The sequence below is a fragment of the Centruroides sculpturatus genome, unplaced genomic scaffold (genome assembly GCF_000671375.1).
Source record: "Centruroides sculpturatus isolate CEXI.00-Female unplaced genomic scaffold, Cexi_2.0 scaffold376, whole genome shotgun sequence".
Classification (NCBI taxonomy): domain Eukaryota; kingdom Metazoa; phylum Arthropoda; class Arachnida; order Scorpiones; family Buthidae; genus Centruroides; species Centruroides sculpturatus.
Window position 1 is genome coordinate 592,933 of NW_019384863.1, and position 67,672 is coordinate 660,604.

A 67,672-nucleotide genomic window follows, 5' to 3' on the forward strand; every position below is an offset into this window, starting at 1 on the left:
CTTGGCTTTAATTTGAGTATGTTTTTCGCGTTGNTAAATGCTTCAATTCACTGTATCAAGTTGTAAAGATAAAAATTTTGAAGAAAAAACTTTCTTGACAACTCAACAATGATTACAGTTCAGTCTTGTAGGTAACTATCATCAATATCAATTACATCTTGCCGTCTTTGCTACGAAGTTTGTTCTTTGAGTATATAATGACCAGGGCTTTTTTTGAAGTCTTAATCACTGGCTAATGTCATTGAACTGTATATTGGCAATATAGTTCTGCAGGGTGCAAAATAGATAGTAGTCAATTTGCACTAAATCTATGCTGTAAAGTGGATGAGACAGAACCTCCCAGCCCAGAGTGGCCAGCTTCTCTAAGGTTATCTTTGCTCTGTGCTGGCATGTTGTTATTGTGGCATTCAACTTTGTCAGTTTTTGCAGTGTATGGGAATGCTCTAGTTGTTGTTTTAACTTCCTGTTTGTCAACTGTGGATTATCATCTATCAGTTTGAGGAGATCATCATCATCAATGGTGGAATTGCTGTCTGGATGGTATTCATCTTGAAGCAAAATATTTCCATCTTTGAATTTCTTGAACCAATTGTAGCAGGTTTGTCTGTTGACTGTGTCTTACCTACCCAAATGTCTTGCAGATGAGATCATGTGCTTTCATTGCATTGTGACTATTTTTGAAGTGATAGAACAACATGTGAATGTATTCTTTTGAAAATTTCATATTGTCAGATGATAAGTTTGATGTACATTCCACAGAATTGTCACATGTGTCAGGTCTATTTATGTAATTGTAAGCTTAAGAATGTGGGAGTGAAATTTTCCCACCTAAAGAGGGAGAAATTGTGCGCTTCCCTGTGGTGTATCGGGTCAGTGCTGACTAGTGTGTGTAGCTGTGTGGCTGGTAAGGAACCAATGTTGTGCTTATTAATTAATTGTCAGGTGCCAGTGTGTTGCTTGTTTGTGAGGAAATAAATTTCAAATATTTTTTTGTTGTGTTATAAAGAATTTGTGTACTGTGTTTAGAATGTGTAAACGGGAACATTTAAAACATTTTACATCATCAGACATTGCTGATGTGTCTTTTTAATGAAATGTCTGATAATGGTTACCTACCCATATTGGAAAAAATGTTCTGGAACATTTTTTCCAATCATTTCCAGAAAAAACTCGGTCTAAATTTCATTTTTATAACCTGATTTGTATATTATTTAGTTCCTAATCTACATTTGCAGTAATAAGGGGAAAATTATATGAAAAACATCAATACACACATCACAGTTTAATTTAAAAATATATATATTATATATATATATTTTTTTTTTTTCTGAAAATATTTGTGATTGCAGAATTTTGCTTTAGTTATTATAAACTGTGTTTGTAGTATCAGAAAAATATCTTATGCAGTAATAGATTACTGTTTGTAAATTAATATTGAAATGATATTTGATTTCTGAAGTTTATTTTGAATGTAGTGCAATGAATTCACTTAGTTTAAATATAACCCAAGAAACTTATTGAAATATCAATAGATAAAAATGAATGAATGATAAATACAGGTGGTCAGGTTATATGATTTGTCTTTTACTATGACATGAAACATTTACATAATAATGCAAATCATTTTTAAGTCAGAAAATACATAAAAATGTAAATATTTATGATGATTTAAAACTTTTTCACAAAATTCATTTCTTTTTATAATCTTTAAATTTTAAATAAAAAGAATAAAATTTTGTATACAAATTATAATTTCTAGAATCGAAGTGAAATCCCGAATGTTCGACGCCTGTATTGTAATTGACGGAGGACTCTCCTATATATTTAATGACGGTGCTGTTGCAACATTGGAAATCTTTGAAGAAGATGCACTAAGGACAGTCACTCTACTAGACTGAAAGAATATGAAAAGTACAGATTTTTTGAAATGTATATTTGTGCCAATCATATTTTATAAGCAGTGATTTGTAAGGAAAGAATTATCTATTTTGCACTGTTTGTAAAATAAAATTGATTTGAAAAAATGAATTCATGATAATACTTAATTTTAATAAGTTTTTCGGTAGCTCAAGATGCTTTAAATTGCATTTTATATGTAAATTTCATATATTTTTAGCATATTCTTATTTTGCAGTAACTCAAAATTTTCATTTTTGAATTGTATTATTTTTCTTGTAAAGTAAATATCCAAACAAAAACATCTGAATGTAAAAAAAAAATTACGCCAAGTAAAAATTTATGACAATTTAGACGGTGATCAAAATTTTTCTTGAGAGTTTTTCTTTTAAAGCCAAGCTTGGCGCTTGGAAGAAAGAATAATATAGGAAAAAATCGTGTACCCACAAGATTTTTTCCTATATTATTCTTTTCTACATTTTGCTTCCAAGCACCCAACTTGGCTTTACCAAAGAAAAACTCTCAAGAAAAATTTTGATCACCATCTAAATTGTCATAAATTTTTACCTGGCGTAATTTTTTTTACACTTCGGATGTTTTTATTTGTCTATCAATCGTCTTTGTTTAATAATTGTATTATTACGTTAAGATATAAGACGATGACGTGTACAATTCGACCGGGTCGATATACCATTTAGAAAACGCGTTAGAAAAAGTTTTAATTCGCGTAAATTTGAGCTTTTGCAATTCTGACTAACATTTTGAATAAAATTCATTTGTTTCCATGCAATTTTATCTCTATAAGCATAAAATTAAGCCGTAAAACTGATGGGGAAATCCCCGTGAACTTTGACATATCGAAACGGAAATTTGGCCAGCACTCACTGATAACGAGAAAGCTCAAATTTTAAACTTAAGCCTATCTAGACTCAGTAGTTTTTTCTCTATGAGTGTCTGCAGTGCCGGATGAAGAAAAAGGAAAAGAAAATACAGCTTTTTTGGCGATTTTTGTACTTTTCAATTGCTTATATTTCAGCAGCCGCTTTGTAGAAAATCTGGAAATTTTTCACTAAGAAAACAATTTTCTTTCGAACGAGATACAGTATTCGGAATTACTTCAGGTGTTTGGGGCGGAGAAATCGAACCCCGAAAATCGGCAACTTGATTCCTGTATATATAGTCATTCAGTGACTTTTTAACGTGGCTGGGAGTCACTGCCGTGACTCCTGATCAAATTCCTCTTTGATATTTTTAGACATACACTTTTATTGTCTCTGGCAACAATATTTTACGTCTGCATTTTATCATTAGAGAGACGAATTCTGCTGATAAAAGTATTGATAAATTCTAAATCTGCATGCATTTATTTCAAAAATTTGTGATTAATCATACCTCAAACACTAACATGAAATCTTTTTAACACAAATCTGATGCCAGCTATCTCAACATATATTAATGTTAAATATTAATATATTAATATTATACTGTAAATATTAATGTTAAAATTTGTGAATACTGTTATTAATTTGACGTAAAGCTTTCTAATTATGCTTTAAGTATCCAAATATAAACTATATAATCCGTTACGATTAAAAAAATCTTTAAGCAAATTTTTGTTAATGTGTATCTAAAAGTTTTTATATATTGATCTTGAGATTCAAAATTTTTCTAAATTGTACATAAATTAAATAAATTATGAAACAACAAAATCCAGCAACGTGTTGCATAACTTTCCCGAAAAAAGAATCTAAATTGTATGTGGGCGCCATCTGTTATATTTTATTTAAAACTAATGATTATAAAATGGCAAAACACTTAATTTTGAAAACAGAGATGAGTAATTACCCGTATAAAAAATTGCAAATGCTAATAACGAGTAAAATCTTCATTAAGTTCGTCTTCATTCGAGATACGACACGTGTATCCCCTCTATCTCCCCATCCTCTTCACCTTTAACCACCAAAATTTAATAGCATCAATCCCCGTAATACACAAACCTCCCTGCAAAATTTCAGAAATTTTCTACGAAAGACAGGCGTTAAGTCTCAAAGTGAGTGAATAAAAAAACGTGCCACCCACAAACAAACATCCATATTACAGAAAACCTTCAAATTTTTTGCGTTTTTTGTTTGTTTCAAGATCTCGAGTCCAAAAATGTAAAAATATTGGAAAGGAGGTTATTTCTTGACTGATTGCTATACTTTACAGCTTAATAATTGTAATAACAGTCAATTTTAAAATTGCAGACCTATAAATTCCCACTATCAGTTGTCTGTCCTTCCTTAATACCGAGAACGGTGTTAGATGAAAGTCACGACCAGATATGGAAAGTTAGGGGCAGGAGTCCCCGATTAACTATATACGAATTGAATTCGGTCACGTGAATTCAATTCGAAAATTTTTCCCTGAATGGAGTTATATAAATGACCGTCATGACTGTTATCAGGAAAAGTATGATGTACAGGGGCAAAACATTACTAATTTGAAATGGATATATTTAAACGATTAATTAAAACAAATTAATAAATGATCGTTGTTTTTTTTTTTTACTTTTTGTAAAATTAAAAGTACGAAACTTCTAATTTCTGCCTCTGCAAAAAGGAATTTAATTAAGTTTACAAAAATATGAGTGATTTAATTCGGCGTTAAATCTTTTTTTCTTTCTTTTTACTTTCGAAATGCAGTTAAAGTAACCTTGTGATTTATAATCATTGTTAAAAATATAATTCTTAATTATATATAATTATTTGATTTGTGAATATCTTTAAAGGAAGTTAGCAGGATATGAAACTCTTTGCAAACTAAACTTGATAGTAAACATTTCTCAATAAAGGTTTTAATTACTTTAAATACATTAAGAGGTATTAAATTATAAGATTCACAATGAATTCGTTAATTACAATCTTGTTATTTAAGAATGGAAATTTAAAAAAAGTATATTTTTTAATTTTGTAAAAGAGATCGATGCTTTTGTACTATGCGTCAATTGCTATTCTATTATTAATTTAATTGTTAGAATTACGAAGATTACAGAAATTGCTTATGAAACTTGAAGTACTCTAAAACGTTCTTCTATAACAAAAATTTCATTTTCCTTATTGTTTTCATTGTTTAATGTGAATGTCAAATTTGGCCGAAGTAAACAAATTTGATTGTAGACGAAACGATTATTTTTCGATTGTTAGAAAATAAATTACATTAATGAAGATAAAAGAAAACAATCTGGAAAATTCTTGGAAATAGGATTTAAGTTATAATAATAGAAAAAACAGGTAGCAATAAATCACGAACTCGTAAGAACAACGTGAACAACAGAATAAAGATTAATATCTAATGGGATTATTATTACAGCCGTTCCTCGCTTAATCACCAACCTGTTTAACGACCGCTCGGACTTATGACCAGTTCTTCAGCGAGGGAAATCCCTTCTTTAACTTGTCTACTTCTCGTAGTCGGTCAGTATTCACTGTATGAAGCGTTCACAATCTCCAAGACTACATATTTCGGTTATAAATAACCACTTTATTGCGCATTCCATCTGAAGGATTCGATGACTAAAGCATTAATCTGTTTTTTTTATGAACGATCTTTAATTTTTTGGTCCATCATTTTTATAATTTTTGCTGATTGTATTTTTATATTCTGTAATATATGAGATGCAAATTAACACAAAGTGATCGAGTCGGGGTTTCCTTTAGACCTTTCCTTTATCTGGAATAAAAACGATTAAGCTCCTCTAACGAACCGATTCGCTTAATGAACTAGTTCTAAGAACTAAACTCGGTCGTTAAGTGAGGAGTTGCTGTACAGTGTACACGGAAAGCGTGGCAATAACTTCGCTTCGCTTCTAAATTTGATTAAAACGATAGTCATTTACAGAGGCTACCTGATGTAGGAAAAATAATCAAAATAAATATCCAGCAACGAGTTGCGTAACTTTTCCGGTTGCTAAACGATTTTATTTAAAAAATGATTTTCATATTAATTATCATAATAAATAAAATTGTGTGTGGTGCCATCTGTTATGCGATTTTATTATAAAAAATCTTTTTATGTTGTTACTTATTACAAAACGACAAAAAGCCTAATTTTGAGGGTAGCCACGGAATTTTTTTCTGTTTTTTTATTTATTTATTTAATTTTATTTTTGGGTTCGGGGTCTCAAAACATGGAGACTAGCAAAAAATCCGGAGGGACAAATTAGACACGATTCCAATACTTTCCCTTGTTATGTATACATAAAAGCTGGGAGAGTAAAGATTAAATTTCGTTAAGAATATTGTAAATACAATAGAACTCTAATTATCTGAACCGGACCATCTTCTCTCCAGAAAAGAAAGTTCCTAACCTATACTCCAGGTTATGGAAAGGTACATGGGCGCTCTTATGTACCACACCCATAAACAAAGATGCCAAAGGATAGCTAAACAAAGAAATCTCTTCCTTAGAACTTTACATATAAAGAGTTCTAAGGAATCAGAGGTGCACAGCACAAGGAATGAGAGGAAGATAAAGGACAGACCATGCTGGCTAGAAAGACCTTTTATGACTTATTTGTTTTGACTTGACTTTTATTTGTGACTCCTTCAAAGAAAGAGTAATGGAAAACCAAGAAAACCAATATTGAATTTCAGAAGGCAATGATTGATTCTTTTTAGAATTTGCAATTAAGTTTCTTTGGCTTCTCAATTAATGATCGATTTAATTCGTCAAAATAATAATAATAACATAGAGATCCATTTCTTGCAAATTTTATAGAAAAACAATAGCGAACAATTTCTTTCAAATAGTACTCACGATGTGTAATTTTATAAAAACTATCGATGTACTTCCAAAACAAAAAGAATAAAAATGTTTTATCATAGATAAGTGAACAGATAGTAAACGAATAATTTGGTATACTCACGAAACAATTAGTATTCTTGACCATCAACCTACTATCCTTGAAAGTGGCGGCATATTGCTTACTACTTTTTTTTGTAGTCAAGTACTGATACGATATCCATTTTCGTGATTAATTATCTGATGACAATATTAATTATATTGAGAAGATCCGTGTAATTTCCCCATTCTATCGACAGGATTCTATGAGATGCATTGTATTAATAGCCTTACTAATATTAATCTATTTCGAATCCACCAACATCTTTTCTAAGCTATTCTAAAGATACAGTAGCTTAGTAATGACCTCTGTTATTGTCACAAAGTTAAAATAAATTGTTCTGTAAATGTAATACCGTACTACTATGAATTTAAGGCATGCTTTCCTTTCTCACTTTTTCGAAATTGAAGTTAGGGTACATCTTAAATTTGATCTTTATCGTTCTTAAAAGTCCATATTTAATTTTAAAAATGTATAGCATTTTCTGTTAATATTTTAAAAATAAAATATAATTATTAAAGAATTAAAATGTTAAATTCTTTTAAGCTATATTTACTTACTAATTATAATCCAAGTTCATTTCGATATAAACAAAGTATTAATTATTGAATACATAGATTTATTTTCGAGATAATTTTATATGGATTAAAATATATTTAAAACTTTATTTTTTAGTGAAATTTTTTATAGTAAAAATTTGTTTTTTTTTTTTAATGAAAGTTTATTATATATATATATAAAAAAAGAAAGGTAAGGTAAAGACATGTCTAAATGTAGAAAAAAGTAATGACAAAATATCGTTAACATTTGATGTCTATACAGTTTCATTACGAGCGTATAATTTACTATGATTTGGGATTGTTCGACCTTGTGAAGAACTATTTAGCAACTATTACGCCATAAAATTTTACTACAGTTCTATCTCAGCGATTTACATCACGAACTATAAAAAAAATTAAAGAAATAGATAAAATCTGAAGAGAAAATTAATAGAATATTATCTTAATTTATCTTGATTTGGTAAGAGGATGATTAGTTTTAATTATGCTTTAAATATTTTCTGAAACTAATTAAGAACACGATATGAATTTTCAATTCAAATCTCGTTTTTCATCATTCAAGAAGTTAATGATTCGGATGATAAATGTTTTTAAAACGCATTATCTTCCGACATTTTAATTTATAAACTTCATTAATATTCTTGAGAGATGGAGAAAAAAAGAAAAGCATTATTCATAAAATTCTCTGGAGCTATACTAACGAGGAATAGGCGACGTTCTCCTTGACCCAAACTTGATAAACAATAGCGGTAACGGAAATAAAATATAAACTGGTAGTGTCTAGGAAAGAATTTAAAACCGTGGAATGTAGATCAAGGTGACATTTTTCTTTCAAATCATATCGTTTAAATAATTATGCTTATAAACTTACTTTAAAACGTGTTAATTATAGAGTAAATAAATTATAAACAGACTCGACTATTGAATCAGTTCGTGTTAGATTTTCCTTACCGCTTGGAAAATATTTAATTGAATTTTATAAACAGTAATTATAATTATTTTAAATTTTATATGTTAATTCCTGTTTCGCAATATTCTTAATTATTCTATTATTAAATGGATAATATAAATGCTTCCGTAGATTTAATGATAAAAGTTAATTTACTATGGATTGTATTTTGTTTAGATTAGAAAGAAAAAATAAGATTTTGGTAATTATAAAATATTCGTAATAAATGTAAGTAAAAAAAAAGGCAATATTTACAACTGAAGTGTTGAAGTGAGGTCTACTCATTTCTCACAAGAAATGGTCAACAAGATTATTTAAGAAACACATTTACTTATCTAGTTTCGACTTACAAATTTAACTTTAAGATTTACAATATTTTATTCACAGATTGTTAATCTGTTTGTGTATTAAAAAAGATATTTTATCTGTTTTTTAATGCACGAATGGTTTAACAATATCAAATATAGATTTTCTTCATACATAGGGATTTGAAGGTGTTCTGACGATTGACAAAAATTTCGACTGTTACAAGACATTGATACAAATTGATAAATCTATGCTAATTGGTGAACACTTCTGTTGTTCTATGTACAAAATTCTTCTTTAATTACAAGCAACTTAAGAAATATATATTTCATATTATGCTTAGTTTTTATTTTATAATTAAGTATAGTATTTATAAATAAATTTTTAAATTGAAAAAAAAAACAGGTGGAAGGTAAATCGTTTAAAGCTTTAAAAAATAAAATAAATATTTCTTTAGATGCTTATAAGTGGAAGCAAAAATTGTTGCGACGATAAATTTATCTTACAATAATGACTGAGATATTTTTTTAGTATCTTCCATACCTAGGAGGAGATGGGCCTTGTTGGCCACCGTACGAGGGAGCACCCCTATAGCCTCCTGGACCGCCTGGGCCCCCTGGGCCTCCTGGTGCATGGCCTGGTGGTGGACCTCCTTGATAGCCCGCTTGCTGTTGTTGTTGGGGTTGGGGTTGAGGTTTAGGAAGCAATTTGGAGAAGTCGATATTTGGAAGTTCGGGCAATTTAGGATACTGAGATGCTCCTCCTGCTGGTTTCTGAGGAGGACTTTGGAAACCATTATTGGGAGAACTAGAAGGTCCGGATGAAGAACCGTAAGAGGGTGGGGCACCGAAACCTGAAGGCGATGGTGCTCTAGCTGATGGAGAGGAATAGCCTCCAGAAGGTGGATTATAATGGCCGCCTTGTCTTCCGAAAGATGGAGAAGAAGGTCCACCACCATAAGAACTAGGAGGCGCTCCTCCCTGAGGACCGCCGTAGGAACTTTGGCCTCCCGCTGGTGGTGCACCGTAGGAACTTTGGCCCCCAGCTGGTGGTGCACCGTAAGGTGAACCTTGAGGTGCTTGATTGGGGGCACCACCGTATCCTCCAGCTGCTTGTTGCTGCTGCCCTTGTTGTGGAGGAGTGAGTGGATCTCCCAATATGAATCCATCTGGATAATATCGTTGATGATATCTTACTGTGTTATTTGGTCCTTTCTGATCTAAAGGCTGCAACACAAATTTTATGAATTTTTAATTAAATAATTTAATTATTAAATTCTTAAGAATTACATTTATATCTTAACTTCTACTTTAAATAATTAGCGAAACCAATATATATATATAAAATTAAAGCATTTTATACTATTATTCAGATCAGGTATTTAGATCGTGACTTAATTAACTATTTAAAATCTAAAATTTCAAGTCAAAAATCAAGATTTAGGGTCTAAGTGTGTTGAAAATCCTGTTTGAGAAGAAAAAGTGTTTGGAAGATAAGAGCCGCACCCGCGACAGATAGATAATCTAAAAGACATTGTTCAAAGTAAATTAAAAATTCGTGAGACAGTTTTATATGCTTCCGGGTTAAAGAACTCATTTAAATTTTGATCGTGCTGAGTTTAATGTGTGATAAAATAAAATTTTAAAATAGTTTATCATCAAAAATCAAATAAATTTTTCAAAACAATCCTTTCAACCCTGCGGGGCATTAAAAAGGGTTTGTTTTGCCATAAATTTTGCCAGGTTCACACTAGAATGACCACGTGATAAAAGACGGAGCTTGACATAACCATGCCAACCAATCCGTAAAAATTTCCAAGTCCATCTGGACTCGAACCCGTATCCTTCAGAGTTGCTCTAGAGAGCTCTAAAGGAATTTTTGCTTTAATTTATGAGAATAAACGATCAGATTTTCCGTTTTTTTCATAAAAATTTAAATAATGCTATTTTCCAAAAGCATTAGAAAATGTTTTCTTTTTATAATTGACAGTTTCTAATCATAATTTATACCAAAAAAAAAAAAATTTAACGTATTTAATATTAGAAAGATTGTTCATTTACCTTGTTTAAATAATCATTGACGAAGTAGAACTTTTCTGCATTACTGCACGCGTTGTTATCGTCACTTTTCTGAATACAGTTCAAATGAACTTGATGAAAAACTGTTCCCGAAGGGCACATCCAAGAATGTTTGGCACCACCGACACAATAATGGAAAGCTTGGCAACTGACACTGTTATCGGCATAGTAACCATCCTTTTTACTGGAGCAACTGAATTTAGAACCGGAGAGTAATTCGGCCAAAGGATCCGGAGTTGGTTCTTCTTGAGGTTGTTGTTGGCCATATCCGCCTTGTTGTTGGCCATAACCCCCTTGTTGCTGACCGTAACCCCCTTGCTGCTGGCCGTAACCGCCACCCTGTCCACCTCCTGGAGCTGCTCCATACTGCAAAATTTTAAGAAAATATTTATATAAAATTATCATTCGATTTATGAGACAATTATTATTTGGAAGAAAATGTATACAAATTTTTAAACTAGACATATTCTGTCCTATTTTAAATGCCTTCTGTCTTATCAAATTTATATTCTTAAAGAAAAAAATTATAAACTTACAGATGGTCCTCCTCCATATTGTGATCTTCCTGGTCCACCTCCCTGTCTAGGTGGAGCGCCTCCGTATTGTCCTTGATATGAAGGTGCACCTCCTCCTCCTCCCCCTCCTCCTCCATATCCACCGGGTGGTTTTCCATATGCTTGTCTTTTACTCTTTAAAAAATAATAGAAAAATTAATTTATCTTAACTTCAAAAGATAATGGGATCCTACATTTTATTGATTACAGGTTTCAATAATGCTTACCCTTTCAGCTGCAACGACAGCACCTGGGAGGAAAAAAATACACATTTACATAAATTTTACTTTAAAAATTAATATTACTTATTTTGATATATGCTGCTGTGGTAGTTGGTAAAATTTAACGAAAATTATTCAAAATAAATACAAAATTATAAACTAATTTACTTACAAAGTAACAACAGGGCAGCTAAAACTTTCATCTTCCCTTGGAATCTAAAGCGTAAAAAACTTATATTAATGGAATATTAGAACAAATTAGCTTTTACACGATTCCAGAAATGATACACTATAGAATTTCTTCTAATGCTTAAAGTATAGTCTATAGAGAAGAGGATGTGACTTACTTCATCTTTAAATTCCAATAAAATGAAGTTTCTCCTCCTCAAGCTTTTATAAGAGTCAAGAAATTTAAATAAAATAATAAAGAAATCGCAGAATTCTGAATGGTCAGAATAATTTTTTTGTACGACCTTAAGTTGCTATTGGGGGAAACAACAATGCTTTTCGACTCCAATTAACCTACTTCAAACAGGATAAGCAACCAGAACACGGTAAAGATCAACTTTTACTGCTTTGACGTTGACGTTGGGCATTGCTTTGACGTCAGATTTATACGTTGAAATACAAAATTTTTTATATTATTATCGAAATTTTTAGCATAAAAGGACGTTCGATTAATCCTTCATCGTTTTCACGGTTATTCTGACCTTTTATATCTGTTTAAAACGGACAATAGTTCTAATTTTAGAAAATGGTAACACTGAAAATTAATTTCTTTTTAAATTATATTCTTGACTTAATTATATTTTTAATTAAATATAACATTAAAATAAGCAGAAAATTATTTATTTCTTTATTATTTAAGTAAAATGTTTAGTAAAAATATATTAATTTCCATTTGTATATTTGTATTTAAAATTTTGTGAAGTTTCGTCATAATTTAATAAAAATAATATAAATATAAAGCAAATATAACAAACTTCCATATAATTTTTTATATTTATATTCGTTTATAACCATAAATTGTCACAATTTAATATAAAGAAGCATCAATACTCTGATTATCAAATCATATATCTAATAAGAAAAACGAATTTTTTACCTTCTCTAAACAAAATTTCGTCATTTAATTATTACTAAATATCGATAATATTTTATAAATAAAATATATAAAAATTTTCATAATAAAATTCATGTATTTGTAGGCTCCAACATTTAATTTTCGAATGCTACATTTTCTTGTTTAACGGGTTTTACTTGTATCTCATTTTGTATTTTTCTAGAGTTTAAAACGATTTCATTTTTGTTGTGTCTGTTGTTACGTGATAAATAATATAAATTCTAATTTAAAATATTTCGTGATGTCGGTATTAATTTCTATATATTTAACACTCGTAAAAGTTATTAAACAACATTAAATAAGAGAATTCAGTCACGCAAATGGACTGAATTCGTAAGAAGAATTACGTTTTCTTATCTGTTTAATTATTAAATTTAAATTCTAGAATAAGATATGAATATATTTTTACACTTTAATTAAAATTATAACAGAATTTAACATAAAAATATTATTTTAAATAAATATTTATCATCAATATATTCAATAATTGGGATGGATGATGACATAGGAAATTGAGGAAAGTGATCTTTTATCTCTTAACCTCATCAAAGTATATATAAAAATTCATGTTAAAACTTACTCTCCTATTTTCATATTTTCTTCAAACAATGAAATTTATAATGGCGTGGGCCTATAATGGATCAGACTGTAATTTTAGAAGATTACTAATCTTCGAACTTTGCCGGTTTCAAAATGGGATCAGATCTGATAAAAAGGAAAGTTTTATACGTGATTTTAAGGGTAAAATGACAAATCAAAAGACATTTACGTCTTCTTCCTGTATAAAATTTTTAGGGATCGTTATAGCTCTGAAAATATTGATACAAAATTTAATTTTTAATTATTATTTACTCAAGATGTGTTAATTGACAGTTTCTAATCATAATTTATACCAAAAAAAAAAAAATTTAACGTATTTAATATTAGAAAGATTGTTCATTTACCTTGTTTAAATAATCATTGACGAAGTAGAACTTTTCTGCATTACTGCACGCGTTGTTATCGTCACTTTTCTGAATANAAAAAAAAAAAAACTTTAATTCATATCACTTTTGTATTGTGTTTCTCTCATAGAAGACGTAGACTAATTTGGAATACCCTTCTGTATAAGGGACCTGAACCCAGTAGACAGATCCTAGGTAAGAGAGATGAGTCCAAGTTAAAATTTAATATGAATCATAACGTATTTTAATAAATTTTTGCTTTTAATACTTACGTAATGGATATATATATTAATTTGTTTTTATTACCAGGGGTCCTAGGCCCTGTTACGCCAGTATATCTGAATCAAATGGCTGGTAGTCTTTATCATCTGAGTCAGTCTACATTCTTTTTTCTTCGTTTATATTATTATTATTTTCGTTTGTTAAACTTTTATAATCCATGTAAATTAATTTTCTGTTAATTTTATACCATTTTAAAATGCCATAATTTGAATTAGTTAACAAAGTCAATGTATACATGAAATGCCATTGATCATATATTCATGCTTTTTAAATTAATAAATAAAAATTTCGTTTGATAATATAGAAAATAGGTCCTTTCCTTTGTTTTTAATTACATCGTTTTTATACAAGAAATTATTTAAATTGACTATTATTATTTGGCAAACTTATTGTTGTATATCATATAAATTAAATTCTTTAATTATTAATTAATATATTTATTCTAAAACAATTTAAAGAAATAAATAATTTATTTTTAAGATTTTATTATTATTTTCAACTGGCATTGAATACTTTTGAGATATCGCCGATAAGATATACGAGGTATAAAGTAAAATAAACCTACTAATTTTTAATTTATCCATTTAAAATGCATTAAAATTTGTTGGTGCCTATATAAATAATATTATCACACGATAACATTATTTACAGGTAATGATATTCAATAAATTGTTTGAAAATTNTAATTATTTTTATGTAAACAATAATAGAATTTAGGAATTTAATTATAAAGTTTATCCGTCAATGAACTAATATAATTTCAAATTTTTCTGATGAGGTAGATGATCGAAGCAATAACTTCATCAAGCTATTATTCTAGAGGAGCCAAATTCCAGTTTGGGTCTATTCATAAAGTTTTAAGAATGTATTAAATTCCGTCTTATTACTTCAACATCATTATGAGTTCAACCGGATCTACAATGGATCCAGATGAACTCGCGATGGACATAAAAAAAATACCCCTTTAATATCTGCAGAACGAATTAAAATAAGCAATATTTCTTTAATTTTTGAATAAATAATTAATTGTATAATTGACAGAGAATTGAAACAATATTAGAGATTCCTTTCTGCAAAATGTCATACATACATAGGACTGAAGTTCGAATCTTAAGATATAAAAATTATAGTTTCTAAACGAAATTGTCAGTACTTGTTTTATTATTGAATGACTTTATTTATTGTTTATAGACGAGTCAACGAAATTTGGAATAAAGAAAGGGTTGAGAATTTCGCTATATTCTGTAAGAACAATATATATATATTATTCTTAAAGAATATAGGCATTCTTATAGAATATATAGCCTATATATTACATATAATTAATGCTCGAGTGTGGGATAAAAAAGGAGTGTGATGGTTTTCCCTCTCACCTAACTAGAGCACGTACGCCTACACTCACACTTAAGTGCATACATAACGCTTAAATATGTAATATATTTCAGTTAGCCGTTAACAAATTTATATTCGTAAACATCTTTAACCAGATAATATCATTATCGTAGGTATTTTTTGATCTATTGCTGAGGATGGAAGACAAGATTGATAATTTGCATGCGATATTCAAATATATAATTACAGAATAAAAATTAGTTTATCTTTTATTCGATTTCTTATGGAAAATTCCCTTAAGAATCCCTTAAAATTCCATATTTATTTAATTGTACGAAAATGTTTTTAAAATTTATATATACAATTCCAAAAACTAACTTCCGGGATATTATTGCTACTAAAAAGTAATGGGAGTTTCAAGGCATTTTAAAAAGAATCGGGATAATATCCGACCCCACCTCAACATCTGCATATAATTGTTTATTAAATTCTTAATTAAACAAAACATTTTGAAATTTATAATTTAAATAAAACATTGTTTTATATAACACGACATTTTAACAATTAGATATATATTCGTTATACTTATAATATATTTTTAAACATTCTGTAAATATAAAAAAAACGTATTTAAATTTATTAAAAACAATTAAAATATCATGTTTATCATGTTCTATTTGTTTTCTACAGTCGATTACATTTTTATATTTATGTATTGATAAAGATCTAATATGGTGTTAAACGGCTATTTTTTTTTTCTTTCTTTTTTCGTAATTACTGTAAATTTGTCCTAATTAATTTCTTCTTTTCTGTAGAATTTCTTTTTAATTTTTGTTTCTAAGAGAAAATGGTTGAGGATGCTTGTATATATACAAACAAATAGCAGTGTGAATGTTAGAGAAGATGGTAGAGAGCTTCGTGCTTTGGAACGAAACTTAAAATAAAGAAGCTGAAGAAGAGAAATATTCTCCAATAGAAAACAGAAAATTATGGTATATTAAGTATCTTTATATTTATCTAGAGACTATTTTTAAGATTATAAAATTTAGAATATGAAAGCCACAAAGGTTTTGAGATATCACGTGTTAAGAGACATCAGGATAAAACGTAAGAATGTACTCGATTCAAGATTTAGGATTGAGAGCAGTACAAGATTCTTGTACTTCTTGTAATACAAGAATTTTGAATTTTACCCTGATTTTAATTCCGATTTAACCTAATTTTGATTTGACACTGAGTTTACTTTAAGTCAATTTTGATCTTGAATTTTAATCGATAAAATTCAAGGCTATTTTATTCAATTTTATGTTTTCGAATTTTGTAGAGATTTATTTCGATGTTCAAATATTTTATTAGAAATAAATGCAAAATAAATTTTTTAATTATAATAATTTATATTTTTGTTTATAAGAATTTGTTTTAAATTAATATGGAAATATTTGATTTTTTAAAAGTAAATATTTTTTTAATAGAAAAATATTAAAATTTTATTTTTTTTAGTCCATGAATTAAATTAATGATGAATATCATTATCTACTGGAAGAATAGTATTTTTTAAAATTTAATTAATACTAAATCTTAATTAATTTTTTTAAAATTAAAATCTTGTATATAGAAAATTATTAATTAGAATTAAAAATTATTTCTGTATTAACTTATTGAATGTAACATTTTAATTATATTACTAATATGAAAATATAATTTAAATTTTTTTTATTCTTTACTTTATACTTAAGATAGCGCCTTTAAGCAAAGGATCACACTTAAAACTAACATAGCATAAAATTCCCAAAAGCATAAAATCACAGTAAATAAATAAAATAAATATTTTTTAAACTTTTTTAATCAAAGATACAGGTTACTATATTCTAGATAAAATATTTATAGATAAATCTAGATATAATTAATTATTTTTATGTAAACAATAATAGAATTTAGGAATTTAATTATAAAGTTTATCCGTCAATGAACTAATANAGTTAATGACTACTAGCTTTTATTTGCTTCTTAACTGTAAAAACAATTTAAAAATATTATTTATGTAGTCTCGATTGCTGTTTTACACTCGCTTGAACTGAATAATTATTATTCCTTTTTCAGAGTTTTTAATCTTTGTATTCAACCACGTTTAATTCGGGGCAAGAATTCTTTACGTTTGGTTTAACAAGTTATAAATACAGTTTAAATTTCAGGTTAACAGCACGTAAATCATCCGCTTCTATAGTAAATGTCCTTGATGAAAGCATCCGAATTCGACGATTATTTTTTCGTTAAATGAACTTCCTGCAAAGGTCTTGTCTTATATTGTTTCGAATTCATTTTAATCGTGATATAAACACAATTATAATTATCGGAAAAGTATGTTAGGAGTGTCCTTTCATAGGAAGAACACTCCCTTAGTTCCTGCTGTTCCAGTTTAATACGTTTTCGGAATTACAAGGTAACACTGAAAACGTATCATAAAAGAAGTTTTTTACACAAATATATCATTTTCTTCGTTTACTATTAATAAAAAAAATTCGTTATTTTTTTCTGTAAAGAAAAAAATGTCGTTTTTATTTAGTTTGAATAGAACGTTTCAGTGTCATTTACGTAAAACCAATTTATTCTCGACATTCGAGACACAATGACCCTATCTCGTCCTTGTACCCTGTTAAATATAAGTTTAATTCGTCTCCGTCTTTTAACCTCTGACTTAGTTCAAGATCTAATCAATCATTATTGACCATGTATTTAAGAGATAACCGGGTCAACACTCTATAATATTGTAAAAGGTCGTCTATGTTACACAATATAACACTTTATTCCACTGATATTGAATTATATAATATATAAGCCGCAATATCAACTTCGGAAAAACTAAAGAATTTACAAAGGTTAACGAAGGGAATTCCATTTATTTGTAAGCGTGTTAAGCATGTAAATACATTTATTTTTGATACGCTACTCCCTAGAGCATGAAATATTAGAGAAATAATTTTGTACAAACACATATCAAAATATTTGCGCCGTATTATAAACTGCTAGGCGTTTTGTACGTTTAACTGCCCTGACCTAGTTAACGAGGACAACAAGTAGAATATACTATAATAGTTGAGAAGGTTGTAGACAAAGATGTTAGATTACGAAACTTTTAGACTAAAATAGAATTTATTTTTTATTTAATGATTAAAATTTTAATATTAAAGATCATTTCTATTTAGATTTTATTCAAAAAGAAGCATTATTATATTCAACAATTCTAACATTCCTTCAAGCTGTTACAGTTTTTATGGTTTATTGTCTTTTAAGAAAAACTGGTTTTGTTAGTTTTTATTTTAATTGACTTGATTTAATAAAAAAAATAAGTATTTTACTTTTTGAAAGTTTGACTTTTAATCCATTGTTTAAATACTATTTTCTTGAAATAAATGAAAATAAATTAATTTTGCTTTGAATTTCATACAGTTAAGCTGTATTAGTTTAATCTTCGGGCTAAAAGTAAATTAAGATATTGATGAAATAGGTAGAAAAGGTGCAAGACTGGGCTTTTGTAACATTCCCTTTTTGAATTTAAAGTCTTACAAAGTGGTTCCAGTAGATAAAATGACTGAAAATTGGTACTTGGAGAAGGGTCTGCGCCTATCAATGAGCTGGCCACGTGGAGTTTTTCGGAATTTTTTCATGTGATTAACATCTGAACAGGAGTCAGTTTCCATAGAAAGTCTTCCCGGGAGGCACCCATTGGCAAATCGTTCAAGTGTTGCGTTGTCGCATCCTATCGAACTATACTATATTCTTATAAAATTTATTCTTCTATTTAGCATTGAATATATACTTTTTGCAAATAACAATTTATTAGATTCACTTATTTAAATTTAATTTTTACGAGTATTATGTGGAAATAAGAAGTCTCGTGCCTTTACAGCATTTAAAAATATGTTATAATCACTTTCTCTTTGATATTTTAAGTAAAAAGAATTAAAACAATGCATTTTTAAGATATATTTTATCATTAAAAATCGAATGAAACAACAATGATTTAGTCTGGATTTCAATCTATAGAATCATCAGAAGGAAATGAAAAACTCGAACTCGTATGAAAATGCATGGTCAGGTTATAAAATTGGCATTCGTGTTTCTGTTTTTTCCTTTTAAATAAATTCTCATGAATAATCAATTAACCATGAATCTGGAATGCAGTATATAAGATTTGAATTTCGTAAATTATAGAGGTCGAATGAACCAGTATTTATTAAGGCGAGTGTCAAATCTAAGAAATTAATTATTCTACTCTTTTAATTTTATCGTATTTTATCAAATACGCGCATATTTACAAATTAATNTACTTGGACGACAAATTTGAAAATAGGCCTGGCCAAGGAAGTGTGGAAACGTGACGACACATTCCTGTATGAGACAGACCATTATTTCCTAGAAAATAGCTGTTTACAGTCCATGAAAAGTAACATACGAGAGGTTTCTTGAATGTACCACTGTGCCATCAAGTCTTCATACTACTATTAAAGGTGGCCGACTGTCATAGAAGATGGCACCCTAGAGCAGAGCGCAAGTAATATGCCGCTCAACAGCAGTAAAACACTCATTAGTGGTTCTCCATTCTCTAACAATTAGATAGTCATCCGTTTCCAAACATAACAGGGATTCTCGGTTGTCTTATGATCATTTGTCCTCTTGGTCTGTTTATCCAATCTCCTCAATTAATTTGAAATTATAAATTATACGATAATAATAATAATAATAATAATAATAAATTTAATAAAAAGTAAGTTAATGACTACTAGCTTTTATTTGCTTCTTAACTGTAAAAACAATTTAAAAATATTATTTATGTAGTCTCGATTGCTGTTTTACACTCGCTTGAACTGAATAATTATTATTCCTTTTTCAGAGTTTTTAATCTTTGTATTCAACCACGTTTAATTCGGGGCAAGAATTCTTTACGTTTGGTTTAACAAGTTATAAATACAGTTTAAATTTCAGGTTAACAGCACGTAAATCATCCGCTTCTATAGTAAATGTCCTTGATGAAAGCATCCGAATTCGACGATTATTTTTCGTTAAATGAACTTCCTGCAAAGGTCTTGTCTTATATTGTTTCGAATTCATTTTAATCGTGATATAAACACAATTATAATTATCGGAAAAGTATGTTAGGAGTGTCCTTTCATAGGAAGAACACTCCCTTAGTTCCTGCTGTTCCAGTTTAATACGTTTTCGGAATTACAAGGTAACACTGAAAACGTATCATAAAAGAAGTTTTTTACACAAATATATCATTTTCTTCGTTTACTATTAATAAAAAAAATTCGTTATTTTTTTCTGTAAAGAAAAAAATGTCGTTTTTATTTAGTTTGAATAGAACGTTTCAGTGTCATTTACGTAAAACCAATTTATTCTCGACATTCGAGACACAATGACCCTATCTCGTCCTTGTACCCTGTTAAATATAAGTTTAATTCGTCTCCGTCTTTTAACCTCTGACTTAGTTCAAGATCTAATCAATCATTATTGACCATGTATTTAAGAGATAACCGGGTCAACACTCTATAATATTGTAAAAGGTCGTCTATGTTACACAATATAACACTTTATTCCACTGATATTGAATTATATAATATATAAGCCGCAATATCAACTTCGGAAAAACTAAAGAATTTACAAAGGTTAACGAAGGGAATTCCATTTATTTGTAAGCGTGTTAAGCATGTAAATACATTTATTTTTGATACGCTACTCCCTAGAGCATGAAATATTAGAGAAATAATTTTGTACAAACACATATCAAAATATTTGCGCCGTATTATAAACTGCTAGGCGTTTTGTACGTTTAACTGCCCTGACCTAGTTAACGAGGACAACAAGTAGAATATACTATAATAGTTGAGAAGGTTGTAGACAAAGATGTTAGATTACGAAACTTTTAGACTAAAATAGAATTTATTTTTTATTTAATGATTAAAATTTTAATATTAAAGATCATTTCTATTTAGATTTTATTCAAAAAAGAAGCATTATTATATTCAACAATTCTAACATTCCTTCAAGCTGTTACAGTTTTTATGGTTTATTGTCTTTTAAGAAAAACTGTCTTGAATATAAATTAGATTGTCTACAATATTTAAGATTTAATTTTTTTATCTGAAGAATTTTGGCGTGTAATTTTTATTTAGTATTTTTTGATTGATGACTGTAATCATCGTTGGATGGCATTATTGTAATCATCATAGAATAATTTTAAAAAATTGAACTTTTATGTAAAATTGCAATGAAAAAAAGAATTTAAAAGCACGTACAGACCTAGATATAACTCGTAAAAATAAAATAAATCGTGTTCAGAAGCTAATTGTGATTGTAAACTATGATTTAGAAATAAAAAATTGACGAAATATTTGAAGATTTTGTGAGTTAAAAGGCATAATTTAGACCGAAAAAATCTGTTCTTAAACTGTAAAATATTTCTCAGTCATATTTGAATTATTATATAGTAAAATATCGTACATATTAATGCTTTTATATTATTAAATAAAAATTTATTTGTAAATGCTTAATTACTTATTCATTACAAAAAAAAATCTTTATTATTATAAAATATGAATGTCTTTAGTATTCTTAGTGTTTTATAAATAAAATTTTTCTTCATACTTTTCATTATAAGATTTAATTGTCTAATTTAAACATTAATATACGAATTATTATACCCGAAAACCTGTAAATAATAATGGACAATTTATCATATTTTAAACAAAATTTCGTGCGTTTGTATGTAAATTTTTAGTGGCATTTTTTTTTTTCGGGAGGTCGCCTATTTGTTGTTAAACCTGTTCGAATTTTTATTTTGAAACTGAAGGCAGAAAATTTGTTTTTCTTTTTAAATGAAAGATACTCTGTGGACATCATTTCGCCATCTATTGAGAGAGTGTAGAAACTTTATTATATTTTAGTATTTTAATAAATATTTTTCATATTATTTAATGTAAAATAATGAAAGTGTTAAAAATTAATTAAAGTTATAAAGTTTAATTTTTTTAATTTGAATATTTCATTAAAATCATACATATATCTTTAAAAATCCATGCAATAATAAGTTAAATAAATATGCATACGATTTACTTTGTCTATTTAGTATCTTTTATATACATATACAGTAGTTATTAAATTTTCTTCTGGAAGTTTTAAATAATGCATACATGTATATATATTTTTTTAATTTTTATCTTTAAAATCTTTTCATCAACAACAATTTTAATTATAAAATTGTTAATCTATTATTATTTTAGTACGGAAATTGATAATTTGCTTAAAATATTAACAATATAAATATTCGTATAAAGCGAAAATAAACGAAAAGCTGTAAAGACAGCTTTCCTGCATTGTTATTGTAAAAACAAAGAAGCCGACTTTCAGGGGCTAAATATTTTTAACGTTATTAAATAAGTAAATAATTCAAATTTTATTCTTTTATATATTAATATTATTATTGTAGTCATATTATTTTTTAAAAAATATATAAAATACATTTAATTTTGATAAAATAAAATACATTTTTCTTTAATTCGATTTAGTCTATGAAAAAAATTCATACAATAAACTGAATAAAGTCTATAGCTCTACAGGTCATTCCATTGAATATTTTTATTATGAAAAATATGTTTCAAATAAAGAAATTCCTTATAAAAATAAGCTATTAATAAATACTACTGATTACTTTTTCAAGAAGTTATAGCCAGATTTTATTACGAGGACATGAATGATTTCTAATAATACCGTTTACTGATGGGTCGTCCAAATTGTTGCCCCTATAGTACACAATTATAAATAATAGGATCTGTGAGAAAAGACACTTTTTATCGTAGTTTTATTGAACTCAAAAAGGAAGGAGCAAAATTAATATCAGAAATACACGTGTAGAAAACGTTTAGAAACGGATACGGAAAATATTTTCTATTTTCTGTGGAAACTAAAAATTGATTAAAACAAGTTTTTACATTTTATGCATAAAAATGTTCCGTCGAAATATTTCCAATAAGAGAAGCTCTTCTAACCATGTAATTGGATCTAGAATCGAAAAATAGATAATAATTTTATCGCTGATTGGAGAGGAGCGGAAAGATGTTAAAATTGATTTGAGATTGTTGTCTGATGTTAAATTCGAAGTGACAGTATTTGTAGTTAAATTCAATATGCATATTGGATTTAATTTACCAGAGAAAAGTGTAGAGTATAAGTTACTAAAGTGGAATATATTAAAACTAGTTTTAACATAATCCATTCTGTTGTTTCAAATTGGACTCACGTTAGTTCGATTAACATGTCTTTAAATCTTTTCGAAACAATTTATGAATTCGTTAATTTCAATTATAATACTAACAAAATTATTATTTAAATTCATCATCTTGAGAATGATCTACAAAAATTAAGCTTAGTTTACGTATAAACAGCAAATTTTATTTTAGAAATTCAGTTTAAATTACGTCTGTTTCTTTGTCAAAAATTAAAACCTAAACAAAACCAAAAATATAAGAAAATTTTCTGTTTTTATTTCTGTTTTATGATTTTAATGTATGATTGTTCCTAACTTCAAAGTCCAATTGAGAGAGCAGAACAAAGGGAAAATAGTTTGTCACATCGACGGCAGCGGTGGCAGGAGTAGAAAAAATTATTTACATTAATTAAAATTATTCTCGTTATTTTTTTCTGGTTTTCTAAACAAAATAGAACAGAATTTGAAAATGATCTTCGAGTTTATGCTTGGACCCGGAAGTTTTCACAGATGCTCAGTTCCGATTTCATCACTCACCACACGGCTGAACCTATTACAAAACTGACAAAATCCGGATGGGCCCGGAAAAAAGTAGTTTTTGGTGCCTATTAGGTGGAAAGACTTTGAAAAACACTACTAGAGACAGCGCCTCCTCCTTTTGGGTGTAGGAAAATTTATAGAAAATGCTGTTTGAAACACGTTCCTCTCAGCTGATTGAGGTAAGTAAATGTTATCCAAGTACTGCACGTCCTACTGTAATAAATGCAAAATCTTATCCACTTTAAGCTTTTGCATTATCCATCCGTTTTACAGTAAAAATAGTTGAAAAAAGACTTTTCAATGTAAATTTACATTGAAAAAGTATTGTAAGTCTTCCGCGGATGCGGACGCATATAGCGAATCAGCGACTTGCCCTGATCGGCTAACAAGTATTCAGAAAAACAATTTTCAACATTTAAAAATAAAAAGTTTCAGTTTGTGAATGTTGGTAACATAGGGATGGAAAACAAACTGCGGTATCTAATTGGAGGGAGATTTAAATTTGGTTTCCGATGTGATTTTTTGGGATTAATGTCTAAAAAACAAAGCAGATTTTGAAAAACTTCTATAGAGGATTTTAAGCTCATTTTGTATCCTAAAATCGATTTACAAAATACTGGAATCGCATTATAACTTCATAGGACCCATGCAAATTTGAATTTGGGGTCCCATGAACAGTGTTGATTTCAAACGTTTTCTTTCGATGAAATTTTCCGAGGAAAATATTTCCTCATAAAAGTTTAGTTTAGGGCCACCTGTTGGTGGTGACTCCAGGCAATTGCTCTTTTTACCCGCAAAATAATGCACCACCGTGGCATCGAGTTACACCATAAGACGAGGCTTTCGGTTTAGTCAAAGATATCGCTACGATCGGTAAGAACGGGGAATAAAAAAAAATCAATTATATTTTCATAAATGGAAATTTTTATTGCATGTTATGATTCTACATCAAAAACAAACAAACTTTTGCTTAAAACATTTTTTCGAAAGATGCATTTATTAGAAGTTATGAGCATTTAAAGCTGCCGCGGCCGCCACAAGTAAATCTGTGAGACCTGTGAAAAGGTATATTATATATATATATATACCTTAAGATTCCACCAAATAATAATAAATATTTTGTGGAAGACTGTATATATATAAGTGAAGATCTTATTGAAAAATGTTCCTTCCCAACTCCGCCTCGTTGAGTTGGTTTCTTGTATATCACGACTCGATGTAGTGAATCAGGTTCGTCGGAAAGTACACCTCCACACTCAAATTGAATATATATATAGTTTATTTACAGTTGTACAAGTTATAAACGTAGCATATGTACAGGAAGATCATGCGTGGTGAATTCACGTGCCAGATTGGCGTCTGGAAACTAATACTCTTGGGAGAGACCTCAGTCAGCTTTCGGAGTCGGCTCAACTGCACGGTCGGTCCGGTCTCAGCACTAACCCGTCCCTGAGAAGATTAACAGAGGAGAACACTCTCTCTTTACGCTCAGCGGGCTTCCCAAGTGCCTGAGACTACCGTGTACCAGTCTCTTGCCCTTCTCTCCTTTCCTCTCGTTCGGCCCGCAATTTAAGGGTTTTTGGACGGGGACTTCCGACCAATCACAATCCCTTTTCTTTGCCCGAACAGCTTACACTCGGGTCCGCCGTCATCCGACGAGAGTGAAGCTCACACAAACGTCCGCCACTTGTTTACGTTCGTTCGTTTACAATAAGGCAATTGTACTACCGTCTCACTGCAGGTGGGTCCAATTAACAAAGCCGTACCCCTTTTGTCCCCGCTGTGCTAAAAGGATACTACTTTACAATATATTTACAGGGAAGGGGCTCCTAATGCCGACCGCTTCAAGTAGTCGACCATCTAAGCCGAAAATCGTGCATAATTAGTTAATTAGTCCATCTGAACATGTTTAGGCGAGCTATCTTCACAGGAAGCATTATATGATGATCCCATTCTCAATGGCATATAAGAATAACAGGTTGCCTCACTCGCGGGAATGAGGAAAATTATTGCTCTTGTAGTCAGCCACGTAAGATATTATCAGGCCTTTATAAGATAACAAAGGTTCTGTGTTTCAGGTGCATGTTTTCTACAAAATGCCTATTATTGAGCTCGCTTACTTGTTTCGGTTGGTGGAAAACTATCAAAGAACCTGCCGTAGCTAATAATTTAAGTCAATTCTGATCTAAAATGTAAATAATGAGGCAGTTGACTACTGGTTATACTTATTCCGTAAATTCGCATGTTCGACCGCGGTGGTCGAGTACTGGAGTTTGTGACTATTTTCGTGAAATGTGTCCATGATTGAAAATACATATGCCAGGTCGCCCTTTAACAGTTGCTAAATATGTAAGGCTCTCGATGAAGGAAAACTCAGTTGTTGACCGCCATAAATGATCGTGCGAATACGCTGGTTGATTAGTAGCGCAGAGTAACTAATAATCAACCATTAATGCACGCCGGCTTTCCAGTGACTGTTATTCCAGAGTATTTAATATTTAAATGTCAAGCCAATCAAAATCATCCATAAAAACTGAAAATGACAAAATTAACAGTTGTATAATTCTTAGAGCATAAAACTACCACCAGTAAAAACGAAGTCCAAAAGCGCAAAATAAATCAGTATACGGAAAAAGCATTCTCTGATATTTTTTCTGCTATTAGAGGCCAAAAAATGCCTATCAAAGCCGCATCAAGTTCTGAAAATTCTGAAACAATCCAGTCTGATTCAAATCTATCCCTAGCAATTCCATATATGTCATCACATGGAAACGTTTTTTCTGGCTTTTTTATCATTTGTATTGGCCACTATCAATTGATACAAAAAAGAAATGTGAACAAAAAGAACGTCCATTACATCCAATTCACGGAGAGAGTTCATATTACAAAAGAAAAGAGCAAAAGCAAGCAAAACAGAAGAGAAAGAATGAAGGAAAGTGGAAAAACTGAAGAAAAACACCGAAATATCTTCCATGAAATGCAGTGGCAAAGGAGAAAAACACAAAAAAGTTTTTGCATCACTAAATAAAAATGAAATTGGGATCACTGAGAAGCAAGTTGTGTTGTGGATTCAGATAGTGATACAGAAATGGAGGAACTAAAAAATGTTGGCTGTGATTATTGCAGCAGGGAGTACCATTAGTAATTTATTTCCCAATAGCAGGAACCCTTATGATGTTGCATCTCTTATGTGATGTTTGTGTAGTAAACAAACCATAATTCACACAATTGTTCATGTGTAAGATTTCCCACTTATCCAACTGAATTTATATAAATAAACACTGCAGTTGGCTTGTGGTCGACAATTGAAACTTCAGTGATCGGACTAGGGAATTTCATGGTCAACTACTGTGTGAACAGCCCATGTAATTAATTAATTTTTTTCTAATTACGAGGTGCCACTTATACAATTGATATACACTGTAGTAGTACGACAATATATATGGTATCTACATTTAAATTTCTAACTACGAAAACATCAAAGAAAAATGAAATGTTTATATTAATTTTAAAATTATATTAATCAATAAAACTATAATAGTTATTGTGTAGTAGAAAAATTGTACAATTGTTATTTTTTTAAAAAAGTACATTATTATTTTCTCTTCAATGTTACCAACGTTAATTTAATAAAATTACTCGCGTTCAAAATTAATCGAAAACCCACTAAAAAATATTATTAATCTTTAATAAACAAAAGTATATTCTCATAAAAACTAATAATTCATTATATTTTCATATAACTTTCTTTTCTGTTCATTTTATCTATAAAATTAAAATACATATTACGGAAAATTTTGGTTTCTAAGTAAGAATATGAGAAGTGAATCCAAATAAATTGAGTCGATTTTTTTTATTGGGGTCAATAATATACTGTAAATATTCTACAATTGCTGGCGGGCGACAGTTTCCCCGCCAGCAATTGCCGAAGATAAAAAGCAACATAAACCATTTATTTTGATAGATAAGTTAGGAAAGATGCGAAAGAATTCGAATTTTTAACAGATTTGGAAATTATCCAGAACAATGTTTCAAATCTGAATGATGTTTACGAAGATGATACATAAGAAAACCGTTTCAGATCCATTTCAAATTAAACGTGGAGAGAAATTAGCTAGAGCATTAAAGTTATTCAATCTTATTGTTTTCTTAAGGAGATTCTATTTTCCTTTTAAACAAAAACACTTTATTTCAGTAAACTTTTGAAAATAAATATTTTCTCAGCTGATCTTAATTTTTTTTTTATTTTTTAGTTTTTAGATCTTTTCATCCTGCAGGTCTTTTTACCATATCCATTATGGCTCGGGCACGCAAACAATGGAGATAACCGACTTCTAAAGGATAAGACACCCGATACATTCGGGATAGGCTGCCCGTGAAAAATTATTGAAGTCGCCGAGCTCATAATGCCTCAAGGATCTGGTTGAGATGCCTGAGGTCCTTTACTGTCTTGTCATTATGGTAAAGCTTTTAGCCATTAATGGTACAGTCAAACACAAAATGAAATCGCAGAACTTCATATAGGATTATACTATTCATCTTAATATATAAGCCTATTATATTTTATACTTTATATAACTTTTAAGTTAGTTTTAAAAAAAGGATTCTTAAATTTGTGCCTGTAATCCATTTTTATTTCCTTTTCTTTGTATGGAACTTGGCTAATCTGAAAAAACTCAATTGCATTTGATGATAGAAATCTTTTTTAAATAATTTTCTTATTAAATTAGAAACAGGAAAAGAAAGAATAACCTATTTTATTAAAAATAAATAAAAAAGAAAACATTGTATTATAATTATCATATTACGAAAATTAAAAATTGTTCAATTTTATTGTTTTCATAAGGAGATTCTATTTTCCTGTTGCTTTGCAGTATCCCATCGAACAAACCAATCAATCCATATATGTTATACAGTAATCCATTAAGTAAGTATTAAAAGCGAAAATTTATTAAAATGTTTAGTGATTCGTATTAAATTTTAACTTGGGCACCCCTTTACATGTTTTAGTTACAGTGTGATCAAGTATTGGGGCAATTGGATACCACTGCTCCACCAGCCAGCCCACTGCGAAGTCAGAGCGTCTTAGATGGTGGGCATTTCGGCGAGACTGTTATTCTGCTTTCCTCAAGTTCAATAATGCGGCCTTTCTCATAAATAAATTAATCTGAGGTTTAGTGGTTTATGTTTAGTTTAAATTGAGTTTACATAATTTTGAATTATAATGTATAAGTTTTCTAAATACCCGTAATTATTTTCTTAAAAAAATTATGTATTTCTTAATGTAACAATTTCTGTTGATGAACAACTATCCAATTCTGTAATGAATAAATGCAATAGAAAATTCAAATGGGTGGTGAAGGATGTCGCCGATATAGTCGGAAAAAACCTGATTTGATTTCAGATCCTGGATACAAGCTGACTCCTTAACTCCCTCGGCTATCTGGCTATCGCATTTAATACATTAATTTCCTTTACCCGTACAAAATTTTAGAAAAGATTCTGGAAGAATAATATTTTCAATGATCTAATTTATCGAAAATCTAATTTTGAATCTACAGAAATTGATGTGAATTAATGTGCTAAAATTAAAATGTCCTCCTTAAGTTGTCATCGAAACTTCTATCTGCATGCTTTTTAATTAAAAAATTGATTGATTAAATTAAAGTTCGTTGTTCTGTTCTATTTTTTTCTATTATCATTATTATTATTATTATTTCCAAACAATTTCGCTTTCTAATAACAATTTAAACAATTCTAAAAATACATGTAAAGATTTAAACAAATTCACAACAATTTTTTTAAAAGTTTGAAATGTATTTTGTTTACTGTGTTATACTTTCAGTGTAAGAACGTAAAATATTGTAAGCATGTTATTAATAAAAATACATGCTTTCTAGTCTGAAACTTAGCTAAAAATAGTTTACAAATTATTGTTAAATCCTTAAAAACTGAGTAAGTAACAAGTCGGTTTTATGAATAAAACAAATGCTTTTTACACACCATAATCGTTTAGAAACCAAAAATAAATGAATGAAACTTGCATTTCTTTGTTTACTTTTTGTCTAATAATTAGATTACTATAAAAATCTACAATCTATACAGGAAAATGACAGTTATAAACAGGTTATTGTTTTCTACATTTGTTTTATATATGATTGCAAAACGATGTTTCACCAGATCTGATAGAAATAAATCAAGGTTTCAAGGACGTGAAACGGGTTCGAACTTTCACAAATATAATGTTCCACCCTCTTCGAAAGCCATAAAATATATGAATAAAAGAAGTAAAGATTTTTCATCACTTATCAAGAGAAACTTTAATATATACCATTTTAATATCAGAGATTTTACTTTAAAAAGAAACTTGAGATCTTCTGTGTTCGGGTCATATCAAATTGCCGATTTTCTGTATCTGCCTTGACAATACATGTTAAAGCATTTAATACTTTAAAACAATAAAAATATTAATTAATTAAAAGTATTTTATCATATAAATATATTTTTAATAAATATAAAACACCTTAAATTACAAATTTTATAAAACATATTACATAATACATTCTTATTAATTTATTTAAAATGATATTTTATGTCTTATAAGATAAATAAATAATATAAAAACTGATTGTATTAAAAAATTATGTAAGTAATTCTTAGAAAGCAAATTAATTTTTACAAACAAAATATCACTTTCATTTGAAAATTAATTGAATTTCTATATCGTTTACTTTTCACAAATAACAGAAAAGAATTTAAATGTGTCGGCTGTTAGAAGTCTTGTTTTATATACAATTTATCATCTAATTATTTTATTTTTTATGACATTGATAAATGAAAAGTTACCGGAAAAAATTGCATTACAGATCTACAAATTATTTCATTTACTCATTTTTATTCGGAAACCTGAAATCGTGTCGACTAGGAAACAGTTACTTAAGTGTTTCCCTGTTCATATTTAATTAAATAGTCCCTTTTTCTTACGATGGTAACGGAAAATACGAAAGTAATTCGAGTCTTTTTTCCCACTAATAAATATTTCCTTAAATTTTTTTCTGTTTTTTTTTTCTATTAAATTTTCTTACCAACGTAATTTATTTTACTTTTCCCATTTAATTTACCAGGAAAATTTATTTTTGACTTTTAATTAAAACCTAATTAGAATTTTTCTTTTTTTTATTCGATATTCTCTCGCTTGAATTAACAGTAAATGGTTTTTCAAGAAAATTTAGATTTCAATTTGCTAACAAAACAATGTTTTAAAATGCAATTCTTATGCAATTCATTAAAATGCAATTTAATTTAATTTTTACAGAAACTTGTTCAACACGTTAATTTTATTACCTTGTATTTAAAGTAGAAATAAAATTTTATTTAAAATACATTATACTAAATTTGAATTTAATTGCAAATATGGAGTTCTATTTATAAATTTTTAATTTAAATTTTCACTATAAAAACTAATTATTATTATTATTATCTGTTAGTAAATATTTAACTTATTAATAACAATTATTTGTATAAAGATTTGTGTATTTTCAGAGATAATTCAAAATAAAATATAAATATATTAATTTATTAAAATATACTTTTTATATTAAAACAATACAAAAATTAAAATAAATTTTATTTTAAAACAAACACTCTACATAAAAAAGTGTTTTGCACGACTATCTCAGGTCATATCGACCAATGGTTCGCTTTAAAAATTGGATTATCTATATTAATTTAATAGGAAAAACATCACTGTGAAGCTTTAAAAAAATTGGTTAAGTAATGCTTTCAAGCGTAGATTTATTAAAATATTCTTTTAAATAGAATAATTTAAGAAAGATCAGAAGTTGGTCGACCGAATGTGAAAAGTCTTGGTTTCGTTTTTAAGCGGTTTATAACGTTTTCGTTTCGCAAAGAACCACCGTGGCGTGATGTGTACACTCGTTTTTTTGGAATTTCAGTCGGATTTTCGGAAACTTCTTGTTGAGTTGTACTTGTCACAATTGCTTCTGTAATTGTTGTGCTTGGAGTAATTAATGGAGTTGTTAATAATTCCGTCGTTGTCGTTGTCGATTCTGTAGAAAATTCTGTTGTTTCTTGATAACCTCTTCTGGGATGGTGCACTCTAAGTCGCCTTCTAATTGGTTTTATTCTTTTGCGGTTTTTGTTTTCTTGGTTATTTGGTACGAATCGCGAATTTGAACGAGAATCTTCTCTCAAAATTGGTGGCCTAACGGGCAATTGTTGGTCTTCCGCGTAACGCTGAACGTTGGTGTAAATGAAGGGATCGCTTTGCTGAGTTGGATTTTCAGAGATGATGATGGGTATGGAAGAGGTTGTAATTATAGGTTTGTTAGTTGTTTTAAAACGGTGACTCGCTCTTCTAGGCTGAGGAGGTCGTTCAATGCTTTGTACATTTTGACGAGAAACTCTATCTCGACTTTCTTGTAATATAGCCACAGATCGGTCACTCGCTGCTGATTGGTGAACTCTTTTTCTTCTAGATACATTTGAAGCGCTTGGATTACGTTCGTTTGACTCGCTGTTTCTTTTCTGTGTTGATGAAGGTGGACGACGCAATCGTGTTCCAAATGGTACGCTTCCTCGGAAAGGATTTACATCATCGTCATCAGATTCTTTCGAATTTGACGGAGGTGTTTTAGGAGGTGGTGCAGTGGGTTTTGGTTTAGCAGAAGTTCTGACTGGTGAAGGTTGGTGTCTCTCTGGTGGCGGCTGCTGTCTGACTGGTGGCGGTTGATGTCTCTCTGGTGGTGACTGCTGTCTGACTGGAGGAGGCTGATGTCTCTCTGGTGGTGGCTGATGTCTGACTGGAGGAGGCTGATGTCTCTCTGGTGGTGGTTGATGTCTGACTGTTGGAGGTTGGTGTCTAACTGGTGGTTGTTGCTGCCGAACCGGAGGTATTGTAGGTTCAGGTCTAAATCTAGATGCAGATCGATCTGGAGCTGGTCGAGGTCTGGAAGAAGTTCGTAAAGGCGTTACAAGTTCTTGTTGATTTTTCGGTTCTGTTGGAACTTTTTGTCTACGACGATAAGGTCTTTTCGATGCTCTTGTAACTGGGATTTCCGGAATTTGAGTAGTAGGTTCGGGAGTTGTTAAAGAGTTGTCTTGTTGTGTGATATACCTTTCTGTGGTATCATCTGTTGATGGCGATTCAGTTGTTGTTATTGCTGAAGGTTCAAAAGGATATCTGATTGGAGGATTAAAAAAGTCTTCTCCATAAATTGGAGGAACACGGTTATTTCTAACGTATGGGGGTGGCGTAACGAATAAAGATAAAACTGGCGGTGTTGTATATCTATTTCTTTGTAAATATGATGGAGGAGTTACGTGATATTGTACTCCCGATTGATCATTCCCTCTTTCACGATTTTGGTTTACATTATTATTAGAATATTCTTGATTTTCGGGTCGATTTTCAGAATTGGTATTCCTATGTTCTTCGTTTTCTGGGGAAGCAGTGGAATGATCCTTATTATTTGGTCGATTTGTTGTATCATATAAAGGTGTAACGCCTAATTCTCCATAAGGATCAAAATACACTCCTAAATCGGGAATCTGATAATTATCCCCTTGTGTTCTAAGATATGGAAAATCTACATTTTGAGGATTTCTTTCCGAACTATTTCCACCTTGATTATATGGAAAATCCGGATTAAAAAATGGAAATTCATGAAGTTCTGGCAATTTCTGATTATCGGGAGAATTATAAGAATCTTCCGGCCTCTTTATATCGTCTCTTTGTTCATCAGAATGATTTATGGATTGTGACGGAGGTGAAGAGTTATCATTTACGTCACTCGACGGTTTATCTTCGAATTCTGTTGATTCTAAACTTGATGGGTAATCGTTACTTCTGTTTTCATTACCAGCAGAGTAATAATAATCGTTTGGAGGAGGGATGGGAGGCAATTCATGTGGGCGATAATAATGGTTTGGAGAGAGATTATAAGATGGCTCGGAATAAATAGGCGCTCTATTATGAAAGGGTCTGTTTTGAGGAACATCAGCATTTGCATATGAATAGGCAGAAGGGGGATAAACATGATATGGAGAAACATTATTTCTGAAATCATTCTGATTACGAGACGAGCTTGCACTTGCAACAGGAACAGTGTTACTAATAAAATTTCGGAAATTATTCAATTCATTTCGGGATGTAGATTCTAGAGGTGAATATAACTTATTCAGTAACTGTTGAAACTGTTGACTAAGCGGTAATCTTGATGCAACCTGCCGTTTCTGACGTCTAGTAACTATTTTATATTTTTTAGTTTGAGGATTTTTTGGTTCAGTATGATGATGTGGATTATCTTGTTGTCTCTGTTCATTACCATGAGTAGTTTCGTCATGTTGAGCCTTTCGATTATATGTTGGAGTACTTTCATAACTTTCTTTTGGTTGATCTTTAACGTGCTTTGTAAATTTTTCTTGATACAAAGTACGTGATTGTTCGGGAATACTTCTGAATTTAAACCGGTCAATATAAGTCTGCTGCTGATTTGGAGCATCTCGATTTCTTCTTCGTTCTGTACTTTTACTTTGCTCGGGTGTACTATGAGGTCGGTTATATTCAGATTTTCTCTCTTGATACCTAGGCCTATTTTGATTATATTGTCGTTGCTGTGAAGTAGGATTTACTGTATATTTTTTTGCATTGGAATTAGAATTTGGAGATTCATGAGTCACATCTTTTCCGTTTTTAAGACGTTTTTCTTGATAAGAGCTTACTTTTCCTGAAGGAGTATATCTGTATTGTCCTCGAGCTTCGTTATAATAAACATATTGTGCGTTTTGCTGATCATTCGGTTTTACATTCTTGTTATTTGATGTGGGAACTTCTCTGTGATATTGATAAGCTGGTGATTCTGTAGTACGACTTCTTTGACTTTGGATATAAATTTGTCTTTGCCTAGCAGGCTTATCTACTGGTCGTTTTCTTTCTCTGTATTCTACTTCTTCATTTGGACGATATTCATTTAGATCTTTCACATACGGTTCTCGTACTTGTTCACGTTCATAAGGAACATTTTGATCATTCTGTGATTCGTCCTCCTGATCATAATCTTCGTACTCCACGGGTTGAGATCTTTGATCTGAATTATAAACGATTTCTTCTCTTACAGGTAAGTTTTCTTCTTGTCTGACTTTATAATGCACTTCATCTACAGGATGTGACTTTTGAATTCTGCTTTTATCATTATAATCACTATCGGATTCCTCTTCGTAATATTCTTTTTGTTGTTCTTGTGGTTTTCCCTTTACATAAAGTTTAATTTTTACGGGACGGCGAGTTTCTTTATTCTCGTCTTCATATTGTTCTGGTTCCTGTTCTTCTATATATACTTGAGCATTATCATCATAGTGTTTTTGATAATTCTGTTGTCTTGGAAGCTGTTCATATTCGACTTGTTGTGGTGAATCGGTACTTGCAGAAACTTTTTCGTACAATATAGTTTGAGGTGGCTGTTCCGATTTTTTCGTATATCGGTGGAAAAATGTAGTTGTTTTAACTGTTCCACCATCTGTAGGATCAGTAGTATGCTCTACAATAGGATTTTCAATTTGTACGTGAGATTTTTGTTGAATCCTTTCGGGTATTATTTGTTTTTCATTTCTTGAATCATAACTAGATTGTATTGGTTTCTTGTTATCTGAATAACGTCCATCATACCTATCGGGATTCCTGTCATCATGTGATTTGTGATAATCGTTATATTCCTGTTCTTTTTCTGGAACATGCACATACTGATCGACTTCCTTATTATTTTCATGGTCATTATATTTATCTTGTATGTAAATTGTAGGTCTACTGACATCTTCGGAATTTTGTTTGTTGTGGTGATTTCTGTACACGTATTGTGGTCGTTTTGTTTTTTGGTTCTTCTTATAAGATTTAACTGGAGTTAAATTTTGCGTGTTGTCTTTTTGTTCGTAATGATCTTGATAATTATCATCTTCGTATTCATCCTGAGATGGTTCGTGTTTAGCTGACTGGGGTGACTGATTATATTCTATATTTTGATCGTAAGTTCTTAAATTCTGAGGCTCCTCTTTTATTGTTTTTGTATTCTCTTCTTGATTATTATGAATATTTTTATTGTGTGATTCAGGTTCTTCTTTTAATGTTTCTTTTTCATCTTTGTCGTGATTTTCTTCGCTGTATTTACTGGTTGTAACCGTTTTATCTTTATTTTCAGATTCTGTATTATATTCGTCTTCATTTTGTTCGTGTTCTTCGGATTCAGAATCATGATTTTCACTCGATTCATCTTCTGTATTATCTTCATCTATGTAATAATCTGGATAATAATCGGAATATTTATATTTATGCTTATATTTATCGCGGTCTTTTGATAAAACGGGTGGTGTGTACCACTTGTAAACAGTAGGAGATGCATCATCTATTACGGGTGCTTGAGTTGTAGATAAATCTTGCTTGTTATAATATTCGGTTACAATAAATGTTTTCTTGAATTTATTTTCTCTATTCCGTGGTTGAAACGGTAATTTTATTTTACTTTCCGGTTTTTCGGATTTGGTTTCTTCAACAGGTTTTGATGGTTTATTCTGTTGTGCTTCTTCTACTCGAGGAGTTGAATTGAGATTCGCATTTTTTTCATCTTCCGTTTTCGGATATAAATTCTCATTCAACTTAAAATATTTCTCAGCCGTGTGACACAATTTCATGCCATACCTATCGTAATCACAGATCATATGTTTCTGGTTAAAACGTGATTTTGGTGGACAAACGAATGTAAAGCGTTCTCCATTGGGTTTACAATAATGGAAAACTTCACAATCAAATTGTATATCTGCGTAATATCCTTCAGTCCTTCCACCACAATCAAAAGTCACATGAGGTAGTATTTGCGTAAGTTTATCTTCTTTTTTCTCATCTTTATTATCAGTACTTTCTTGAGCAACCTGAAATTAAGAAACAATATAAAAGAAATTACCAAAATTAAAATAAGATTATAACTTGAATTTATTTTTATTCAAATTACCTTGACGTCAGAAAAGTTTTCTATAATTATAAAAATTATATTAAATAGTATTTCGACATTACTCATTTTAAGTACAAGGCACAAAGTAGCGATTGTATAAATACATATCAAGGTTAATTCAGACTAGTTTATTTTTTGTACTAAATTAAATTATATATATATAAACTTGAACTGCATTAATATAACGTTAATCAAGTTTAATTTTTTCCTGTTTATTGATACATAAAGATAAGCTTCCTAAAAATTCATAAATAATAATAATACGCGAGAAAGACGTTAATAACAACAGATTACTGATATCGGCAGAGATAGTCCTTCTTATCAGATTTTTACTTAAATCAAATACATAATTATTTTTACGAATAAATTAGAATTTTAGTGACCTATTTATTTACTTCCGTATTTTGTGTCCTTGTTATCATCTTTACAGAACTATTTCATAGAATAATGTATTCTATACAGTCTTATTTTTTGTCATAAAGGAAGACATTTAGTTAAAGTTATTTGTCCTTCGTTATAAGATAATTGTCAAATAAACAATATCATTTATACTAAACACGAACAATCACTAATAGTCCAAGAATCCAGAATTAACGAACCGAAACCTTTATCTTGATCAGTTTCTAGTCTTCAATTGTGAATGAACAATAATATAATATCTTACCTTGCTCCTTTTATTTTGTTAAATTTCAAGGTAAAAGTCTGTAGGTTTTTGTTTATAATTCCATCAAAGCGATGAGTCATAAAATCGATACTTACATAATAGGAAATTGATAAACCTTCATTAATATTGATTAATATCATTCTTTATATCTTTATTGCCATATAAATTATATAAAATTTAATATTAATTTACTACGGGAATTTAATTTTTTTTTTGTTAAATAATTATTACAGGGAAGCAGAGTGGAACGTAACTAGGATCGTTCTGGTTCGCAAGTATTTCTTAAAATCAACAAGGTCAACAAACGATGTTGACTACAAGCCTACTTTTAGTTCTTTGCCTATCATTTGACATTTATATGATATAACTCAATAGCGGAAAATGTTTATTAAAAGTATCATGGCATTTTCTTTACACATCGAAAATCGTTAAACGCATGCAATAGCGTTAAGACACGTTAAATTTTTTTGACGATTTCCTTAAGAATATAGGTTTATAGATGTTAAAAAAATATCACAAATGACACTATATATTAAGTTACTTATTATTTAAAATGTATTATACGAATAAATAAGAAAATTTATTAAGATATTTTAAATTTTTTATGCTTAAATGAATATACAATACTTACTAGATCATCTTTGTTTGCTTGTTTTGTCTGATTTTCTCCGCTAATAATGCATGCTGAAAAAGATATGATTGTATATTAATATTTTCGTAAAGGAAATCGTTTTTTATACTTTCCTTTCCAATTCTTGCCATTTAAAGTTTTATTTATCTTAATTAGATATCTTTTAATTAAAAATCTCATAGAGTTACGCTCGAGTGATTCAATGAAAATGTGTTTTCTAATTAATAATATACAAAAATTCTCTGTCCCACTTCCATTGATTAATCATAAAAACGTTTCTCTTAGACATTGGATAGCAGATACATCTTAAAAAACTTAAATAAAAATATTCATTTAAAAAGAATCGTGAGAAACAATGAATAATGGTAATTCTACTCTGAGAGCTTAGAATGAACAAGTGAATATTTATGGTATGTGACCTCATTTGATGAATAATTTTTGAATTTTCTATTCAAGATTTAAAATAGTACAAATATATATATATTTAGATTTTGAATGCCACACCTTTATACATCCATTTATATTCTTATAAACTCATTAATTCCTGGATCCATGAAATTTTAATACACAATTTCCTTACGGTAAGATAATCTTGACAGTTGAAGGAACCAGAATATCAAGTTATAATATAGTAAACGTATAATTAAGTAATAAAATTAAGTAATAAAATTAAGTAAAAGAAGAAGATAAATTATTAAATAAAATTTAAAATTTCTTATCAGATTATCCACAAGTGCTTCCAATTCTTAGAACGTAATATTGCTAGTTATAAGTCTATAAATAAATTATATAGACTACAATTTAGTTATTTTTTTTAGAAGAAAAATAGTCATTTCGTAAATGAAAAATAGTAAATCAAAAATATTAACTTCCCTAAAATCGTACGTTGCACTCTGAGTAATTTTTTAAAGAGCGAATTTTCAATATGAATCGTAATAATCAATAGCAATGACCGAAAAGAGGATAATTTAAATAAAAAGTATGAATCATTAGAAATTATAAAACAGTTTTTAAATATTCAAAAATATTTTGACTCCTGAAATATATTAAAAGCTTAACGAATGCAATGAAAGCTTTAACGAGGTCTATCACAGAAATGTGCTTCTAGATCTAGTTTATTAACCTCAAAATTTTAGAGGTACCATCAATCTGTCATACGAAATTGTCTCTCTGATGTCTAAATACAGAAATTATATTTGGTATAGGCCTAAACTATTAAAATTTAAATACATTTTTAATTTTTAAAATATTATTATATTTTATACGAATATTCTAAATTTAATTTTAAAAAAAAATTGAATTAACAAAGCTAACAAAAATATCTTCAGAATCTATTATTACAAACGTTTTTAGAATAAAGAGGTTGCTATTGTATATTTTCCCTTTTGTATAGTTTAGTCTGTAATTTTATCTGATACATTCTATTTTTAAATCAAAGAAAGTAAATTTAAAACCGTGCACAAAAATAACATTTATCAACAATTGTTTCGGAGAAGTGTGTGAATCTATAAGCTTATTTACAATTTTTTTTAACTATAATATAATTCTGTAATGATTTCAAATATTTTAAATTAATCTTGAGTAAGTGAAAAAAAGAATATACCATTTAATAAAGATGTATTAATTATAATTTTAAATGATATTTAATAAAAGAAATGATTTGTCAGGTTTCAGTTTAAAAAATAATTAATTTTTCAATTTAAAAAATCAGATTTTTATATTTCAATTTTTTATATTTTGCCTGTAACTAAGAAAAACCTTGACAGATTGACAAGGAGAACTTCCGAGTACCACAATGTGCTTGGAACACATGTCAACAACAAGCCATGCGATAGGGCGTATCCTTTTATTTAGTGAGTCCACGTAGGCAACTACTACGAAGTAATTCTAGTAAAAATTTTTATATAAATCTCTGTAACTATTTACGTTTAAAATATTGCAAAAACACGGTGTAAATTTCTTCATGTTTACGATACCGTAATCAGGAAGTACCAGTCAAACTATAGGAAGTCTAACAGCAATAAAAGTACCAATTACCTAAACAATAGTCTCCGCTTTCACTTACAATTACGATTTTTTTTTATATAAAAAATATATATAAAAGAAAGTAGAACAATTTAGCAACTTACCTGTAAATAAAATAAAAGCTGAGCCCGCAGCCCATAAAGAAGGCATCTTGAGAGAAATCCAGTCACATGCTACGATCAATAATTTTATCTGTAGGAGGAAAAATATGAATAGATATGTAAATAAATAATAAAAATGGTCAAACAGGAAATTGCTATTAAGAACCACGACTTCAGTGGTACAACGAAAATATAGACCTAATTATCCTTGGAGAAACCTAAATATTCTTGTTGATCGTGACAATCCGAGATAGAGAAGACAATGACCTACAAATTAAAATTAGAACATTGCTGATCAATTAGAGATTATACTGAAGAAGCTCGGTTTTTCATTAACATATGGTCATCAGTAATTAATGGTGAAAAATTAAGAGAAATATACACGCGAAAAAGATTTTTACTGAAGAACTAAGCTTTACAAAAGAGCCTTAATTTTTAAAACATTTTTAGATAAATTTGTGATTTTATAAAGTAAAATTCTTATAAAATATTTATAAAAATTCCTTAGGAATAAAGAGGAAATTCTTGTAATGATTAATAATATAGATAATTCTATAAAAGTCACGGTACAACAACAACGGTTGTACAGGCAGGTACAAATGAATAAACGGATGATAATTCTATAAATTGTCTTCGTTTCTTAATTATTCGGTTGAAGAAGATCTATCAATTGGATGAACTCCCAGAGAAAAAAAAACAATAAAAATAAAAAGTAAAAGAAGCACAATAATATAAATTTCAAAGTGAAATTACATAATTCAGAGTAAAAGTACAATTAATTAAATAAAATTTGCCAAAAACATGATAAATTTGATTACAAAGAGGAAATCCTGAGGAAATTAGGACAATAAATAGAGCAATGAATACAAAAGACCTAAAAAGAAAAACCGTTTTATGTTCACTGGGAAATATGATAAACTCGAAATTTTCTGTAATTGTTTTTTTCAATTGAGAAATAATATTAAAATTTTAAGATCGATTCAATTAAAAATTAATTATAATTATTTATGTACTTAAAATCACATTATTTTTAATGATAAGCCTATAAAAATGTCAACACATCGAATGCAATATACCCTAAACCGAAAAAAATGATATATTTTCTGTTATAACATTTCAGTAACAAATAGAAATTAATTTATGTATCATTACAAATGCAAAATAATTAAATTCTAACGATAAAAACTCGAAATATTAACTGACAAGACTTTTCTTTTACAGACAGTAAACTCTTACCTGTGTTAATGCGTTCGAAGAAATCTCATAATACACAAGAAACACGTGGTTACTCGGTTTTATACTTGTACGAGGCTATGCTCTACATTTTTCGTCCGGTTCACGGATCTATTGACGTCGTGGTGACGTCACAGAGGAACACGAAGGCGTCGGTTGGATCATTCAAATTGACCAATACGGTTTTCCTTATTTGATCGATTTTATTCCAGTTAAATGCCGAATTTTGTTGTTGTTCGATTAAAATTTATTTTTAAATGTCGTTTAGAATTCAGCATTTTAGAAAATTTCATTATTTAAGTAAAAATTTTTTATTTTATTTTCTAAAACTCATAAAATTTAATAAATTTCTTATATATAAATTTATACATTTTAATTTTAAACATAATTAATTAAGGGATTTAAGGAATTTTTTTCACTGCAGATTTTAGGGATTTAAGTTAAATGATAGTATCTTATAATTGAAAATAAAAATAAAAAGTTATTACTGTATTTATCTTTTTAAAATAAAAAAAATATATATATTAGATTTTATTAAAATGTATTATATTATTTCAATATAAAGTCTTAATTTTATGTTTAAAAAATTCGAGTAATTGATTTTTCTGTGAACTTGCTCAACTTTCGCTTTCGGATGTCATTGAATTTCATGCATGAAAAGGTGTATCAAGTAAAAATATTAGTGCACAATTGATCCAAATACCCGAAAGACTTATTAGGGAGCATCCTGTAAAAATCAATGGAAAGGAAAGAAGGAAATGGACGAACATCGGTGGTCATCCGATGCAACAGAATGGACATGTCTGATTTAGCACTAACCCCCATGCAATTGTTCAACTTCACTACAAAAACGGAATGATCCAAAATATTTCGTCACGCGATTAATTATTTCTAATTGGCAATTTTTATAAATGACAATATTTTCATTGTAAAAAAACATCATCAATAATTTCGAAAAAATTCTTTCTATTTTCAATTCGTGCCAATGAATCGAGAATTTTTTTCATACGAAACTTCCGATTTCTTTATATTACTTCAACCAAGTCTTTTTCTCACCCTATTTCCTAAATTTTATAAACATAGCTGATCAAGCAATTAATAAGATTCGACTGATTCGATCAGAAACTTTAGTTTACTTCAATAACTTTGCTCAGATACACTTCATATTCATAGAATAATCATTCGTTAAATTTTGTAAATGTTCAAAGCAAAAAAAACAATTTGTTTCTAATTATTGTTAGAAAAGTTTATTATTTTCAAAAAAATAAATTGTTAAATTCATTTAAGATATTAGAAAGAATCTATCAAGCCATTGAAAAACTTTTTTTATGAACAAAGTTGGAGGGATTTTTTTTCTATCATGTGAAAGTTGGTGGCATTATTTACTTTAATAATTAATGTTAGAAATGTTTTTCAGTTGGTAAAAGTTTGAAAATATTAAGTTTTAATAACATCAATTCTCCTTCATTCTACAGAATCTATCAGTTCAAATTTAACACTTCTTTCTCCGATATATTCTATATTTTTGATAGTTTTAACTCAGTAAAACGTGGGGATTTTGTTTAAAATATTCACTTAAATAGTAATAAAACTTTTAATTAAAATATTAATTAAATTATTAATTTATAAGGTATATTTTTATATTCATTCGCACGCAATTGGAACTAATTACATTGATATAACTAAAAATTAATTTGATAATATATATAAAAATTATTTAAGAACTAAAATAAGCTATTAACCACACAAAAAACTTAATCATTTTCTTATAATTAATTTATATGTAAGGGAAAAAAATATTTTATATCGTTTATCCTTAAAGATTATTCGGTAGAAATGACAAGAGAATAAAGGTAACAATTTAAGATTTTTTTTTCTTTTTTTCGGTTAAGCATCAGAGTAATAAAAATGTCCATTTACGACATTCTTCAAACTCTGTTTTTGTGAAGACATAATATCAGATGAACAAAGTTTTCTTGCATTGGACCGTATAAATGTCTATCCGTCGAACACACGGTGTTGATTCGACCTAATTAGTGAAAGGAAATTCATTTTTAGACTGCATAACATATGATTCTATATGAGGTCATCACCTTATTGAAAGGTGAAAACTTCCTTGAATCTTTTTGATACGTAATAAATTGTTAAAAGACGGAAATATCCATTTAAACTAGTCACACACAATTATCCTTTTTCTAGTATCTTGCCTTTTTTATTTGAAAGTCTATTTGTTAGATTTTTTTTTAAAAAAGAATAATGTATTTTCATTATTATTTTAATTGCAATTTAAAATTGAAATATTTCGTCACTTGCATGTTAATTGTACTTATCTTCTCGATTGTTTTTACAATTATTTTATTAGCTGTAGTTTAATTAATTTTAGCGAGTGTATTTTGAAAACTGACTTTGTTACGTAACATTTTAAACAATAAAAATGAACTACTTTATTCTCAGCAGGTATGCATTGTTTCCTTTATCCTAACAAGATATCTGTACTCGATATTGGGTGTATGCAGATAAGGAAAAATTATTATACTACAGTAAAAATACTGAATTTTTACAATTGTAGTTTTCTGCATATTGAATATTCTTGTATATGTAAATTTTCTCTGTACAAATTCAGTTTATACAACAAATTTTCATATTTTATTCAGAAAATTCGCTAAAATTTTCACAAAAAATTCCCTCGCGTTTTAATTGTTTCTTCAGTATTATAATTTCCATATTTTATTTATTTTTTAATTTAATTTTCTTACCGAATATTATTATTTTTATATATTTAAATTAAAATTACACATCAAGTACTTGAAAATATATATAATTGCCTAAATTTACTTATTATTTCAGTATTAAATAATACTGTCTGATTAAAGATTGCAAATTAAAATTCCTATCCTAAAGAAATGTTGATTTTTTTAAAAATTGGAACCGACTTAATCATAAATGATCTGTTTTTAATCTTTCATTACTGAATTCATTACATCTTAATTAGGAATTTAAATGCTTATGCAAATTAAAAAACTTTTATTACTTCATCAAAGTCTTCGTAAATTGTGAGCTAGATCGATTTACAGATGAGATTATTGATAAAATTTATAAAAATAAGTTAAAATATCACTTTAAATTTTACTTTCTAACTTGAAATATTGCAATTTAAGCAATTTTAAATTAAGATTTTATATGATATTATGATATTTTAATGAAATCTGGCCTATTTAAACTACACATTTTGCAATCATCTAATGAGCTAACCACATTAACTACGTGATTAGTTCGGTGAAAAATGTTTAATAAATAAATATATTAACGCTTTTAAATTCGTGACAGAGAAAATAAATACAGGTCATTGATTCAAAACAACAGATTTTCATTTCTTTTCTTCTCAAGATGATGTTCTTAGGTTAACGGCAAGTTCACAATAATCCTTTTATCCAAGACAATCATTATGTTGGAAACTAGAAACATAAGAGATTCTAGAACCTGTATAGTGCTCTCAGATAAGGCGATACAATTTAATAAAGATTATTAAACGAAATAAATGAGGTCAGAGTATGCATCTAACAGCCAACCTCCTGTTGTTAGCGCCTGGAGGCTGAAGTAGAGCTAAGCAATAATCTATCCTGGTCAAATTTTATACCATTCATTTAATAAAGATTGAACGTCATCAAGTTAATAATTCAAAAAACCAGATTTATGTAAACACGTATTTACATAAATACAAAGAAAGAATATAGGTCTTTATAGATGTGTAGAGTATATACTGTAGGACCGATTCGTGCTCTTAGCCTACTTAAGATAAGGAAACAANTTTGCAGTATCCCATCGAACAAACCAATCAATCCATATATGTTATACAGTAATCCATTAAGTAAGTATTAAAAGCGAAAATTTATTAAAATGTTTAGTGATTCGTATTAAATTTTAACTTGGGCACCCCTTTACATGTTTTAGTTACACTACTGTTTGTAGAAGTTGGCATACAATCTGGTCACACAAATACTTGGACGACAAATTTGAAAATAGGCCTGGCCAAGGAAGTGTGGAAACGTGACGACACATTCCTGTATGAGACAGACCATTATTTCCTAGAAAATAGCTGTTTACAGTCCATGAAAAGTAACATACGAGAGGTTTCTTGAATGTACCACTGTGCCATCAAGTCTTCATACTACTATTAAAGGTGGCCGACTGTCATAGAAGATGGCACCCTAGAGCAGAGCGCAAGTAATATGCCGCTCAACAGCAGTAAAACACTCATTAGTGGTTCTCCATTCTCTAACAATTAGATAGTCATCCGTTTCCAAACATAACAGGGATTCTCGGTTGTCTTATGATCATTTGTCCTCTTGGTCTGTTTGGGACGTATAGATCCTGCTCGCCAAACATATCTGCCTTGACAGTGTGATCAAGTATTGCGGCAATTGGATACCACTGCTCCACCAGCCAGCCCACTGCGAAGTCAGAGCGTCTTAGATGGTGGGCATTTCGGCGAGACTGTTATTCTGCTTTCCTCAAGTTCGATAATGCGGCCTTTCTCATAAATAAATTAATCTGAGGTTTAGTGGTTTATGTTTAGTTTAAATTGAGTTTACATAATTTTGAATTATAATGTATAAGTTTTCTAAATACCCGTAATTATTTTCTTAAAAAAATTATGTATTTCTTAATGTAACAATTTCTGTTGATGAACAACTATCCAATTCTGTAATGAATAAATGCAATAGAAAATTCAAATGGGTGGTGAAGGACGTCGCCGATATAGTCGGAAAAAAGGATCTTGTATCCAGGATCTGATTTGATTTCAGATCCTGGATACAAGCTGACTCCTTAACTCCCTCGGCTATCTGGCTATCGCATTTAATACATTAATTTCCTTTACCCGTACAAAATTTTAGAAAAGATTCTGGAAGAATAATATTTTCAATGATCTAATTTATCGAAAATCTAATTTTGAATCTACAGAAATTGATGTGAATTAATGTGCTAAAATTAAAATGTCCTCCTTAAGTTGTCATCGAGACTTCTATCTGCATGCTTTTTAATTAAAAAATTGATTGATTAAATTAAAGTTCGTTGTTCTGTTCTATTTTTTTCTATTATCATTATTATTATTATTATTTCCAAACAATTTCGCTTTCTAATAACAATTTAAACAATTCTAAAAATACATGTAAAGATTTAAACAAATTCACAACAATTTTTTTAAAAGTTTGAAATGTATTTTGTTTACTGTGTTATACTTTCAGTGTAAGAACGTAAAATATTGTAAGCATGTTATTAATAAAAATACATGCTTTCTAGTCTGAAACAGCTAAAAATAGTTTACAAATTATTGTTAAATCCTTAAAAACTGAGTAAGTAACAAGTCGGTTTTATGAATAAAACAAATGCTTTTTACACACCATAATCGTTTAGAAACCAAAAATAAATGAATGAAACTTGCATTTCTTTGTTTACTTTTTGTCTAATAATTAGATTACTATAAAAATCTACAATCTATACAGGAAAATGACAGTTATAAACAGGTTATTGTTTTCTACATTTGTTTTATATATGATTGCAAAACGATGTTTCACCAGATCTGATAGAAATAAATCAAGGTTTCAAGGACGTGAAACGGGTTCGAACTTTCACAAATATAATGTTCCACCCTCTTCGAAAGCCATAAAATATATGAATAAAAGAAGTAAAGATTTTTCATCACTTATCAAGAGAAACTTTAATATATACCATTTTAATATCAGAGATTTTACTTTAAAAAGAAACTTGAGATCTTCTGTGTTCGGGTCATATCAAATTGCCGATTTTCTGTATCTGCCTTGACAATACATGTTAAAGCATTTAATACTTTAAAACAATAAAAATATTAATTAATTAAAAGTATTTTATCATATAAATATATTTTTAATAAATATAAAACACCTTAAATTACAAATTTTATAAAACATATTACATAATACATTCTTATTAATTTATTTAAAATGATATTTTATGTCTTATAAGATAAATAAATAATATAAAAACTGATTGTATTAAAAAATTATGTAAGTAATTCTTAGAAAGCAAATTAATTTTTACAAACAAAATATCACTTTCATTTGAAAATTAATTGAATTTCTATATCGTTTACTTTTCACAAATAACAGAAAAGAATTTAAATGTGTCGGCTGTTAGAAGTCTTGTTTTATATACAATTTATCATCTAATTATTTTATTTTTTATGACATTGATAAATGAAAAGTTACCGGAAAAAATTGCATTACAGATCTACAAATTATTTCATTTACTCATTTTTATTCGGAAACCTGAAATCGTGTCGACTAGGAAACAGTTACTTAAGTGTTTCCCTGTTCATATTTAATTAAATAGTCCCTTTTTCTTACGATGGTAACGGAAAATACGAAAGTAATTCGAGTCTTTTTTCCCACTAATAAATATTTCCTTGAATTTTTTTCTGTTTTTTTTTTTCTATTAAATTTTCTTACCAACGTAATTTATTTTACTTTTCCCATTTAATTTACCAGGAAAATTTATTTTTGACTTTTAATTAAAACCTAATTAGAATTTTTCTTTTTTTTTTATTCGATATTCTCTCGCTTGAATTAACAGTAAATGGTTTTTCAAGAAAATTTAGATTTCAATTTGCTAACAAAACAATGTTTTAAAATGCAATTCTTATGCAATTCATTAAAATGCAATTTAATTTAATTTTTACAGAAACTTGTTCAACACGTTAATTTTATTACCTTGTATTTAAAGTAGAAATAAAATTTTATTTAAAATACATTATACTAAATTTGAATTTAATTGCAAATATGGAGTTCTATTTATAAATTTTTAATTTAAATTTTCACTATAAAAACTAATTATTATTATTATTATCTGTTAGTAAATATTTAACTTATTAATAACAATTATTTGTATAAAGATTTGTGTATTTTCAGAGATAATTCAAAATAAAATATAAATATATTAATTTATTAAAATATACTTTTTATATTAAAACAATACAAAAATTAAAATAAATTTTATTTTAAAACAAACACTCTACATAAAAAAGTGTTTTGCACGACTATCTCAGGTCATATCGACCAATGGTTCGCTTTAAAAATTGGATTATCTATATTAATTTAATAGGAAAAACATCACTGTGAAGCTTTAAAAAATTGGTTAAGTAATGCTTTCAAGCGTAGATTTATTAAAATATTCTTTTAAATAGAATAATTTAAGAAAGATCAGAAGTTGGTCGACCGAATGTGAAAAGTCTTGGTTTCGTTTTTAAGCGGTTTATAACGTTTTCGTTTCGCAAAGAACCACCGTGGCGTGATGTGTACACTCGTTTTTTTGGAATTTCAGTCGGATTTTCGGAAACTTCTTGTTGAGTTGTACTTGTCACAATTGCTTCTGTAATTGTTGTGCTTGGAGTAATTAATGGAGTTGTTAATAATTCCGTCGTTGTCGTTGTCGATTCTGTAGAAAATTCTGTTGTTTCTTGATAACCTCTTCTGGGATGGTGCACTCTAAGTCGCCTTCTAATTGGTTTTATTCTTTTGCGGTTTTTGTTTTCTTGGTTATTTGGTACGAATCGCGAATTTGAACGAGAATCTTCTCTCAAAATTGGTGGCCTAACGGGCAATTGTTGGTCTTCCGCGTAACGCTGAACGTTGGTGTAAATGAAGGGATCGCTTTGCTGAGTTGGATTTTCAGAGATGATGATGGGTATGGAAGAGGTTGTAATTATAGGTTTGTTAGTTGTTTTAAAACGGTGACTCGCTCTTCTAGGCTGAGGAGGTCGTTCAATGCTTTGTACATTTTGACGAGAAACTCTATCTCGACTTTCTTGTAATATAGCCACAGATCGGTCACTCGCTGCTGATTGGTGAACTCTTTTTCTTCTAGATACATTTGAAGCGCTTGGATTACGTTCGTTTGACTCGCTGTTTCTTTTCTGTGTTGATGAAGGTGGACGACGCAATCGTGTTCCAAATGGTACGCTTCCTCGGAAAGGATTTACATCATCGTCATCAGATTCTTTCGAATTTGACGGAGGTGTTTTAGGAGGTGGTGCAGTGGGTTTTGGTTTAGCAGAAGTTCTGACTGGTGAAGGTTGGTGTCTCTCTGGTGGCGGCTGCTGTCTGACTGGTGGCGGTTGATGTCTCTCTGGTGGTGACTGCTGTCTGACTGGAGGAGGCTGATGTCTCTCTGGTGGTGGCTGATGTCTGACTGGAGGAGGCTGATGTCTCTCTGGTGGTGGCTGATGTCTGACTGGAGGAGGCTGATGTCTCTCTGGTGGTGGTTGATGTCTGACTGTTGGAGGTTGGTGTCTAACTGGTGGTTGTTGCTGCCGAACCGGAGGTATTGTAGGTTCAGGTCTAAATCTAGATGCAGATCGATCTGGAGCTGGTCGAGGTCTGGAAGAAGTTCGTAAAGGCGTTACAAGTTCTTGTTGATTTTTCGGTTCTGTTGGAACTTTTTGTCTACGACGATAAGGTCTTTTCGATGCTCTTATAACTGGGATTTCCGGAATTTGAGTAGTAGGTTCGGGAGTTGTTAAAGAGTTGTCTTGTTGTGTGATATACCTTTCTGTGGTATCATCTGTTGATGGCGATTCAGTTGTTGTTATTGCTGAAGGTTCAAAAGGATATCTGATTGGAGGATTAAAAAAGTCTTCTCCATAAATTGGAGGAACACGGTTATTTCTAACGTATGGGGGTGGCGTAACGAATAAAGATAAAACTGGCGGTGTTGTATATCTATTTCTTTGTAAATATGATGGAGGAGTTACGTGATATTGTACTCCCGATTGATCATTCCCTCTTTCACGATTTTGGTTTACATTATTATTAGAATATTCTTGATTTTCGGGTCGATTTTCAGAATTGGTATTCCTATGTTCTTCGTTTTCTGGGGAAGCAGTGGAATGATCCTTATTATTTGGTCGATTTGTTGTATCATATAAAGGTGTAACGCCTAATTCTCCATAAGGATCAAAATACACTCCTAAATCGGGAATCTGATAATTATCCCCTTGTGTTCTAAGATATGGAAAATCTACATTTTGAGGATTTCTTTCCGAACTATTTCCACCTTGATTATATGGAAAATCCGGATTAAAAAATGGAAATTCATGAAGTTCTGGCAATTTCTGATTATCGGGAGAATTATAAGAATCTTCCGGCCTCTTTATATCGTCTCTTTGTTCATCAGAATGATTTATGGATTGTGACGGAGGTGAAGAGTTATCATTTACGTCACTCGACGGTTTATCTTCGAATTCTGTTGATTCTAAACTTGATGGGTAATCGTTACTTCTGTTTCCATTACCAGCAGAGTAATAATAATCGTTTGGAGGAGGGATGGGAGGCAATTCATGTGGGCGATAATAATGGTTTGGAGAGAGATTATAAGATGGCTCGGAATAAATAGGCGCTCTATTATGAAAGGGTCTGTTTTGAGGAACATCAGCATTTGCATATGAATAGGCAGAAGGGGGATAAACATGATATGGAGAAACATTATTTCTGAAATCATTCTGATTACGAGACGAGCTTGCACTTGCAACAGGAACAGTGTTACTAATAAAATTTCGGAAATTATTCAATTCATTTCGGGATGTAGATTCTAGAGGTGAATATAACTTATTCAGTAACTGTTGAAACTGTTGACTAAGCGGTAATCTTGATGCAACCTGCCGTTTCTGACGTCTAGTAACTATTTTATATTTTTTAGTTTGAGGATTTTTTGGTTCAGTATGATGATGTGGATTATCTTGTTGTCTCTGTTCATTACCATGAGTAGTTTCGTCATGTTGAGCCTTTCGATTATATGTTGGAGTACTTTCATAACTTTCTTTTGGTTGATCTTTAACGTGCTTTGTAAATTTTTCTTGATACAAAGTACGTGATTGTTCGGGAATACTTCTGAATTTAAACCGGTCAATATAAGTCTGCTGCTGATTTGGAGCATCTCGATTTCTTCTTCGTTCTGTACTTTTACTTTGCTCGGGTGTACTATGAGGTCGGTTATATTCAGATTTTCTCTCTTGATACCTAGGCCTATTTTGATTATATTGTCGTTGCTGTGAAGTAGGATTTACTGTATATTTTTTTGCATTGGAATTAGAATTTGGAGATTCATGAGTCACATCTTTTCCGTTTTTAAGACGTTTTTCTTGATAAGAGCTTACTTTTCCTGAAGGAGTATATCTGTATTGTCCTCGAGCTTCGTTATAATAAACATATTGTGCGTTTTGCTGATCATTCGGTTTTACATTCTTGTTATTTGATGTGGGAACTTCTCTGTGATATTGATAAGCTGGTGATTCTGTAGTACGACTTCTTTGACTTTGGATATAAATTTGTCTTTGCCTAGCAGGCTTATCTACTGGTCGTCTTCTTTCTCTGTATTCTACTTCTTCATTTGGACGATATTCATTTAGATCTTTCACATACGGTTCTCGTACTTGTTCACGTTCATAAGGAACATTTTGATCATTCTGTGATTCGTCCTCCTGATCATAATCTTCGTACTCCACGGGTTGAGATCTTTGATCTGAATTATAAACGATTTCTTCTCTTACAGGTAAGTTTTCTTCTTGTCTGACTTTATAATGCACTTCATCTACAGGATGTGACTTTTGAATTCTGCTTTTATCATTATAATCACTATCGGATTCCTCTTCGTAATATTCTTTTTGTTGTTCTTGTGGTTTTCCCTTTACATAAAGTTTAATTTTTACGGGACGGCGAGTTTCTTTATTCTCGTCTTCATATTGTTCTGGTTCCTGTTCTTCTATATATACTTGAGCATTATCATCATAGTGTTTTTGATAATTCTGTTGTCTTGGAAGCTGTTCATATTCGACTTGTTGTGGTGAATCGGTACTTGCAGAAACTTTTTCGTACAATATAGTTTGAGGTGGCTGTTCCGATTTTTTCGTATATCGGTGGAAAAATGTAGTTGTTTTAACTGTTCCACCATCTGTAGGATCAGTAGTATGCTCTACAATAGGATTTTCAATTTGTACGTGAGATTTTTGTTGAATCCTTTCGGGTATTATTTGTTTTTCATTTCTTGAATCATAACTAGATTGTATTGGTTTCTTGTTATCTGAATAACGTCCATCATACCTATCGGGATTCCTGTCATCATGTGATTTGTGATAATCGTTATATTCCTGTTCTTTTTCTGGAACATGCACATACTGATCGACTTCCTTATTATTTTCATGGTCATTATATTTATCTTGTATGTAAATTGTAGGTCTACTGACATCTTCGGAATTTTGTTTGTTGTGGTGATTTCTGTACACGTATTGTGGTCGTTTTGTTTTTTGGTTCTTCTTATAAGATTTAACTGGAGTTAAATTTTGCGTGTTGTCTTTTTGTTCGTAATGATCTTGATAATTATCATCTTCGTATTCATCCTGAGATGGTTCGTGTTTAGCTGACTGGGGTGACTGATTATATTCTATATTTTGATCGTAAGTTCTTAAATTCTGAGGCTCCTCTTTTATTGTTTTTGTATTCTCTTCTTGATTATTATGAATATTTTTATTGTGTGATTCAGGTTCTTCTTTTAATGTTTCTTTTTCATCTTTGTCGTGATTTTCTTCGCTGTATTTACTGGTTGTAACCGTTTTATCTTTATTTTCAGATTCTGTATTATATTCGTCTTCATTTTGTTCGTGTTCTTCGGATTCAGAATCATGATTTTCACTCGATTCATCTTCTGTATTATCTTCATCTATGTAATAATCTGGATAATAATCGGAATATTTATATTTATGCTTATATTTATCGCGGTCTTTTGATAAAACGGGTGGTGTGTACCACTTGTAAACAGTAGGAGATGCATCATCTATTACGGGTGCTTGAGTTGTAGATAAATCTTGCTTGTTATAATATTCGGTTACAATAAATGTTTTCTTGAATTTATTTTCTCTATTCCGTGGTTGAAACGGTAATTTTATTTTACTTTCCGGTTTTTCGGATTTGGTTTCTTCAACAGGTTTTGATGGTTTATTCTGTTGTGCTTCTTCTACTCGAGGAGTTGAATTGAGATTCGCATTTTTTTCATCTTCCGTTTTCGGATATAAATTCTCATTCAACTTAAAATATTTCTCAGCCGTGTGACACAATTTCATGCCATACCTATCGTAATCACAGATCATATGTTTCTGGTTAAAACGTGATTTTGGTGGACAAACGAATGTAAAGCGTTCTCCATTGGGTTTACAATAATGGAAAACTTCACAATCAAATTGTATATCTGCGTAATATCCTTCAGTCCTTCCACCACAATCAAAAGTCACATGAGGTAGTATTTGTGTAAGTTTATCTTCTTTTTTCTCATCTTTATTATCAGTACTTTCTTGAGCAACCTGAAATTAAGAAACAATATAAAAGAAATTACCAAAATTAAAATAAGATTATAACTTGAATTTATTTTTATTCAAATTACCTTGACGTCAGAAAAGTTTTCTATAATTATAAAAATTATATTAAATAGTATTTCGACATTACTCATTTTAAGTACAAGGCACAAAGTAGCGATTGTATAAATACATATCAAGGTTAATTCAGACTAGTTTATTTTTTGTACTAAATTAAATTATATATATATAAACTTGAACTGCATTAATATAACGTTAATCAAGTTTAATTTTTTCCTGTTTATTGATACATAAAGATAAGCTTCCTAAAAATTCATAAATAATAATAATACGCGAGAAAGACGTTAATAACAACAGATTACTGATATCGGCAGAGATAGTCCTTCTTATCAGATTTTTACTTAAATCAAATACATAATTATTTTTACGAATAAATTAGAATTTTAGTGACCTATTTATTTACTTCCGTATTTTGTGTCCTTGTTATCATCTTTACAGAACTATTTCATAGAATAATGTATTCTATACAGTCTTATTTTTTGTCATAAAGGAAGACATTTAGTTAAAGTTATTTGTCCTTCGTTATAAGATAATTGTCAAATAAACAATATCATTTATACTAAACACGAACAATCACTAATAGTCCAAGAATCCAGAATTAACGAACCGAAACCTTTATCTTGATCAGTTTCTAGTCTTCAATTGTGAATGAACAATAATATAATATCTTACCTTGCTCCTTTTATTTTGTTAAATTTCAAGGTAAAAGTCTGTAGGTTTTTGTTTATAATTCCATCAAAGCGATGAGTCATAAAATCGATACTTACATAATAGGAAATTGATAAACCTTCATTAATATTGATTAATATCATTCTTTATATCTTTATTGCCATATAAATTATATAAAATTTAATATTAATTTACTACGGGAATTTAATTTTTTTTTTGTTAAATAATTATTACAGGGAAGCAGAGTGGAACGTAACTAGGATCGTTCTGGTTCGCAAGTATTTCTTAAAATCAACAAGGTCAACAAACGATGTTGACTACAAGCCTACTTTTAGTTCTTTGCCTATCATTTGACATTTATATGATATAACTCAATAGCGGAAAATGTTTATTAAAAGTATCATGGCATTTTCTTTACGCATCGAAAATCGTTAAACGCATGCAATAGCGTTAAGACACGTTAAATTTTTTTGACGATTTCCTTAAGAATATAGGTTTATAGATGTTAAAAAAATATCACAAATGACACTATATATTAAGTTACTTATTATTTAAAATGTATTATACGAATAAATAAGAAAATTTATTAAGATATTTTAAATTTTTTATGCTTAAATGAATATACAATACTTACTAGATCATCTTTGTTTGCTTGTTTTGTCTGATTTTCTCCGCTAATAATGCATGCTGAAAAAGATATGATTGTATATTAATATTTTCGTAAAGGAAATCGTTTTTTATACTTTCCTTTCCAATTCTTGCCATTTAAAGTTTTATTTATCTTAATTAGATATCTTTTAATTAAAAATCTCATAGAGTTACGCTCGAGTGATTCAATGAAAATGTGTTTTCTAATTAATAATATACAAAAATTCTCTGTCCCACTTCCATTGATTAATCATAAAAACGTTTCTCTTAGACATTGGATAGCAGATACATCTTAAAAAACTTAAATAAAAATATTCATTTAAAAAGAATCGTGAGAAACAATGAATAATGGTAATTCTACTCTGAGAGCTTAGAATGAACAAGTGAATATTTATGGTATGTGACCTCATTTGATGAATAATTTTTGAATTTTCTATTCAAGATTTAAAATAGTACAAATATATATATATTTAGATTTTGAATGCCACACCTTTATACATCCATTTATATTCTTATAAACTCATTAATTCCTGGATCCATGAAATTTTAATACACAATTTCCTTACGGTAAGATAATCTTGACAGTTGAAGGAACCAGAATATCAAGTTATAATATAGTAAACGTATAATTAAGTAATAAAATTAAGTAATAAAATTAAGTAAAAGAAGAAGATAAATTATTAAATAAAATTTAAAATTTCTTATCAGATTATCCACAAGTGCTTCCAATTCTTAGAACGTAATATTGCTAGTTATAAGTCTATAAATAAATTATATAGACTACAATTTAGTTATTTTTTTTAGAAGAAAAATAGTCATTTCGTAAATGAAAAATAGTAAATCAAAAATATTAACTTCCCTAAAATCGTACGTTGCACTCTGAGTAATTTTTTAAAGAGCGAATTTTCAATATGAATCGTAATAATCAATAGCAATGACCGAAAAGAGGATAATTTAAATAAAAAGTATGAATCATTAGAAATTATAAAACAGTTTTTAAATATTCAAAAATATTTTGACTCCTGAAATATATTAAAAGCTTAACGAATGCAATGAAAGCTTTAACGAGGTCTATCACAGAAATGTGCTTCTAGATCTAGTTTATTAACCTCAAAATTTTAGAGGTACCATCAATCTGTCATACGAAATTGTCTCTCTGATGTCTAAATACAGAAATTATATTTGGTATAGGCCTAAACTATTAAAATTTAAATACATTTTTAATTTTTAAAATATTATTATATTTTATACGAATATTCTAAATTTAATTTTAAAAAAAAATTGAATTAACAAAGCTAACAAAAATATCTTCAGAATCTATTATTACAAACGTTTTTAGAATAAAGAGGTTGCTATTGTATATTTTCCCTTTTGTATAGTTTAGTCTGTAATTTTATCTGATACATTCTATTTTTAAATCAAAGAAAGTAAATTTAAAACCGTGCACAAAAATAACATTTATCAACAATTGTTTCGGAGAAGTGTGTGAATCTATAAGCTTATTTACAATTTTTTTTAACTATAATATAATTCTGTAATGATTTCAAATATTTTAAATTAATCTTGAGTAAGTGAAAAAAAGAATATACCATTTAATAAAGATGTATTAATTATAATTTTAAATGATATTTAATAAAAGAAATGATTTGTCAGGTTTCAGTTTAAAAAATAATTAATTTTTCAATTTAAAAAATCAGATTTTTATATTTCAATTTTTTATATTTTGCCTGTAACTAAGAAAAACCTTGACAGATTGACAAGGAGAACTTCCGAGTACCACAATGTGCTTGGAACACATGTCAACAACAAGCCATGCGATAGGGCGTATCCTTTTATTTAGTGAGTCCACGTAGGCAACTACTACGAAGTAATTCTAGTAAAAATTTTTATATAAATCTCTGTAACTATTTACGTTTAAAATATTGCAAAAACACGGTGTAAATTTCTTCATGTTTACGATACCGTAATCAGGAAGTACCAGTCAAACTATAGGAAGTCTAACAGCAATAAAAGTACCAATTACCTAAACAATAGTCTCCGCTTTCACTTACAATTACGATTTTTTTTTATATAAAAAATATATATAAAAGAAAGTAGAACAATTTAGCAACTTACCTGTAAATAAAATAAAAGCTGAGCCCGCAGCCCATAAAGAAGGCATCTTGAGAGAAATCCAGTCACATGCTACGATCAATAATTTTATCTGTAGGAGGAAAAATATGAATAGATATGTAAATAAATAATAAAAATGGTCAAACAGGAAATTGCTATTAAGAACCACGACTTCAGTGGTACAACGAAAATATAGACCTAATTATCCTTGGAGAAACCTAAATATTCTTGTTGATCGTGACAATCCGAGATAGAGAAGACAATGACCTACAAATTAAAATTAGAACATTGCTGATCAATTAGAGATTATACTGAAGAAGCTCGGTTTTTCATTAACATATGGTCATCAGTAATTAATGGTAAAAAATTAAGAGAAATATACACGCGAAAAAGATTTTTACTGAAGAACTAAGCTTTACAAAAGAGCCTTAATTTTTAAAACATTTTTAGATAAATTTGTGATTTTATAAAGTAAAATTCTTATAAAATATTTATAAAAATTCCTTAGGAATAAAGAGGAAATTCTTGTAATGATTAATAATATAGATAATTCTATAAAAGTCACGGTACAACAACAACGGTTGTACAGGCAGGTACAAATGAATAAACGGATGATAATTCTATAAATTGTCTTCGTTTCTTAATTATTCGGTTGAAGAAGATCTATCAATTGGATGAACTCCCAGAGAAAAAAAAACAATAAAAATAAAAAGTAAAAGAAGCACAATAATATAAATCTCAAAGTGAAATTACATAATTCAGAGTAAAAGTACAATTAATTAAATAAAATTTGCCAAAAACATGATAAATTTGATTACGAAGAGGAAATCCTGAGGAAATTAGGACAATAAATAGAGCAATGAATACAAAAGACCTAAAAAGAAAAACCGTTTTATGTTCACTGGGAAATATGATAAACTCGAAATTTTCTGTAATTGTTTTTTTCAATTGAGAAATAATATTAAAATTTTAAGATCGATTCAATTAAAAATTAATTATAATTATTTATTTACTTAAAATCACATTATTTTTAATAATAAGCCTATAAAAATGTCAACACATCGAATGCAATATACCCTAAACCGAAAAAAATGATATATTTTCTGTTATAACATTTCAGTAACAAATAGAAATTAATTTATGTATCATTACAAATGCAAAATAATTAAATTCTAACGATAAAAACTCGAAATATTAACTGACAAGACTTTTCTTTTACAGACAGTAAACTCTTACCTGTGTTAATGCGTTCGAAGAAATCTCATAATACACAAGAAACACGTGGTTACTCGGTTTTATACTTGTACGAGGCTATGCTCTACATTTTTCGTCCGGTTCACGGATCTATTGACGTCGTGGTGACGTCACAGAGGAACACGAAGGCGTCGGTTGGATCATTCAAATTGACCAATACGGTTTTCCTTATTTGATCGATTTTATTCCAGTTAAATGCCGAATTTTGTTGTTGTTCGATTAAAATTTATTTTTAAATGTCGTTTAGAATTCAGCATTTTAGAAAATTTCATTATTTAAGTAAAAATTTTTTATTTTATTTTCTAAAACTCATAAAATTTAATAAATTTCTTATATATAAATTTATACATTTTAATTTTAAACATAATTAATTAAGGGATTTAAGGAATTTTTTTCACTGCAGATTTTAGGGATTTAAGTTAAATGATAGTATCTTATAATTGAAAATAAAAATAAAAAGTTATTACTGTATTTATCTTTTTAAAATAAAAAAAATATATATATTAGATTTTATTAAAATGTATTATATTATTTCAATATAAAGTCTTAATTTTATGTTTAAAAAATTCGAGTAATTGATTTTTCTGTGAACTTGCTCAACTTTCGCTTTCGGATGTCATTGAATTTCATGCATGAAAAGGTGTATCAAGTAAAAATATTAGTGCACAATTGATCCAAATACCCGAAAGACTTATTAGGGAGCATCCTGTAAAAATCAATGGAAAGGAAAGAAGGAAATGGACGAACATCGGTGGTCATCCGATGCAACAGAATGGACATGTCTGATTTAGCACTAACCCCCATGCAATTGTTCAACTTCACTACAAAAACGGAATGATCCAAAATATTTCGTCACGCGATTAATTATTTCTAATTGGCAATTTTTATAAATGACAATATTTTCATTGTAAAAAAACATCATCAATAATTTCGAAAAAATTCTTTCTATTTTCAATTCGTGCCAATGAATCGAGAATTTTTTTCATACGAAACTTCCGATTTCTTTATATTACTTCAACCAAGTCTTTTTCTCACCCTATTTCCTAAATTTTATAAACATAGCTGATCAAGCAATTAATAAGATTCGACTGATTCGATCAGAAACTTTAGTTTACTTCAATAACTTTGCTCAGATACACTTCATATTCATAGAATAATCATTCGTTAAATTTTGTAAATGTTCAAAGCAAAAAAAACAATTTGTTTCTAATTATTGTTAGAAAAGTTTATTATTTTCAAAAAAATAAATTGTTAAATTCATTTAAGATATTAGAAAGAATCTATCAAGCCATTGAAAAACTTTTTTTATGAACAAAGTTGGAGGGATTTTTTTTCTATCATGTGAAAGTTGGTGGCATTATTTACTTTAATAATTAATGTTAGAAATGTTTTTCAGTTGGTAAAAGTTTGAAAATATTAAGTTTTAATAACATCAATTCTCCTTCATTCTACAGAATCTATCAGTTCAAATTTAACACTTCTTTCTCCGATATATTCTATATTTTTGATAGTTTTAACTCAGTAAAACGTGGGGATTTTGTTTAAAATATTCACTTAAATAGTAATAAAACTTTTAATTAAAATATTAATTAAATTATTAATTTATAAGGTATATTTTTATATTCATTCGCACGCAATTGGAACTAATTACATTGATATAACTAAAAATTAATTTGATAATATATATAAAAATTATTTAAGAACTAAAATAAGCTATTAACCACACAAAAAACTTAATCATTTTCTTATAATTAATTTATATGTAAGGGAAAAAAATATTTTATATCGTTTATCCTTAAAGATTATTCGGTAGAAATGACAAGAGAATAAAGGTAACAATTTAAGATTTTTTTTTCTTTTTTTCGGTTAAGCATCAGAGTAATAAAAATGTCCATTTACGACATTCTTCAAACTCTGTTTTTGTGAAGACATAATATCAGATGAACAAAGTTTTCTTGCATTGGACCGTATAAATGTCTATCCGTCGAACACACGGTGTTGATTCGACCTAATTAGTGAAAGGAAATTCATTTTTAGACTGCATAACATATGATTCTATATGAGGTCATCACCTTATTGAAAGGTGAAAACTTCCTTGAATCTTTTTGATACGTAATAAATTGTTAAAAGACGGAAATATCCATTTAAACTAGTCACACACAATTATCCTTTTTCTAGTATCTTGCCTTTTTTATTTGAAAGTCTATTTGTTAGATTTTTTTTTTAAAAAAGAATAATGTATTTTCATTATTATTTTAATTGCAATTTAAAATTGAAATATTTCGTCACTTGCATGTTAATTGTACTTATCTTCTCGATTGTTTTTACAATTATTTTATTAGCTGTAGTTTAATTAATTTTAGCGAGTGTATTTTGAAAACTGACTTTGTTACGTAACATTTTAAACAATAAAAATGAACTACTTTATTCTCAGCAGGTATGCATTGTTTCCTTTATCCTAACAAGATATCTGTACTCGATATTGGGTGTATGCAGATAAGGAAAAATTATTATACTACAGTAAAAATACTGAATTTTTACAATTGTAGTTTTCTGCATATTGAATATTCTTGTATATGTAAATTTTCTCTGTACAAATTCAGTTTATACAACAAATTTTCATATTTTATTCAGAAAATTCGCTAAAATTTTCACAAAAAATTCCCTCGCGTTTTAATTGTTTCTTCAGTATTATAATTTCCATATTTTATTTATTTTTTAATTTAATTTTCTTACCGAATATTATTATTTTTATATATTTAAATTAAAATTACACATCAAGTACTTGAAAATATATATAATTGCCTAAATTTACTTATTATTTCAGTATTAAATAATACTGTCTGATTAAAGATTGCAAATTAAAATTCCTATCCTAAAGAAATGTTGATTTTTTTAAAAATTGGAACCGACTTAATCATAAATGATCTGTTTTTAATCTTTCATTACTGAATTCATTACATCTTAATTAGGAATTTAAATGCTTATGCAAATTAAAAAACTTTTATTACTTCATCAAAGTCTTCGTAAATTGTGAGCTAGATCGATTTACAGATGAGATTATTGATAAAATTTATAAAAATAAGTTAAAATATCACTTTAAATTTTACTTTCTAACTTGAAATATTGCAATTTAAGCAATTTTAAATTAAGATTTTATATGATATTATGATATTTTAATGAAATCTGGCCTATTTAAACTACACATTTTGCAATCATCTAATGAGCTAACCACATTAACTACGTGATTAGTTCGGTGAAAAATGTTTAATAAATAAATATATTAACGCTTTTAAATTCGTGACAGAGAAAATAAATACAGGTCATTGATTCAAAACAACAGATTTTCATTTCTTTTCTTCTCAAGATGATGTTCTTAGGTTAACGGCAAGTTCACAATAATCCTTTTATCCAAGACAATCATTATGTTGGAAACTAGAAACATAAGAGATTCTAGAACCTGTATAGTGCTCTCAGATAAGGCGATACAATTTAATAAAGATTATTAAACGAAATAAATGAGGTCAGAGTATGCATCTAACAGCCAACCTCCTGTTGTTAGCGCCTGGAGGCTGAAGTAGAGCTAAGCAATAATCTATCCTGGTCAAATTTTATACCATTCATTTAATAAAGATTGAACGTCATCAAGTTAATAATTCAAAAAACCAGATTTATGTAAACACGTATTTACATAAATACAAAGAAAGAATATAGGTCTTTATAGATGTGTAGAGTATATACTGTAGGACCGATTCGTGCTCTTAGCCTACTTAAGATAAGGAAACAAAATAAAAAGGTAAAATAGGAAATTGATATATATATATATAGAAGTTTGGGTCTACATTACCGCATTATTATTATTGTTTATATTGAATAAATAATAAAATTGCGAAATTATAATGTAGATTTCAATTGTGGAATCTATAATAGAATAAATCCAATGACATGACTACTGGTATATAAAATAGTTTTAAAAAATCTAAAATAATATTTCTAAATATAATAGATCCAGGAAATATTAATAAAATATATTGATTTTATGAATAATTCTTGAAAAATAACAGAAAGATCAAAAATACATTTCCATAAATTTTTATTTTATATAAAAAAAAGTTTGGCTTGTACATTTTAATTACTACATCAAGGATACTTTGCTGCTATCTTTACACCGATAGAAATATTATATTTATCACATTTAATGTAGGCCCTTTGATAGTGGAGACAAGCAGAGTCATTTAACTCAGTCATCACAATTACACGTTTTGTATTTTAAGAAATATCTTAATTTGTTATTTAAAAATAATATAATTTGTTAACTCTGTTTTTCTTTTGTTTTTAATGTACTGGAGGCCCCTAAAAAGTAAATAATTTGGCCCTTTCACGTCTAAAATGGCCTGATTTTCTAAAACATTATGCTGGCATCTTAGTAAATAGTTATAATTTCAAAATGTTTTAAATAAATTTGTATATTATAACGCATGATATATATTTTTGTAATTATTTTATATGCATTAATTAATTATTAGTTATAAAATCTATCAAATATAAAAATTGTATAGCCTATAGACAAGTTACTGTATAGTTTAATAATGTAGCTTGTTCAGAATATTGATTTTTGAGAGAGATAAGTAAAAAAAAAAAAATTAGTAAATCTAAACCTATTGATTGAATTAAATATATATAATAATAAAAATAATACATTTGGATAAGAAATTACTAGCTATGAAAGTCAAACTGTACAACAATAAGTATAAGATGATTGATAAGTAGGAAATATGCAATTGTATAGTTAGTTGGCTATCACAATAATAAAATTTCTTTTTTTATATATCAAAATATTTAATATAAAGAATAGTTCATGGTACTTTGTTTTAAATTACTTGTTTTTTCGCAATCGCGTGTCCACTTGTTCCATTAGCACAGTCCTTCTATATAATAATTGGTACATAGAAAGACTTTGTATCAATACGAACAAGCTCGATCTCTTTATCAGCGGTAGGAGTTTTTGCTAAAATAATTACCGCCTTTCTTATATCAATTGTATTTCTTCGTCCCCGTAGAGAAATATTTCCGTTATTTACTCTTTTTCTGTTTAATAAGACATTTTTTTCAGATCAAGAACAACGCATCCTTAGATTTAGAACTGGATTTTATTCTCGTAAGATTAAAAAAAAATATTGTCATTGACAAATTGTTTTATCATAAGCATGTCAACAACCAATGTATGTTATCAGCAATCGTATTATTTAGCAGAAAAAAAGAAGAAACCCGTCTTTCTAACTGGTGGTCTGATGCTCTCTATTATCCTAATTTGATGTGTAACATCAAAATCGTTGACGGAATTAACCTTCTTTGTCTCCTTACTTCTTTTACAAATATAATTTGCAATTATGTTTTCAAATTATATGCAAATATAAATGCATTAATGTAAGTGATGATAATTTGGGTCAAATAATCTTAAGCATGATTTTGCAATAGAGGAAATAAATCTTATAGTTGTTTGTTTGTTAGTGTAGGTGTGTAGATGTAGTTGCGTGTACTTATACAAAAGTATGCTTTTATTATATTATTTATAACTTATTAATACGCCATTAATTAATAATATTTAAATATTTGGCGAAATAATAGATGTTTTAAAACCTAAGGTTTAACTAAAAGATTGAATCCAATTAGCCTACTTTCAATTGTAACAATGGCCTAGTCATCAATAAGTTTTTAAATGTTAATTTATTGACGTTATTAATATATTTATTTATTTCATAAATATTATTATTTAATTTAATTAATAATATGAAATATCAGTGTATTGTATGAGTCATATTTTTCAGATAAAATTTTAATTTCTATTAATTTTACTTTTACAAATTCAATTGAATATTCTAAATTAAATTTCTGTAACTTTTAAGATTTAAAATTTCTTTTAAAATAATTTAATATTGTAATAATTGTTTATTGCACTAAATTAGAGGTCATCCTGAAACCCAATACGTCCACTTCGTGACCTTTTTTACAAAAAATGCATATAAAATAACCTCCCAACAACGACCATTTCTTAATATTTCCTCAATAACAGTTATTCAGAGGTTTGACTGCAAGAAATTTAACCACAAATTTAAATACTTCGCTTCATTTCTGAAGAAATAAATCAAATAATTATTAAATAACCATCTTTTGTGTTTATAGAATTTTAATTATTTAATTAAAAACGATTTAAATAGGGAATAACGGGATTATAATTATTTTAAATATTGAGATTAAAATAGTTGAAAGGCAAGCTATATTTACTCTAAGAAGGAACAAACAACTAAATGGAAGGAATGATAACCTACTGATTTAATTCAAAGTAAAAAATAAAACTAATAAATCATATTAAATATCTAAACAACTTGCCACAATGTAGGAATTCACTCCTACTTAATATTATTTGCTTATTTGCAGTTTATAATAATTATAATATCAAGAATCATTACAAATGCTTAAAAATATTTATATATTATTTAATTTTGCTTTATCTATTAGTGTAAATAAATAATGTAATTACTACTTCCTTATCATAGATCAAGACGAATATCATTGATAAATTATTCACGCTGATAGATTTAGAATCAGTGTGAATGGAAGAAAATAATGTTTAATTAAATTAAATTTTTTATATTTTTTTCAATCCATACTGTATAAATTTACACAGTTGATGTTGCAAATTTTGTTATTTTAGCTCTGATAATTTCATCGCGAATAGGCATGAACATTCCTAGCGTAAATGAGTAAATAAAAAAAAGAAAAATATGTCTTACTCTCCGTTTCCTTATATTTAATCTCTGAAAATAAGTTATAGAAAGTTTTTCAAAAAAATAATTAATTAGAGTTTCTATATAAATGTTTTCAAATGCATAGTTCCTATGCTAAGGTTAAATCCATGCAAATCATTATCGGTGGTTTTTAAGTGTTTTCTCTTTAAAAAGTATTAATTTTTATAAAATTTGTACTGAAACACTATTAAGTTTAAAGTTTATTTCGTATATTTAACTTAAAAAGTTTCATGTAATGCTGAAATTTATTTAGATATTTTATTGGCTCTGTTTTATATGAAAAATATATCTTGATTCTGCATCAACGCATAAGAACGTTTATAACAGATCATATTCCTCCTCAAATTTTAATTGCTATGAAAGTCAAACTGTACAACAATAAGTATAAGATGATTGATAAGTAGGAAATATGCAATTGTATAGTTAGTTGGCTATCACAATAATAAAATTTCTTTTTTTATATATCAAAATATTTAATATAAAGAATAGTTCATGGTACTTTGTTTTAAATTACTTGTTTTTTCGCAATCGCGTGTCCACTTGTTCCATTAGCACAGTCCTTCTATATAATAATTGGTACATAGAAAGACTTTGTATCAATACGAACAAGCTCGATCTCTTTATCAGCGGTAGGAGTTTTTGCTAAAATAATTACCGCCTTTCTTATATCAATTGTATTTCTTCGTCCCCGTAGAGAAATATTTCCGTTATTTACTCTTTTTCTGTTTAATAAGACATTTTTTTCAGATCAAGAACAACGCATCCTTAGATTTAGAACTGGATTTTATTCTCGTAAGATTAAAAAAAAATATTGTCATTGACAAATTGTTTTATCATAAGCATGTCAACAACCAATGTATGTTATCAGCAATCGTATTATTTAGCAGAAAAAAAGAAGAAACCCGTCTTTCTAACTGGTGGTCTGATGCTCTCTATTATCCTAATTTGATGTGTAACATCAAAATCGTTGACGGAATTAACCTTCTTTGTCTCCTTACTTCTTTTACAAATATAATTTGCAATTATGTTTTCAAATTATATGCAAATATAAATGCATTAATGTAAGTGATGATAATTTGGGTCAAATAATCTTAAGCATGATTTTGCAATAGAGGAAATAAATCTTATAGTTGTTTGTTTGTTAGTGTAGGTGTGTAAATGTAGTTGCGTGTACTTATACAAAAGTATGCTTTTATTATATTATTTATAACTTATTAATACGCCATTAATTAATAATATTTAAATATTTGGCGAAATAATAGATGTTTTAAAACCTAAGGTTTAACTAAAAGATTGAATCCAATTAGCCTACTTTCAATTGTAACAATGGCCTAGTCATCAATAAGTTTTTAAATGTTAATTTATTGACGTTATTAATATATTTATTTATTTCATAAATATTATTATTTAATTTAATTAATAATATGAAATATCAGTGTATTGTATGAGTCATATTTTTCAGATAAAATTTTAATTTCTATTAATTTTACTTTTACAAATTCAATTGAATATTCTAAATTAAATTTCTGTAACTTTTAAGATTTAAAATTTCTTTTAAAATAATTTAATATTGTAATAATTGTTTATTGCACTAAATTAGAGGTCATCCTGAAACCCAATACGTCCACTTCGTGACCTTTTTTACAAAAAATGCATATAAAATAACCTCCCAACAACGACCATTTCTTAATATTTCCTCAATAACAGTTATTCAGAGGTTTGACTGCAAGAAATTTAACCACAAATTTAAATACTTCGCTTCATTTCTGAAGAAATAAATCAAATAATTATTAAATAACCATCTTTTGTGTTTATAGAATTTTAATTATTTAATTAAAAACGATTTAAATAGGGAATAACGGGATTATAATTATTTTAAATATTGAGATTAAAATAGTTGAAAGGCAAGCTATATTTACTCTAAGAAGGAACAAACAACTAAATGGAAGGAATGATAACCTACTGATTTAATTCAAAGTAAAAAATAAAACTAATAAATCATATTAAATATCTAAACAACTTGCCACAATGTAGGAATTCACTCCTACTTAATATTATTTGCTTATTTGCAGTTTATAATAATTATAATATCAAGAATCATTACAAATGCTTAAAAATATTTA

At 28.6% G+C, this 67,672-nt stretch overlaps 4 protein-coding genes across 5 annotated transcripts in view; 1 reads left to right on the plus strand and 3 right to left on the minus strand.

The window, feature by feature from the left end:
- LOC111630703 (NAD kinase 2, mitochondrial-like) overlaps positions 1-2,028 on the plus strand; it is a 33,512-nt gene extending 31,484 nt beyond the window's left edge. For both annotated transcript variants that reach the window (XM_023374847.1, XM_023374849.1), the window contains exon 9: positions 1,760-2,028. In XM_023374847.1, the coding sequence (XP_023230615.1) occupies positions 1,760-1,898 (139 nt within the window). In that variant the 3' untranslated portion in view covers positions 1,899-2,028. The remainder of the gene's footprint in view (positions 1-1,759) is intronic.
- Positions 2,029-9,004: 6,976 nt separating this feature from the next.
- LOC111630702 (pupal cuticle protein 36-like) lies at positions 9,005-11,649 on the minus strand. Its single transcript, XM_023374846.1, has 5 exons — positions 11,619-11,649; positions 11,453-11,475; positions 11,208-11,360; positions 10,654-11,037; positions 9,005-9,819 (listed from the first exon to the last, which is right to left on the minus strand). The coding sequence occupies exons 1-5, from the start codon at positions 11,647-11,649 to the stop codon at positions 9,121-9,123; spliced, it is 1,290 nt and encodes a 429-aa protein (XP_023230614.1). The 3' UTR covers positions 9,005-9,120.
- A 19,891-nt stretch (positions 11,650-31,540) lies between these two features.
- Positions 31,541-41,739, minus strand: LOC111630709. Its single transcript, XM_023374853.1, has 4 exons — positions 41,607-41,739; positions 40,374-40,461; positions 38,245-38,297; positions 31,541-36,869 (listed from the first exon to the last, which is right to left on the minus strand). Exons 2-4 carry the CDS (start codon positions 40,417-40,419, stop codon positions 31,755-31,757), a joined length of 5,214 nt encoding a protein of 1,737 aa, XP_023230621.1. The 5' UTR covers positions 40,420-40,461; positions 41,607-41,739; the 3' UTR covers positions 31,541-31,754.
- Positions 41,740-48,615: 6,876 nt separating this feature from the next.
- LOC111630710 lies at positions 48,616-58,855 on the minus strand. The gene is made up of 4 exons (XM_023374854.1): positions 58,723-58,855; positions 57,490-57,577; positions 55,361-55,413; positions 48,616-53,985 (listed from the first exon to the last, which is right to left on the minus strand). Exons 2-4 carry the CDS (start codon positions 57,533-57,535, stop codon positions 48,829-48,831), a joined length of 5,256 nt encoding a protein of 1,751 aa, XP_023230622.1. The 5' UTR covers positions 57,536-57,577; positions 58,723-58,855; the 3' UTR covers positions 48,616-48,828.
- Between the last annotated feature and the right edge of the window lie 8,817 nt (positions 58,856-67,672).

Excerpts from the sequence above, each read along its gene's own strand:
- LOC111630702 (XM_023374846.1), bottom strand. The coding sequence starts at position 11,649 with ATGAAAGTTTTAGCTGCCCTGTTGTTACTTT. Across the intron at positions 11,476-11,618 it reads AGCTGCCCTGTTGTTACTTT|GTGCTGTCGTTGCAGCTGAA; the intron begins GTAAGTAAATTA and ends TTTTCCTCCCAG. Across the intron at positions 9,820-10,653 it reads TCAATGATTATTTAAACAAG|CCTTTAGATCAGAAAGGACC; the intron begins GTAAATGAACAA and ends TTTGTGTTGCAG.
- LOC111630709 (XM_023374853.1), bottom strand. The coding sequence starts at position 40,419 with ATGCCTTCTTTATGGGCTGCGGGCTCAGCTTTTATTTTATTTACAG. Across the intron at positions 38,298-40,373 it reads AGCTTTTATTTTATTTACAG|CATGCATTATTAGCGGAGAA; the intron begins GTAAGTTGCTAA and ends TATCTTTTTCAG. Across the intron at positions 36,870-38,244 it reads AAGCAAACAAAGATGATCTA|GTTGCTCAAGAAAGTACTGA; the intron begins GTAAGTATTGTA and ends TCTTAATTTCAG.
- LOC111630710 (XM_023374854.1), bottom strand. The coding sequence starts at position 57,535 with ATGCCTTCTTTATGGGCTGCGGGCTCAGCTTTTATTTTATTTACAG. Across the intron at positions 55,414-57,489 it reads AGCTTTTATTTTATTTACAG|CATGCATTATTAGCGGAGAA; the intron begins GTAAGTTGCTAA and ends TATCTTTTTCAG. Across the intron at positions 53,986-55,360 it reads AAGCAAACAAAGATGATCTA|GTTGCTCAAGAAAGTACTGA; the intron begins GTAAGTATTGTA and ends TCTTAATTTCAG.